Source organism: Pelmatolapia mariae, linkage group LG17, assembly GCF_036321145.2.
Source record: "Pelmatolapia mariae isolate MD_Pm_ZW linkage group LG17, Pm_UMD_F_2, whole genome shotgun sequence".
NCBI lineage: Eukaryota > Metazoa > Chordata > Actinopteri > Cichliformes > Cichlidae > Pelmatolapia > Pelmatolapia mariae.
In genome coordinates, this window is record NC_086242.1 from 37813883 (window position 1) to 37885971 (window position 72089).

At 41.8% G+C, this 72089-nt stretch overlaps 1 protein-coding gene and 2 long non-coding RNA genes across 3 annotated transcripts; 2 read left to right on the plus strand and 1 right to left on the minus strand.

Moving 5' to 3' along the window:
* Nucleotides 1-14346: 14346 nt before the first annotated feature.
* On the plus strand, nt 14347-15226 carry LOC134646629 (uncharacterized). The gene is made up of 3 exons (XR_010096774.1): nt 14347-14457; nt 14825-14926; nt 15128-15226. It is a non-coding gene; the product is annotated as an uncharacterized LOC134646629 (long non-coding RNA).
* Nucleotides 15227-24753: 9527 nt separating this feature from the next.
* Nucleotides 24754-40795, plus strand: LOC134646726 (E3 SUMO-protein ligase PIAS2-like). The gene is made up of 6 exons (XM_063500581.1): nt 24754-24824; nt 25709-25842; nt 39249-39426; nt 39658-39794; nt 39874-39911; nt 40601-40795. The coding sequence occupies exons 1-6, from the start codon at nt 24754-24756 to the stop codon at nt 40793-40795; spliced, it is 753 nt and encodes a 250-aa protein (XP_063356651.1).
* Nucleotides 40796-51595: 10800 nt separating this feature from the next.
* LOC134646541 (uncharacterized) lies at nt 51596-52915 on the minus strand. The gene is made up of 3 exons (XR_010096751.1): nt 52807-52915; nt 51908-51956; nt 51596-51611 (listed from the first exon to the last, which is right to left on the minus strand). It is a non-coding gene; the product is annotated as an uncharacterized LOC134646541 (long non-coding RNA).
* Nucleotides 52916-72089: the final 19174 nt, after the last annotated feature.

Below are 72089 nucleotides of genomic sequence, written 5' to 3' on the forward strand. Positions count from 1 at the left end.
CAAATGCCAAGAAATCCAAAAATGGAAATGGTTGCCCACACATGTGATTATGCGCAGAGGTCCACCCGGCCAGCCATCCTCAGGACTCCATGCATGCTCACATGAATGCACAGACATCTGCACACATCCAGAGAAAAACTGCAACAAAGATACCAGATTTCAAGAAATCCAAACATGAAAATGTTTGCACACACTTGTGATCATGCGCAGAGGTCCACCCAACCAGCCATCCTCAGGACTCCACGCATGCTCACATTACTGCACATACATCTGCACATATCCAGAGAAAATCTCCACCAAAGAAATCAGATTTCAAGAAATCCAAACATGAAAATGTTTGCACACACTTGTGATCATGATTAGAGGTCCACCCGACCACCAATCCTCAGGACTCCACGCATGCTCACATGAATGCACAGACATCTGCACATATCCAGAGAAAATCTCCTCTAACGAAACCAAATTCCAAGAAATCCAAACATGGAAATGGTTGCCCACACATGTGATTATGCGCAGAGGTCCACCCGACCAGCAATCCTCAGGACTCCACGCATGCTCACATGAATGCACATACATCTGCACATATCCAGAGAAAATCTCCTCTAACGAAACCAAATTCCAAGAAATCCAAGCATGGAAATGGTTGCCCACACATGTGATTATGCGCAGAGGTCCACCCGAATAGCCATCCTCAGGACTCCACGCATGCTCACATGAATGCACAGACATCTGCACACACCCAGAGAAAAACTGCACCATAGAAACCAGATTTCAAGAAATCCAAACATGGAAATGTTTGCACACACATGTGATTATGCGCAGAGGTCCACCCAACCAGCCATCCTCAGGACTCCACGCATGCTCACATGAATGCACATACATCTGCACATATCCAGAGAAAAACTGCACCAAAGAAACCAGATTTCAAGAAATCCAAATATGAAAATGTTTGCACACACCTGTGATTATGCGCAGAGGTCCACCCGACCACCAATCCTCAGGACTCCACGCATGCTCACATTAATGCACATACATCTGCACATATCCAGAGAAAATCTCCTCTAACGAAACCAAATTCCAAGAAATCCAAACATGGAAATGGTTACCCACACATGTGATTATGCGCAGAGGTCCACCCGACCACCAATCCTCAGGACTCCACGCATGCTCACATTAATGCACATACATCTGCACACATCCAGAGAAAAACTCCACCAAAGAAACCAGATTCCAAAAAATCCAAAAGTGGAAATGTTTGCACACACATGTGATTATGCGCAGAGGTCCACCCAACCAGCCATTCTCAGGACTCCACGCATGCTCACATGAATGCACATACATCTGCACACATCCAGAGAAAATCTCCACCAAAGAAACCAGATTTCAAGAAATCCAAACATGAAAATGTTTGCACACACTTCTGATCATGCGCAGAGGTCCACCCGACCACCAATCCCCAGGACTCCACGCATGCTCACATGAATGCACATACATCTGCACATATCGAGAGAAAATCTCCTCTAACGAAACCAAATTCCAAGAAATCCAAGCATGGAAATGGTTACCCACACATGTGATTATGCGCAGAGGTCCACCCGACCAGCCATCCTCAGGACTCCAGGCATGCTCACATGTATGCACATACATCTGCACACATCCAGAGAAAAACTGCACCAAAGAAACCAGATTTCAAGAAATCCAAACGTGGAAATGTTTGCACACACTTGTGATCATGCGCAGAGGTCCACCCGACCAGCCATCCTCAGGACTCCATGCATGCTCACATGTATGCACATACATCTGCACATATCCAGAGAAAATCTCCTCTAACAAAACCAAATTCCAAAAAATCCAAACATGGAAATGTTTGCCCACACGTGATTATGCGCAGAGGTCCACCCGACCAGCCATCCTCAGGACTCCACGCATGCTCAAATGAATGCACATACATCTGCACACACCCAGAGAAAATCTCCTCTAATGAAACCAAATTCCAAAAAATCCAAACGTGGAAATGTGTGCACACACATGTGATTATGCGCAGAGGTCCACCCAACCAGCCATCCTCATGACTCCACGCATGCTCACATGAATGCACATACATCTGCACATATCCAGAGAAAATCTCCTCTAACGAAACCAAATTCCCAGAAATCCAAACATGGAAATGGTTGCACACACATGTGATTATGCGCAGAGGTCCACCCGACCAGCCATCCTCAGGACTCCACGCATGCTCACATGTATGCACATACATCTGCACATATCCAGAGAAAATCTCCTCTAACGAAACCAAATGCCAAGAAATCCAAACATGGAAATGGTTGCCCACACATGTGATTATGCGTAGAGGTCCACCCGGCCAGCCATCCTCAGGACTCCACGCATGCTCACATGAATGCACATACATCTGCACATATCCAGAGAAAATCTCCTCTAACAAAACCAAATTCCAAGAAATCCAAACATGGAAATGTTTGCCCACAGTTGTGATTATGCGCAGAGGTCCACCCGACCAGCCATCCTCAGGACTCCACGCATGCTCACATGAATGCACAGACATCTGCACACACCCAGAGAAAAACTCCACCAAAGAAACCAGATTCCAAAAAATCCAAAAGTGGAAATGTTTGCACACACATGTGATTATGCGCAGAGGTCCACCCGACCAGCCATTCTCAGGACTCCACGCATGCTCACATGAATGCACATACATCTGCACATATCGAGAGAAAATCTCCTCTGACGAAACCAAATTCCAAGAAATCCAAGCATGGAAATGGTTACCCACACATGTGATTATGCGCAGAGGTCCACCCGACCAGCCATCCTCAGGACTCCAGGCATGCTCACATGAATGCACAGACATGTGCACACATCCAGAGAAAAACTGCACCAAAGAAACCAGATTTCAAGAAATCCAAACGTGGAAATGTTTGCACACACTTGTGATCATGCGCAGAGGTCCACCCGACCAGCCATCCTCAGGACTCCATGCATGCTCAAATGTATGCACATACATCTGCACATATCCAGAGAAAATCTCCTCTAACAAAACCAAATTCCAAAAAATCCAAACATGGAAATGTTTGCACACACGTGATTATGCGCAGAGGTCCACCCGACCAGCCATCCTCAGGACTCCACGCATGCTCAAATGAATGCACATACATCTGCACACACCCAGAGAAAATCTCCTCTAATGAAACCAAATTCCAAAAAATCCAAAAGTGGAAATGTGTGCACACACATGTGATTATGCGCAGAGGTCCACCCAACCAGCCATCCTCATGACTCCACGCATGCTCACATGAATGCACATACATCTGCACATATCCAGAGAAAATCTCCTCTAACGAAACCAAATTCCCAGAAATCCAAACATGGAAATGGTTGCCCACACATGTGATTATGCGCAGAGGTCCACCCGGCCAGCCATCCTCAGGACTCCATGCATGCTCACATGAATGCACAGACATCTGCACACATCCAGAGAAAATCTCCTCTAACGAAACCAAATTCCCAGAAATCCAAACATGGAAATGGTTGCCCACACATGTGATTATGCGCAGAGGTCCACCCGACCAGCCATCCTCAGGACTCCACGCATGCTCACATGTATGCACATACATCTGCACATATCCAGAGAAAATCTCCTCTAACGAAACCAAATGCCAAGAAATCCAAACATGGAAATGGTTGCCCACACATGTGATTATGCGTAGAGGTCCACCCGGCCAGCCATCCTCAGGACTCCATGCATGCTCACATGAATGCACAGACATCTGCACACATCCAGAGAAAAACTGTACCAAAGAAACCAGATTTCAAGAACTCCAAACATGAAAATGTTTGCACACAGTTGTGATCATGCGCAGAGGTCCACCCGACCAGCCATCCTCAGGACTCCACGCATGCTCACATGAATGCACATACATCTGCACATATCCAGAGAAAATCTCCTCTAACGAAACCAAATTCCAAGAAATCCAAGCATGGGAATGGTTGCCCACACATGTGATTATGCGCAGAGGTCCACCCGACCAGCCATCCTCAGCACTCCACGCATGCTCACATGAATGCACAGACATCTGCACACACCCAGAGAAAATCTCCTCCAAAGAAACCAATTTAAAAGAAATCCAAACATGGAAATGTTTGCACACACTTCTGATCATGCGCAGAGGTCAACCCGACCAGACATCCTCAGGACTCCACGCATGCTCAAATGAATGCACATACATCTGCACACACCCAGAGAAAATCTCCTCTAATGAAACCAAATTCCAAAAAATCCAAACATGGAAATGTTTGCACACACGTGATTATGCGCAGAGGTCCACCTGACAGGCGATCCTCAGGACTCCACGCATGCTCACATGAATGCACAGACATCTGCACATATCCAGAGAAAAACTGCACCAAAGAAACCAGATTTCAAGAAATCCAAACATGGAAATGCTTGCACACAGTTCTGATCATGCGCAGAGGTCCACCAAACCAGCCATCCTCAGGACTCCACGCATGCTCAAATGAATGCACAGACATCTCCACACACCCAGAGAAAAACTCCACCAAAGAAACCAGATTCCAAAAAATCCAAAAGTGGAAATGTTTGCACACACATGTGATTATGCGCAGAGGTCCACCCGACCAGCCATTCTCAGGACTCCACGCATGCTCACATGAATGCACATACATCTGCACATATCGAGAGAAAATCTCCTCTGACGAAACCAAATTCCAAGAAATCCAAGCATGGAAATGGTTACCCACACATGTGATTATGCGCAGAGGTCCACCCGACCAGCCATCCTCAGGACTCCAGGCATGCTCACATGAATGCACAGACATGTGCACACATCCAGAGAAAAACTGCACCAAAGAAACCAGATTTCAAGAAATCCAAACGTGGAAATGTTTGCACACACTTGTGATCATGCGCAGAGGTCCACCCGACCAGCCATCCTCAGGACTCCATGCATGCTCAAATGTATGCACATACATCTGCACATATCCAGAGAAAATCTCCTCTAACAAAACCAAATTCCAAAAAATCCAAACATGGAAATGTTTGCCCACACGTGATTATGCGCAGAGGTCCACCCGACCAGCCATCCTCAGGACTCCACGCATGCTCAAATGAATGCACATACATCTGCACACACCCAGAGAAAATCTCCTCTAATGAAACCAAATTCCAAAAAATCCAAAAGTGGAAATGTGTGCACACACATGTGATTATGCGCAGAGGTCCACCCAACCAGCCATCCTCATGACTCCACGCATGCTCACATGAATGCACATACATCTGCACATATCCAGAGAAAATCTCCTCTAACGAAACCAAATTCCCAGAAATCCAAACATGGAAATGGTTGCCCACACATGTGATTATGCGCAGAGGTCCACCCGACCAGCCATCCTCAGGACTCCACGCATGCTCACATGTATGCACATACATCTGCACATATCCAGAGAAAATCTCCTCTAACGAAACCAAATGCCAAGAAATCCAAACATGGAAATGGTTGCCCACACATGTGATTATGCGTAGAGGTCCACCCGGCCAGCCATCCTCAGGACTCCATGCATGCTCACATGAATGCACAGACATCTGCACACATCCAGAGAAAAACTGTACCAAAGAAACCAGATTTCAAGAACTCCAAACATGAAAATGTTTGCACACAGTTGTGATCATGCGCAGAGGTCCACCCGACCAGCCATCCTCAGGACTCCACGCATGCTCACATGAATGCACATACATCTGCACATATCCAGAGAAAATCTCCTCTAACGATACCAAATTCCAAGAAATCCAAGCATGGAAATGGTTGCCCACACATGTGATTATGCGCAGAGGTCCACCCGACCAGCCATCCTCAGGACTCCACGCATGCTCACATGAATGCACAGACATCTGCACACACCCAGAGAAAATCTCCTCTAATGAAACCAATTTAAAAGAAATCCAAACATGGAAATGTTTGCACACACTTCTGATCATGCGCAGAGGTCAACCCGACCAGACATCCTCAGGACTCCACGCATGCTCAAATGAATGCACATACATCTGCACACACCCAGAGAAAATCTCCTCTAATGAAACCAAATTCCAAAAAATCCAAACATGGAAATGTTTGCACACACGTGATTATGCGCAGAGGTCCACCTGACAGGCGATCCTCAGGACTCCACGCATGCTCACATGAATGCACAGACATCTGCACATATCCAGAGAAAAACTGCACCAAAGAAAACGGATTTCAAGAAATCCAAACATGGAAATGTTTGCACACACTTGTGATTATGCGCAGAGGTCCACCCGACCACCAATCCTCAGGACTCCACGCATGCTCAAATGAATGCACATACATCTGCACATATCCAGAGAAAATCTCCTCTAACGAAACCAAATTCCAAGAAATCCAAACATGAAAATGTTTGCACACACATGTGATCATGCACAGAGGTCCACCCGACCACCAATCCTCAGGACTCCACGCATGCTCACATGAATGCACATACATCTGCACACACCCAGAGAAAATCTCCTCTAATGAACCCAAATTCCAAGAAATCCAAACATGGAAATGTTTGCACACAGTTTTGATTATGCGCAGAGGTCCACCCGACCAGCCATCCTCAGGACTCCACGCATGCCAACATTAATGCACATACATCTGCACGTATCAAGAGAAAAACTGCACCAAAGAAACCAGATTTCAAGAAATCCAAACATAAAATTGTTTTCACACACTTGTGATTATGCCCAGAGGTCCACCCGACCAGCCATCCTCAGGACTCCACGCATGCCAACATTAATGCACATACATCTGCACGTATCAAGAGAAAATCTCCACCAAAGAAACCAAATTCCAAGAAATCCAAAAACGGAAATGTTTGCAAATACATGTGATTATGCGCAGACGTCCAGCCGACCAGCCAAACTTTATACGGGTGTCCGCTCCCCAGGCTCCGAAAGCCATGCCAGCCCTTGTCATGGTGTGGCACCGCCCACCAGGCGTGTGAAAGAAAGTAGAAAAATCCCGCACTGGGCCGCCTGGCCACCCTTTATACGGGTGTCCGCTCCCCGGGCTCCGAAAGCCTGGCCAGCCCTTGAGATGGGGTGGCACCACCCACCAGGCGTGTGAAAGAAAGTAGAAAAATCCCGCACTGGGCCGCCTGGCCACCCTTTATACGGGTGTCCGCTCCCCGGGCTCCGAAAGCCTGGCCAGCCCTTGTGATGGGGTGGCACCGCCTACCAGGCGTGTGAAAGAAAGAAGAAAAAACCCGGACCAGGCCTCCTGGCCACGCTTTATATCGGTGGACCTCCCCCAGGCCTCACTGCCTTCCCCTTGCTTCTCAGAGAAACCCTCTACAGAAGACAAAACTTGTGAGTTCTGAATGTCCTGGTGAGTCTCCACCTGTTACAGGTGGGTGCAGCCTGCACTGTCTCGAGACAGACCAGACCAGCTGCACCACAGACACTTCAAACCTTATCTCAAGACAAACACTGAAAGAACAACATAAAAAAAGAAGAAAACAAACCCTAGAAACATGCCGGGTTACAGGAGACGGCAGCCGTGTAGAGGCTGAGTCTGTGTGAGTCTTTTTTCTGTTAATGAACAACAGAAAAAAGAAAGAAAACTTACCTTAGAAATCTGTAGGGTTGTTTTCTCTGAGACATGTTGGAATCTGTAAACAGTTACTCCGAAAAGGATCCAGATGTTTCAAAAATACTTCTCTGGCAAATGTTTCAATTCTGCAAACATAATTGCTGCAATTAATGGACTAAAAGTCATCACTTTTCACCCCTATTTATGGATTTAAGGATCAAAGGATCAAACTGGTGGTAAGATTCTAAATATATGTGATGTCATTATCCCGTAACGACATCACATATATAGGTTGTCACATGACATTTATCAGTAAAGTTTCAATCTCTGCCCCCCGCCCAAAAAATAAATATGTGCTATTGCAATAACCGATGTTTTCTACAGTCATTTGTGCTAACAGATGGCAGCTGGGTCTTACTCTGCCCAGGCTGCTCTAACAAAGAAGAAGAAGAATGTAGACCTACAGTACCTTGAAAAACTTTCACACATTTTGTCACTTTACAACAACAAACGTAAATGGATTTTTTCTTAGATCTTCTGTGACAGGCCAACACAAAGTACCACATAACTGTAAAGTGGTATGAAAATGATACATGGTTTTCAGAATATTAAGCAAATAAAATCTGAAAAGTGTCATGTTGATTAGCTTTCAGTTTCCTGTACTCTGATACCCCTAAACAAAATCCAGTGATATCAATTGCCTTTAGAAGTCAACCAAATTAGACAAGTTTACCTGTGTGTAATTTAGTCTCATTATAAATACAACTGCTCTGTGACGGCCTCAGTAGTTTGTTACAGAACATTAATGAACAAACAGCTTCATGAAAACCAAGGAACTCACCAGGCAGGTCAGTGATAAAGTTGTAGATAAGTTTAAAGCACGGATAGGTTATAAAAAAAATATCCTGAGCTTTGAACAGCTCAAGGAGCACTGTTCAATCCATCATCCAAAAATGGAAAAGGTTTCCTACAACTGCAAACCTACCAAGATATGACCGTCCACCTAAACTGACAGACTGAGCAAGAAGAGCACTGGTCAGAGAAGCTTCCAAGAGGCCCACGGTCACTCTGGAGGAGCTGCAGAATTCTCAGGTGGGAGAATCTGTCCACAGGACAACTGTAAGTTGTGTACTCCACAAATCTGGCTTACATGGAAGAGTGGCAAGAAGAAAGCCAATGTTGACCGAAAGTCATAAAAAGTCCCATCTGCAGTTTGCCAGGAACCATGTAGGGGACACAGCAAACATGTGGAAGAAGGTACTGTGCTCAGACGAGACCAAAGTTAAACTTTTTGGCCTATATGAAAAGCACTACATGTGGCAGAAAAATAACACTGCTCATCACCCTGAACGTACCATCCCCACTGTGAAACATGGTGGTGGCAACATCATGCTGTGGGGATGTTTTCCTTCTACAGGGACAGAGAAGCTGGTCAGAGATGATGGGAAGATGGATGGAGCTAAATACATGGGAATTCTGGAAGAAAACCTGTTGGAGGCTGCAAAGGACTTGAGCTTGGGATGTAGATTTACCTTCCAGCAAGACAATGACCCTAAATATACAGTTAGAGCTTCAATGGAATGCTTTAGATCAAAGAATATCCATGTGTTAGAAGGGTCAGTCAAAGTTCAGACCTAAATCCCATTGAGCATCTGTGGCAAGAGTTGAACATTGCTGTTCAGAGACACTTTCCGTCCAATCTGTCTGAGCTTGACCTGGTTTACAATGAAGAATGGGCAAATATTTCAGTCTCTAGATGTGCAAAGCTGGTAGAGACATACTCCAAAAGACTTGCAGGTGTAACTGCAGCAAAAGGTGGCTCTATGAAGAGCAGGGGGGTGAATAGAAATGCAGCTATACTTTTCCAAATTTATTTGCTTAGAATTTTGACAACCATGTATTATTTTCATACCACTTCACAGTTATGTGCTACTTTGTGTTAATCTATCATAGAAAAGGTCAATAAAAAACATCTTTTCTTTGTGGTTGTAAGGTGACAAAATGTGTAAAAGTTCAAGAACTATGAATAATTTTTCAAGGCACCATAACTTCAAATCACCACACAAGCACACATCAGTTCACATGCATGTACACATATGCAGAGTTAAAGTATATGTGTATATGCAACTTCAGAAGTTAAAGTAGAAAAAGAAAAAAAAAACTTTAGGAACAATATGGAATGAGTGATAATGTCATCACCATTCCATGATTTGGGATGGTGATGACATCCCAAATATTTGTTTCACTTTAAATCTGTTTTTTTTTTCTTAATTGCAAAAACTGTAAAATTTGAATTCTCTTTTTCATCACTTCAGTGTCTCCTTCTTGTATCTTTGCTACACATTGGATATAATTTTTCTTACCAGGATGATGCATGATCTTTACTCTCAAATCATTTTAATGGCTTTTGAGGAAGTTGCCCCTCTGCTCCAAATTACTGTTTAATAGGCAATTTGTTCTTTACTCTAGTTTGTTCCTTGATTGTATTTTTGCAAATTTGGCTCAGGGGGATCTGAAAGCCAGGAGACAATTTATTGTATTGGCCACAAACAATCTAATGGAGGAAAATTTTTCCCATAAATATTAATAAAGATTTCTATCAGAGCAAAATATCTCTCTCTCTTAAGTATTTGCTCCTAACCACGTCCTAACCTAGCAGTCATATATAGCCTTTAATTAATCCTGCATTTTTTGTCAAAGACATTTGTCACCATGAAATTAATAGCTTAAAACGGCAACATATGAACAGATTCACTGAGTAATCAGAAAAGTTTAGCATGAATCTGGACATTAGATTTAAGCTTGAAGTTTTAACCTTATCAAATATCACTTGGTAGAAGCTCCTTACCATTTGAAGAAATCTCTTCTCAATCTGCTGTCCTCTTCTGCTTGCATCTTCTTCTTTTTTTCCATCTGAGAGTGACGTTATTCCATGTTAATTATTTTTTCTCCGTGAAAAACACAGCAACTCATCTGATCCCGGGGTGCCAAGGCCTCGAGCTCCGGATCTCAGCAGAAAAGTGCCAATAAAAGTTGCAGGCTGATCCAGGTATCAGTTTGACATAGGTTCTCCTCTGTGACATCACAGTTGGAACACCGTTACGCCTCTGCGTAACCATGGTTGCAGGGGGACGCTTTGGAGCTCTGCTGCTCAGCGGCAAAAGATTTCAGGTTAAACTCTAAAACCAAATAAAATCAATATACTGTATATGTGTGTAGTGTACCGCGCAAGCGTTCATTTTCTGGAAGAGGCTATAAAACGGACAGTTAAAAGGTGACCGATAGCAGCCATACTGAGGTGAGTTGTTGAGGATATGTCGAGCTGTCGATAAGCACGGCTGTTTTTGTGCTCTTATATACTGTTAGCCTGTTTTGGCTGGCGTTAGTGAAGCTGTTTTCAACTGGATGTCACATTGTTGAACTCTGATGATTAATGAATAAACTCTCGATGTGACGATGGTAGAATGTAATTGTAACCTTGTGTTAATTTAGTCGTTTGATACTGTTTAATATCCAGTCCATCTGTTTGGTGTTTTGTTTTTAACATGCCCTGGAATAATTTAAAGTTTTACAATGCCGGTGATTTACAACTCTAAATTTTCAGCTTTTTCCTTTTAAACAAATTTAAAGTGAAACAACACAAAACACTGCAAACCACAACACAATTAAATAGAAATATGAAAAAATATATAAAAACAAAAAGAAGATGCACATTCTCTGTCATATGGGCCTGCGTGAATAAACTTTCTGAATCCTTTATCATCCGCAACTGAAAATAGTTGTGGATGTGACGTTGTTGTCCCTGGCTCTCTTTCTCTCTCTTCCCCTCCTGCTCTGTTCCTGTGCTACTGAGAGTGTAACTACCGCCTATTAAATCTGGTTCTTGTCATTCTTTTAATGAATAGAGAGAACACAACTCAGTTAGTCAAAATATTTATAATTATTTTATTTAATCATCTCCCGGAAGAGAGAGACATGCACAGCCCAAAGCCATTTTGCAGATCTCTAGCATTAGAAACCAAAAATGTGTATCATATATAGAGCAGGGCGACATGACCAAAAATATTTATCACGATATACATTTGAAAACTTGCAATAAAGATATAACTGACGATATAATTGACGCGAGACGAAATATTTTACAACTCCACAACTTTAGTGCAAAAACTCCCCATCAATGTATTTTCACTTAAACAAGCAGCTTTTTTTAAATGTGCATTAAAGTTATATAAAAATTTAACAGTGCAAATGTCACGGATAATGGGAAAATACGGACTCAGTCGCAGAGCTCTGGATGCGAAGCAAACAGTGCGTTTATTTACAGTGCCCAAAAACAGTGTCTCAAAACACAAAGCGAAGTGCAAAGTCCAACAGTGATCTCCTCCAACTCCCAGTGGTGCGCAGGTGAGTTTCCAAAGTGATTATCCGAGTGTGTTTTCTCCTCCGAGAGCTTAATCCCGCGGGCTCCTTCTCTCCAACCCCCTGCTCCGTATCTCCTCCTCCTACAAACGAGCGAAAACAACAGGTGAGAGGGCTAGCCGGCTAAAGCTAAGTTGCAAGTAACAAACACTCTTTACTACCGAGCTTCAAGTACAATCCAGCATCGACTGCCGTCTGGACACACAGTTAAATACCTCAGCCCACGACGAAGGATGATTAGTGACAGCTGGGTGGCAAATTAGGTGCAGGTGTGTCAGCCGCTGGGTGGAGACAGCAAGGGTAGGGAGGAGGAGAGAGTGAAACACACACAGGCCCCGGGAAGGACCGTCCGACCATGACCGCAAATGCAAATTCCTTGCTGAAGGTTTAACAAAAAGGCATTTCCAGCGGAAACTGGTCGACATATCCTCAGCATAACCATGTATAATATCCACAAAACTTAAAAATTGGTCATACACACACAATACCGTAATATTTTGTTGAAGCACAGTACGTATCACTCCGCGAGGCTCCTGCCTATGGTAGCCATAATGCTCCCACAATCCTTCAAGCGGTGCGACTTCGTAGCTTACCAAAGTTGTACTAAAACGTTCTTGACAGATTTTGAGCGCCATGTACCACATAAAATCGGTTTGGTAATAACAATAATAACGTCGCCGCCATGCTTTTTTCTGCCATGTGCGTATGAAAACAAAGGCACTGTAGCCAGGCTGACAAAAAGTGAGAGCACTGTTGAGCCAACCATCCCTTTAGCATTAACTAGTAATGACTTCATGAACTTCTTTACAAATAAAATTTTAATCATTAGAGAAAAAATTAATCAAAATCATCTCACAGATGTAATATTATCTACAGCTACTTTCAGTACCATTGATATTCATTTAGACTCTTTTTCTCCAATTGATCTTTCTGACTTAACTTCAATAATTACTTCCTCCAAACCTTCAACGTGTCTTTTAGACCCCATTCCTACAAAACTGCTCAAAGACGTCCTGCCATTAATTAATGCTTCAATCTTAAATACGATCAACCTATCTCTAATAATCGGCTATGTACCACAGGCCTTCAAGCTGGCTGTAGTTAAACCTTTGCTCAAAAAGCCATTTTTAGACCCAGCAGTCTTAGCTAATTATAGGCCAATCTCCAACCTTCCTTTCAAAAATCCTTGAAAGAGTAGTTGTCAAACAGCTAACAGATCATCTGCAGAGGAATGGCTTATTTGAAGACGTCTTGATGCATTCTCAATCAATAAAAAAAAACAAAAAAAACAACAAAAACCACGATTTTTATTTTGTGTTATCAGTGCTGTCCTGGGGAGATATGAGGTCTTGTGTGACTTAAGGCTAATTCAGCTAATTGTTATGCATTTATTTTAAAACGTTTGTCCCTGATAGGGCTTAATCATGTCATGTCTTTTATGTTAAAATCTTTGAGTGTATAGGTCCCAGGGAAAGGGTTGTGCGGATCTTCATCTTGGACAGCAGCAAAGGAGTCGACCAAAAAGTCCACTGGGAAGTTGGATGAAGAGGACATGGAAATAGCTGTTTGTCGCCACGGAGTCCTCTTAGCTGCATTGAACATGTTTCGAGGGGAGATCTTTGCTTACCCTCTTTTTCTCCAGAGGAAGTTGGCAGCTAGCGTCCCAGGACATATTACGTTCCTTTGCTCCGATGTGGCCTGTAAATATTTCCCATATTTAACCAAGGTGGCTCAGCAGTGCCCTGAGCTGAGGAACCTCTTGTCAATGCGTCCTTTTCTCTCCGTCATGCATGCAAAGGCTCACACTTGGAAATGCGAAGTATACTGCAGCTTGTAGTTTTGGATTAATTTGAGACATTTTGTTATAAAGTTGAATGAATTCAGCAGTCATGTATTGTGACCTCCTTTCTATAGATCAAATGGGGAGGTGCGTTTCAGGATGGGGCCGGTTCAACAGTTGGAGAAGAGGTGGAACAAGTAAACAGTTTCCTGTCTAGGGCGGCCATCACAACGAAATACATGTCTAAAGCAGGTATGTGTCCGTGTCTGAGATTCCACTCAGTCTCCTGCTCATTAATTCTTATTTGTATACTAACTGAAATGCAGGGCGAACAGACATGCTGACCCTCCTGGCTTTGGGGTGGAACAAAAGGAAAGTGGAACAACTGGGTCGCACTTTGAGCCAGAGATATCTAAAGGGGATTATTTTTCAAAACCCATTTTAATGTGTGTGGTAATGGGGGAAAAACACCAGTACTCTTTTAATGTCAATATGAATGACATTTATTAATGTATTCTTAGATCATAAGGATCCTTAGAGAACAAGTGGAGAGCCTGAATGCGACCAAAAATGAGCTGGGTGTGGATGACGACACACTGCAGCAATGGGTGGCCGATGTGCAGAAATGGGCTGAAGGTGAGTCTCAATATAATGCACTCATGTATAACAGTAGGACCCACCATGGCCTCATTAAAGAACTTAAGGTAGAATTAATATCTTTCTGACAGTGTCAACAAACAATGAAAAATAAGCCTTGTAAAAGCAGAATTTATGGCAGAGTTGTTGTGTTTGATCAAATTGGATTGGACCTGGGTTGAAATGATGTCGTACTAGTTGGTTTTATAAACCTGAACACCAACATACTTGTTATCTAATGATAATGCAGCACATGAAGGCTACAGATGTCTTATAATGAATGTCATCAAGTCAGTGATTACAAAGTCCACTGTAGTTTGGTGACTGTTACTCATCCTGTATTCTGATTAATATTCCTCTCACTTAGAAAGTGATCAAACTGATGGCAGCCTTGGAGCGTTGCAGGCACGAATAGAGGAGCTTGTCGTCATCATCAGAGTGCGAACACAAAGTCTTTACAGACAAAATGGTACGTCCCAGTTTCTTTGAAATGGACCGTTTGATACTTAGTTTGTACAGCTTGTACAGCTACTTTGTAAACAGAATAAAATCAGATCCAGGTTTGTTTAAGCTGGATGTGATTTGTTCTAGCAAACAAATTGATGAGTGTAGATTAAAATGTAACTATATACATTATGTGAAGATGTGAATTTTTTATGATTATTTACAGATAGCAACAAGAGGCGACACAGAATTCGCAAGGTCATCTTAGTTGAGAAGAAACGCTTGGCGGCTGCTGTTGACGACTACAACAAGCTTGCTGAACCAACAAAGCAAATCGTATCCAGTGATGCCCTCATGCAGACCGACATTTGGCTCTGGCAGAGCACAAGTGAACGTAAGCTCTTGATTTATAAATATCCTTTTTAAACAAACTTCCAGTATCTGAGCAGTAGTTGAATGTTTTGTTCTTGAATCATAATATGCTACTATGTTTTCCCATCTGATGTTGTTAAACTGTAGCTGCTGCAGACCTCCAGACAAAGAGAAAGATCTTTGAGAAGGTGATGGCTGTGAGGCGCCTGAGAGAGGAGGAGATGATCCTTTGCAGGGAGATGCGGCATCACTGGACAGTGTTGCGAATGCGATCTGTGGTGTTGGGGACAATCTCCTCAGACTGTAAGCACTTTATTTATTTATTAATTTTTTGATGAATCGATTGAAAATAAGAGCAGATGCTAAAGTCTTACTGGATCTTTTACCTATATCTAGATTGCTAGCTAACACTGCCTTCTCCCTTTAAAAAAAAAAGTTTAATTACAGGATCCTAATTCCTTGTGTTTATGAGGTGAGGTTTTTTATTTGTTTGTTTGTTTGTTTTTGTTACTTATATTTATTTGTTTTGTTCCTTTTACAGCCTCCCTTGTTGGCATGTCGGAGGATGCACAGAAGGGACTCTGTAGCCTGGTTTTAAAAAAACAAAGTGAACTGAAAGCTGAAATGCTCAAAGTAAAGGACACATACAAGAGAATCCTCAGCCACCAACCACTCCTGGAAATGGACTCGGAGGAGGAGGACGACATTCCAGACGATGCCACTGAGAGTGATTTGAGCACTTCTGATGAAGACTGATTGTGTCATCATTGATGTTATTTTTGGTAAAATAAAAAGTTAATCACATCTGTTTAATGTGATTTTTCAACAGACATTTTACATTTTGAGAAGAAAAATGGAATTTCCTTGGTGCAGTTGTTTACCCTGAATCATTCTTTCCCATCTAATTTAATGACTAGTGTACATGTTCAGATACGATAACATAATTTAATTTATGGGATGCTTTCTGGGCTGCTCAAATTATCACAAAATTTAAAAGCACCAGGCAGCACACTCACAAGTAAATTTTTTGTTCAGTGTTTTGTCGAAGAAATCAACAAGTACAATTGAGATGTTTGCTGTAGTGGTGTGTTTGTTAAGAAGCATGCCAGCACACTGGTGAACTGACAGTCCCAGAATGCACCCGAGCCACTGACTCGCCCCAGAGCAAATGAAATTGCTTATATAGAAAGACAACCGTCATCAAAGAAGAAGTAAAAGAGTAGGAAACAAATGGTAAGGGAAGGTACTGTGGGGTAGGAAAGAAAGGCCAGAGCCATGCAAAATGACCTCCAGCAGGCCACAAATGTGCACATGTCTGCTCAAACGGTCAGAAACGGACTCCATGAGGGTGGTATGAGGGCCCGACGTCCACAGGTGGGGTTGTGCTTACAGCCCAACACCGTGCAGGATGTTTGGCATTTGCCAGAGAACACAAAGATTGGCAACTTTGCCACTGGTGCCCTGTGCTCCTCACAGATGAAAGCAGGTTCACACTGAGCACTTGTGACAGAGTCTGGAGACGCCGTGGAGAACCTTCTGCTGCCTGCAACATCCTCCAGCATGACGGTTTGGCAGTGGGTCAGTTTTGGTGTGGGGTGGCATTTCTTTGGGGACCGCACAGCCCTCCATGTGTTCGGCAGAGGTAGCCTGACTGCCATTAGGTACTGAGATGAGATCCTCAGACCCCTTGTGAGACCATATGCTGGTGCGGTTGGCCCCGGGTTCCTCCTAATATAAGACAATGCTAGACCTCATGTGGCTAGAGTGTGTCAGCAGTTCCTGCAAGACGAAGGCATTGATGCTGTGGACTGGCCCGCCCATTCCCCAGACCTGAATCCAATTGAGGACATCTGGGACATCATGTCTCGCTCCATCCACCAACTGCACCACAAAATGTCCAGGAGTGGGCAGATGCTTTAGTCCTGGAGTCTGGGAGGAGATCCATCAGGAGAGCATCTGCCACTTCATCAGGAGCATGCCCAGGTGTTGTAGGGAGGTCATACAGGCATGTGGAGGCCACACAGACTACAGATCCTCATTTTGACATGTTTTAAGGACATTACATAAAACCAGATTAATGATTCTGTATTGCATTGATCAAGGAACCAACCCAATAGGAGCTAAAGGAATCCTCTTGACATTACTTCACTCAGTAAGTTTATATTATGTTTAATGTGCATTTTCTTCATCAGTTTAGAACATAACATGTTAGCGCTCCCTGGTCCTTTTTGGAGACAGATCCTGAGACAGCAGGCAGCTATGGAGAACTCGTGTCAGCTGTGGTAATTAAGGAATACTTTGATTTAATATTGATTTCATGACAACTATCCTCAGGCACATATTCCTGGATATATATAATGACACAAGTAAACTCCCATTTTAGAATCATTGCCTTCTTTGATCTGACTTATTGCCTCAGACTTTAGTCCAGTGTCCCCAAAAGTATAGAAAATCCATGACACTGGGTAAGAGGCCTTTATCATGTTATAAGTGAGAGAGTTTGGTGTAACAGTGGTTGAAAATGCCAAATCAATCCACAACATACTGCCATTCCCCAGCTGTAACCTGCATATGCATCAAACCAAAATCCAGTATCATAGCCACATGATAGACATAAAGATGAGGTTAAAAGGGTTGTATCATTTTGCCAGATAGCTTCGTCCCAAAAAAGATAAACATTCTTCAAAAACAAAAGTTTGTGAATATTTGCTGTATTGCCAGGCCTAAACCAACCTGTTAAACTTATCAAATTATTGTCATAGATATGAACCTATTGATTGAAACAGAATAATCCATTGAAGCCTCCATCATCATCCAAGATCACTGTTATTATTCAGATTATTTTATCTCTATTTTCCTCTAGAATGTTTTGAAAATCAGCATTTGATCAATAGACTTTTTAAAAGTTTATTTTGATCCTATTGTTTACGTGTGTAATTGCATTTTTATTGAAATTATGACAGGAAAACCCTCAATCAAATTGTATCTTTGGTATCTAATAATAATATTAACAATAATGTTACATATGTAATATGTACACAATAATAATGTGCAAACAAACAAGAAAAATAGCAAAATTTTTTCTAATACCCTGTATATAAAAACCACATATGACCACAACTCCAAATGTGCAATTGTCACTGCATCTAAACATGACGAGATGGAAGAGAACTGGATATCAGCTCGTCTCACAGCTGCTATCCAGGCTAGACGCCTTCGTTTGGTAACATCCGATACACGAGCTGCCTCATGTTGCTTCCAGGTTGGGAAAGAATGAAAAGACAAACCCTTTTCAAGCTTATTCTCTTGCCGGTCGTGCGATTGAACATTGCAGCCGACCACACAGCAAATACGAACCATGGCTGTGCCTTCGCTCCTTTTTCGATAATTTTTTTCCAAAGATTCTTTCTTTTGTTATCAATAGTTCTCATCATGCTGATTGATGTCCAAGGGGTCTCCTTTCCCATAAGTTTGATTCTAATTCCTACCGCGGTGATGTTAAATTGCGGTGAAACGTCATCATAACAGCTTTGACTGGCAGCTGCAGTCACGGAGAAACTTGCGTATCTCTGTTCGGGAATAGCAGATAGAGCGTAGGCTCTGAGAGGAGGGCCAGCGTTTACGTTACGAAAACACGACCGAGTGTTTTAAACTGACAGCCTGAGGTGTTCTTCAGTGAACTGGACTACCCGACAGAAGGACCCGAGGCCCCGCTGCACTTTTTCGGTAAGTTAAACGTGTTTGTAAGCTAATCCGTAACTACCGTCCTTAGCTAGGTCCTGAGACCTAGCTAGCTAAAATGAGCACTCGACTGTCGGGATTCGTTTGGCCAATCTGTGCAGGTGAATGAATTTACTAAAGAAATCAAGAGAAACGCCCCGGGTTGCTCAGTTACTAATTACTGTTACTGTACTTTTATTACAAGTATTATACTTCAAAAAACAACAGGCTGCACCCTGCTGCAGCTCCTGTGCAGAGGTGAATATTAAATATGTGCAAACAGAAGCATGCTTTCAGTCTGTCACATCTGTAAAGACAGTAACATTTTTTTAAAAGCTTGTACTTCAGTAACTCCTCATTAATCAGGAACTATGGATTAAAGTACTGTAGTGTACTGTAATACTGAAAAAAATGTAAGAGAAGAACTTCAGGTCCCGAGTGTGTGAGGACATTAGAATCAGCTTCATTTCAATTTTGAGGGATAAAATTTATATTTGAGTTTGATGGTTCTGTTCTCTTTGTGATTACAGGAGCTGCCCTCAGATTCAGACCTCAGCACCACCCAGTGACAGCAGACAGATCATCCAACATGTTCATATGTTAACTGCAAAATGAACTGATGAAAACAGTACAAAGGTTAAAGTACCACATGTGCTGTCAGTGAAGCTGCAGCTGTTTTATTGATAAAGTTAAAGACAAAAAAACAAAAGGATTAATCACTCATGTAACTGTGTCACTATATATCAGCATTAACAGGACCTCAGTTTGGCGTTTCACAAAGCTGCTGATCTCAGACCTGCACAGCTTCCGTTTTAAACACTTGATGTACTCAGCTGCATGAAGAGCATATGAGATTTTCTCTAACACAATTTAATAAAACATGATGAAGGTCAAAGGTCGTCACTTGTATGTTGAACTACAAACTTGTCATCTGGAATTCTTTCACAGTTTTTTGCACATAGTGTGTTATTTACCATAAAGTGATTCAGAGTTATTCATACCAGAGTAACCAGAGAGGATCATATATTTTTAAATATATAACTTTCTACAGGACTGAATATATTATGTTCATGTAAAAGTCCAGAGCCTCTGGGGAGTATCCGAGTATTTATAACATTACACAAAGCAAAGGTCTCCATCACAGTGTTCATGAAATGCTGGGTTTATCCATCTCCTGGGGCGGGCCTACAGAGGAGTGCTGAAGATTTCCCTGTGAGGGAGCTGCTGGTGATCAATGCCATGAGCTTCAGTCTTCCTGTTGTTTCTTAAATGATGCCTCTTTCAGCGGGTCAACAGAACTTCTGGCACAGGACAGCTGTGATGAAAGAAAGAGAAGAAGTTTCTCCAAACCTCTGGACCCAGGAAACCCAGCTTGGTCCTGATGGTCTCCCTCACTAGTTTCTCTCCAGGGTGAATGTAGCTGTTGATATAATATGGATTATTATTAAATGAAAAGAACAAATCGCACTACACTACTGAAACCTCATGCTGCTGTTTTTAAAGTCTCCATGTTACCAGGCTGTAGAGGGCTCTGAAGATTTAAACAGTTTTAGATCCATTACACTCACAGTCTTATGTTAAAATCTCAAAGGACAGCATTATATTTTTGATATTAACAGTAACTCTGGGCCTCTGTAGAGTGTCTGTGAAGGTTCTCAGTCATCCAGGTCATCGTAGTCAAAGGAGTTTGCAAAGAAAAGCGACTGGACTTCTTTAAGTTGCTTGAAGACGTTTCACCTCTCATCCGAGGTGAAACGTATCCCCCCTCTTTGGGGGGATACTCCCACTGGGTTTAAATCTGGGACTCTCGGCCATTTGACCTTAGAACTGAAGAAGCTTCTCGGATGAGAGGTGAAACGTCTTCAAGCAACTCAAAGAAGTCCAGTCGCTTTTCTTTGCAAACTCCTTTGACGCCTCTGTAGAGTGTGCAGCTGATCTCATCTCTGTCTAAAAATGGATTAAAAAAAACATAAGAAGTGCTATATCCTTCAATAATACAGATAATATTAGATTAACAGGTGTGTAGCATCGCTAACTAGCTAGCAAAAAGCCTCCAACACAGTGCGTATGCTAGCGGCTAATCTAGCAAACGAATTAACAACAGAGTCATTTTAGAACTATGAGATGATAAGCTGTGTGTCTTCTTTTATAACAGTCACATGGTTGTATTTACCTTAATTAAACGAGTCAGTCGCGGTAAACCAGCAAAAGAACTGGAGCAGCCGGGCTACGTAAAAAGTGTAGAGGGGCGTGTTTGCGGTCACGTCCAGCGGATGTGTGGGCGGGAGCGTTACACAGTCGCTCCACCTCAAGTCACTACTGCGCAGACTTGCACAATGGCGGTGTCGCGTCGTCCATCTTTTCCAAGAGCACTTTTTTTTTTTTTTTTAATTAATTAACAATTGGAACAATACAGTCACAAACAACATAACACAATACAGTGCAAATGAACTCTCGTGGAGGATAAATAAAAAAGAACACAGTCAATACAACAAAACTAACAGCAATATGGGGGGAGGGGGCTAGACAAAAATTCACAGTATTAACGGGGAAGAATTAAAAAAAAGAGCACAGGTTGACACACAATAGAGGTAATGATCAAAACAGTAGTTGTGTCCTTGGGCAAGACACTTCACCTACCGCCTGCTGGTGATGGCCAGAGGGGCCGATGGTGCGATATGGCAGCCTCGCCTCTGTCAGTCTGCCCCACAGCAGCTGTAGTTACAACTGTAGCTTGCCTCCACCAGTGTGTGAATGTGAGAGTGAATGAATAATAGAATTGTAAAGGGCTTTGAGGGTCTCGAAAAGCGCTATATAAATGCAATCCATTATTATTATTATTATTGTTATTATTATTATTATTATTATTATTATTATTCTTAAACGGATTCCACATAAAAGACGTAACCACAAAGCGCGGACCCGACACATCAGTGAGATGTCGGCTTTCTCAACTCTCGGCACGTATACAGGCACGCCGTCGGGGCTGAAAGTCAGCCGCTCACAGATTCTGAGCTGCAGGTCTTGTCCCTCTCTGACCAAAATGTACTTCAGGAACAGTTTCCCATCTCAAATCTCTGTGTTCGCTTATTACGCACCAGTCTACCGTTGTTTACTGCACTGTCGGCCACCGTTTTTTTTCTCGTTTTCTTCAAAAATGACCTTAGATAAGAAAGCCTCATTTCTGCTGTTCAATACTGAAGAAATTTAAACTTTTTAAAATTATGTCATATTGCAAAATGATACCCAGCCCTAGTGAGTAGACATGTGACATAATGCACTGCATTTACTGTCATGAGTGTGGACAGACCATGGCCAGCAATAATGCATTTGTTGCTGGTGCTAATGTGTATCCAGAAAACACATTATATGCTGCGATAAATGCACTGCCCAAGTGTCCCCTCTCCCCCACTGCCTTTCAGCGGCAGGCAGCAGCAAACAGGTCGTCAGAGGAGGCTGATGTGATGATTAAGTTTAGTGTTGTCTACAATATTACAAGAGAGTGCCAAAGCACTTTAAGCACAAGCAGTTTCTCAGTAACTTATATTTCTTGTAGAACGGTGCTCCAAATAAAGAACTTTGTGTGGACAAGATTGTTAGTTAATCATTTACAAATCAATATTGTCCAACTGGTGTTTGACGTTTGTGCTGATGTGCCTAAGAAAAACAGTTAGGCGCACCAGTGCAACCATGGCAAAAAGTTAGACTAGAGCCCTGTAAAAGGGAAGGAGAAATTAGGTGTGGAGCAGGGGTTCCCCACAGAGAGGCCTCCTCAACTACACAAAGGTAGTGGCTGGCACTGCTCCATCCACCAGACCAGATCTGGGGCACCTTTTCATGTGAGGTCACTCAAAGGGCTGGTCAGGTCCCCAAAGTTTAGCATAAGCCAGGGGTAATAGTCAGGCAGCATAAAGAACCGCCTCACCTCCTTTTTGGTCTTGGGACCCAGACAAGATGCGATGGCTGTTGTCTTGTCCATCTAGGGACACACCTGCCCGTCTTCCAGGCGATGCCCCAGATACCGTACCTCCCTCTGTCCAACTGTTTACTTGTTCGGGTTGGCTGTTAACGTCACCTGCCTCAGGGACTCACGGAGCTTGGACACCCACTGCAATGTCACCCAGGTAGGCGGCAGCATGTGGACACCGCAACCCGGTGGCTGGGGCTCTGAACAAGCCGGATGGAAGTGTTATAAATTTGTATAAACCATACAGCAAATTCCTTCTGAAGAATTTGTCTTTTATGTTCTGCTAACCTGTTGGGCCGTGAACCCACCATCATGCCAGGGTGTGTTTCAAAATGGGTGTGTTTCCCTTGTCCAACCGCACCACTTCATAGTTGAAATCTCCCACTGTTGTGTGTCTACAAAGGGTCCTTGCCATATGGGCAAGTAACTTTAAGGTAAAAGAAGGGAGCAATCCAAGCACTTGATCTCTCTGTGAACCTTGCCTGAGTCTAGCCTTTCTGTTGTACAGGTGTTGCTGCCTGGGCCTGGAGCAAATTTTCTCTTCTGTCACCTTTTTCACTCACTGTGTGTTTATACACCTCATTTATTTGTTAGCTATCATTCATCTCTGGCTCTCTTCCACAGCATGTCTTTGTCCTGTCCTCCTCCCCTATCTCCAACCGCTTGCGGCAGGTGGCACCTCCTTCCTCAGCCTGCAGAATGCTGGAGGTTTCTTCTTTAAAAGGGGTTTTCCTTCCCACTGTCACGAAAGTGTTGCTCGTAGGGGGTCATATGATGTGTTCTCTGTTTTCTTTATATTATTGAGGGTCTTTACCTTGCAATACAAAGCACCTTGAGGTGACTGTTGTTGTGATTTGACCTTATATAAATAAAAGTGAACTGAAGCTGGGACCATGAATGTGACACTGTAAATCAGTTAGGTGATGCTGAATGTGGTCAGTGCATTTGCCCCACAGGTTGAATGAAAGAGAAACTCTGGAGTAAGTCGGATGACATATTAGAAAGTGTCCCCAGGTGAGAGAGGTTAGTGACTGGAGAAGAAGTTAATGCAAAATGACGTAATGTAAATTAAACAAACAGAGGTGATGACAGGTTAAGTAGATATGATGTTAAGAAGAGACAAGCAAAAGGACAGATAGTGGTGGATATTGGAAAAGGATGGAAATAACTGTGTTGAACACAAACTTTAATAAGATAGAGGTAATATATGAGGAGAGCCAGGTTTACACAGGTAAATTACATCTTTTTTGATGGTACCGTCTGACAGAGAAAGAATCTACCTAGGCAGTATCAGATGTATGTCTGTAGGATGACTTTGGAAATCAAGAAGTGGAAGTGAAGGAAGGTCCAAGCTGAAGAATGATTGTTGCAAAGAGTTGAGATGATGAGGGAGGAGTTGAGATGGGTAGTAGGATATTTTACCCAATGACTGGGAAAGTACAGCTGTTGTGGTGAAGCACTATAGCACAATTGCCAAGAAGGTGTTTGGGATATGGTCTGGATAGAGGAAAGAAGGCAAGGTGATTTGGTGGTGAAATGAGAATGTATTCAAAGAAGAGTTTAGCATAGTGGGATAGTCTGGAGGGGAATGTAGACAGGAGGCTAGGTGTACAGCCAAGAGAGGAGTGGCAAAAGAACAGGCTTTATCTGAGGCTGGAGAAAAATTGGCTAGGACGAGAGATTGAAGGATAGAGGTGGGAATGTTCAAGTGAAGGAAGTGTATTGAAAACTTACTGTCTCTGTGGAGCTAGAGAAAACATACTGAGAGGAACTGTGGTACTACATGAGGAAGTATGGCAGATAAGTATATGAGGGTGGAGCAGGACATGTATGAGGACAGTGAGGTATGTGGTAGGAGTAACAGGTGGGGGCAACCGCTAACAAGAGCAGCTGAAAGAAGAAGCAAGAATGTATCTTAAGCCAAAAGCCTTGAGCCGCTCCTCATTTCTCTTTGCCTTTTCAAGACATTCGTAAAATTTTTACCCCTCAGCTATGAAAGACTGATGGGGTAATGTTGTCAACCTGCTGGGAAAGTGGGCATTCGACGTGGACACCCACGTTTGTGAAACTGACCTCACGGCCCAGTTTTAATCTGTGCTGCTAGTTTCAGTCATTGTGCAAATGTGCTGTTTATAAGGCTGGAAACCTGCAGTCAGGTGAGAAATCTGGAGTCACCTGGATGAGTGACGAAACGTTTCGCCCACTGAAAACATCCAGATGAACAGAATCAACTTCCTGGGATTTCCTTTCCTGGATCATTAAGCATGGATCAAGACTACTGAGAATTATTCCTGAAGACTACTGAGAGGAATTACAAGAACACTTTCTAAGAGAGCTCAGACTGTCTGAGAATACATGTGTTTATACCAAATATGACTTTAACTATAAACTGTTTTTGCCTTTTATACAATATTTAGATTTTTCTGTGCATGTTTTAATTATTCACCGCAGCCATTGCCCATTTTCCAAGCAAAATATAAAAAAATGCGGCAACCTTTTGCACAGCACTGTATTTCACATATAATGACTATGCATGTCATTTTCATTGTGCATGCATAGATGCATATTTAATCAACACTGAAGAAATCAATTTGAACCTGCCATGAAGGATGATTGGACATCTCGAATACTAACACAAGGATATTGCCAGCCTGTGTAGTTAGTGTAAAGTTAGTGTAAAGTTACTTTATATTGCTGTTTTGAATTTTTACTTTTCTCTCTCTTGGTGTCTTTATTTTGCAATAAAAGTTTATTCTTGGAGATCCTGAATGACTGCTCGGATGTAGATGAAATCGAGTTCCAGGAGGATGGAACGTGGTTCCCAATGAAACCAAGGAAAGAAGCTCTAAAGATCCCCACTCAGTCAGTTTCAGAAGTTGACAGTAAGTATCATCACTTTCACACCTGGCAGCTTTGATTTAATTCTAATAGTATGGTGGATTCATTTACAGTGGGCACAGAAAGTATTCAGACCCCCTTAAATTTTACACTGTTACACTGAACCATCTCAAGGATGATCAGAAAGAATGGACAGCACCTGAGTGAAGTACATGGGTGTCACAGCAAAGGGGCTGAATATTTAGGACCATGTGATATTTCAGTTTTTATTTTTAAATAAATCTGCAAAAATGTCAATAATTCCCTGTATTTTCTGTCAAAATGGGGTGCTGTGTGTACTTTAACCTCCTAAGACCCGAACTCTTTCATGGCATGCATTTTTATTTTCTCTTTGCTATTTGGGCTCATTGGGACCTGATGAATGTAAAAACGAAGAATTACCAGTCGTTGTTGTTTTTTTACATGATTTTTGTTTCTGAGAAACATGAGATCAACATATGAGGGCGTGTTAAATTTCAATAGGACAGTGGCAGTATAAATGTGATGTCCACATATGTGGAAGCCAGGTCCTAGGAGGTTAATGAGGCAAAAAAAGAACTTAAATGACTGTAGCAAATGGATGTAATATAACAAAGAGTGAAAAATTTCTGTACCCAGTGTATATGTTATTCTCATGTGCACCCAGTTCCAGTACTGCCCAAAAACTGTAAGATGGTCAGTGCCACAGAAGTTTGTGTGTTAAAACAAATGTCATTGACTGCTTTTGAAAATTGATGAGCTTTGATAAATAAATATATAAAATTAATATTTAATTGAATCGCATTTATATATCACCAAATCAAAGCAAAAGTTATCTCAAGGCAGTTTATATCGTAGGATAAAGAGTCTACAATGATACAGAGAAAACAATCACATGATCCCTGTGAGAAAGCGCTTTTTCGGGACAGTGGGGAGGAAAAAATGTTTTTTTTAACAGGATGAAAACTATATACATATATCTAGGCTTAGGATAGAGTGGCCATCACCTGTTGGGGGTCAAGGAAACGAGAAAATTCAGAGGATTCAGGGTCACCTATTCAGGCCTAACTATATGCTTTGTCAAAAAGGAACATTTTAAGCCTAATCCTCAAAGTACAAGGGGTCTCTGTCTCCCAAATCCAAACTGAGTGCTTGTTCCACAGAAGAGGCTCTGTCTCTATTTCTACTTTTAAGTGTGCTATGAATTACAAGTAAATATACACTACCAGTCAAAAGTTTGGACACGCCTTCTCATTTAATAGTTTTCTTTATTTTTACTACTTTCTACATTGTAGATACAAACTGAAGACATGAAATATATGAAGCAAGATTTATGGAAGCAAAGAAAAAATGGATAAATAACTTTAAATGTTTTATATTTTATATTCCTGAAAGTAGCCACCCTTTGTTGACAGCGCTGCAAACCCTCAGCCTTCTCTCAGTGAGCTTCATGATGTAGTCACCTGAAATGGTTTCACTTCACAGGTGTGCCTGTCAGGGTTCATTTGGGGAATTTCTTGCCTTCTTAATGGAGTTGGGACCATCAGTTGTGTTGTGCAGCAGTCAGGTTGGCAATCCATCATTACTTTAAGAAGTGAAGGTCAGTCAGTCCAAAATATTGCTAAAACTCTGAATGTGTCCCCGAGTGCAGTCACGAAAACCATCAAGGGCTACGGTGAAAATGGCTCACATGAGGGCCGCCCCAGGAAAGGAAGACCAAGAGTCACCTCTGCTGCTGAGGATACAGTCATCCAGCCTTAGAAATCACAAGTTAACAGCAGCTCAGATTAGAGCCCAGATAGATGCCACACAGAGTTCCGGTAGCAGAAACATCTCTACATCAGCTTGTTAAGTTTTTAATGTAAGTGTACAACTTTATCAGCACTTTTCAGCCCCAGCCAGATGGCTCTCCAGCTCTTCCCTGCTCTGGTCCCAGCGTCACGGTAATAAGGGAGATCTTTGATTACTGTGAGTACAAGAAAATAATTATTAGAATGTAATGTGTTAAATTTGTTTAGATCACAGTAATAAGGAAGGATTGGTCTGTCTTTCAGTTTGGCTTAGCTGTAGGCCTGAGAGTGTGTAATTGTTTAGAGAGAAAGGAATTTATGGACACTGGAGGTCTGGTGTCATAAAAGGAGACAGGAAGCTACAGTTGGGGGGTTGCTGATGCTGATGCTTGTGCCTTTAATAAAAACGCATAATTGTTATAACTTAGAAGTAGGTTTGCAGGAGACTTTCCACATGTTTATCTGTAAATGTAAAACAACAAGATGTAATATGTTAACTCTGTTTCTATGTTGTGTAGAGGAATTTGGCGTAGCTTGGGTGAGATTACTTTTATGACCCCCAAGAAGTCACAGACACACACACAGTGCTTAAACTGTTACACTCACACATCCACATGCACACTCACTCACATGCACTCACATAGACACGCGGGAACGTGCACACACAGGCACTCACGTGCTCGTGCACATAGACACAGACACAGAGTTTGCAGCACACTGTGGGGGTTTTATGATGGGGTCAGCTTCTATAAAGCTGCCTGGAACTAACAAAGGGGTGAAGATTGTTTCAGAGGGACACCGGCCTCGTCTTCCCTTCTAGAAGTGCATGCTTAAATGAAGATGAATAAAGATTTTGTAAAAATGAATACTGGGTCCGGTGCATCTCTGGAGGCCCGAGGAATAAAAAAGAACCGGGGTAAAACTGATTTCCCAACATTACCTTATTGTCCAAACCTGCCCTGCAAGCCAGCTGCATCAAATCCTCCCCTGCAGCGGAGCCAGAGACCATACCTCTGCTACACACCCCTACCGTCCGGCCGAACCTGCTTATCCCCCAGGTTGGAAACTGGCTACAGTCATACACGCCCCCAGTCAGATACCACTGGGTGATCCTTCAAGCAGTGGAGCCACTGCATTGGGGTTTGGTCTGACCAGAGGGCAAATGGCCACCCCAGAAAGTAATACCCAAGGAAGCTGACCACCCACCTGATAGCTGGCACTAGTTTTCCACAGTGCTCTTATCTTCAAACGCATACCGTTAGCTTCCGGCTGATGCAGAACATCAGGTGGTCGATGCTCTTACCTGCTGGGACAAAATGGCCCACCAGCCCTCCGTTCAAGGCGTCCATCTGCAGGATGAAAGGGAAAACTTTGGTGTGTGAAGCAGCGGCTCCCCACACAGGGCCCTTTTCACCTGCACAGATGCCATCTGCCACTGCTCCATCCACTGGACCAGATCTGGGGCGACCTTTTGGACGAGACAGATAAAGGGGCTCGTCAGCTCTGCAAAGCCTGGTACAAACTGGTGGAGATACCCAGCCAGCCCCAAAACCATCTCATGTCTTTTTTGTCTTAGGACATGGGCAGGATGCCATGGCTGCCGTTTTCTCTATCTGTGGCACCTGCACCTGCCCACCTCCCAAGTGGTACCCCAGATACCTCCCGGCATCCAACCGCACACTTTTTTGGGTTGGCTGTGAGCCCCAACTGCCTCAGGGACTCCAGGACTGCAGCCACCTGCTGCACATGCTCCGCCCAGATGTCATGTGGATGATGACATCGTCCAGGTAGGCGGCAGTATGTGCAGCATGCAGCCGCAGCACCTGGTCCATGTGGTGGCCGCTTTTTCCTTGGACTTTCCAGACAAGGGAATCTGCCAGTAGCCCTTAGTTAAATCCAGTGTCATGAAAAATTAAGCTGTGCCTATCTGGTACAGGAGCTCAGTGCCTTGGGACATGGGGCAAGCATCTCATTCACCAGTAGTCAACACAGAACTGTATAGACCCATCCTTCTTTACCATCAGAACTGTTGACTCTACCATTACCCCCATTTTCATAATTTTTTTTATTTTGTTTTAACAATTTGTCTCTTGTGTTTGGGCCTTGAACGCACACTATTGGCTGGCTGCGTTTCAAAGTGGGGCTCTATGAGAGTCGTACGGCTGGCCAGGGGGTAGAACACATCTGTAAACTAGGGGTGCAACAATACTCGTATCGGTATTGAACTGTTCGATACAGTGCTTTCGGTTCGGTACGCATATGTATCGAACAATACAAAATTTTTTATTTATTTTATCAACTTTTCTTCTGACGATGCTGTCTGTGTTGAGAGCTCAGTGGATCTGCGTTCGACTACTCCGCTTAGGCTGCACTCTCGAGCACAGATCCACTGAGCGCAGCGCAAGATAGCGAGACAAAAGTTAAGCTCGTTGTAACATGGCAACTGCCTCAACGCGACCCGAAATTGAACCTCCCCCACCCTCATTCAGATCTGGCGTTTGGAAATGTCAGTGGTAAGACATTATGAAAACACATTGAAAGAATACAAAGACAGTCAGAGTTAGTTCGCAGCGCTACGTGCACGGGTGAGTGATCGGATGATACTCACACCGAGGCGTTGTAGTCAGCTTTATTTATACTCAAGCATGTTTGCGTCACAGACACATGTAGGAAGAGATAACATACAACTCCTTACAAGGTGATAAGCATAAAACATATACGTTCAACTGTCACAACAGGAACTGGTCAAGCCTATCTTAAGGGGAACAGAAGCCAGTTGGTTCCTGTTTCCAACGGCAGAGTAGGCTTATGTATTTTTCTTAGAAGTCAGCAAGGGCTCACGTGCATGTGTAAGTGACAAGATACATGTAGTATAAAATATGTGAACATCATTGACAAAACATTAAGCAGTTGATTAAATAAAATCTCTTAACATTCCCTGCTGTTGTTCAAATATTTTCTACCTACTTCAACTTCCAGTCACTTGTGTATACTTTTTCAACCAGAGTATCATTTAGCAAAATTAATATGATCAACATTTAGGTTTGTTTTCACTTTGTTTACAATAATTAAAATTGTCTTCTTCTTCAGAGTCTGTGTTTCGGTCCTGATGTGTAAGCAACATCATCGTCTCTTGGTGGAACGTAACATGTGGTGTGATGGCAGTGGCTATGAGTCTGTTGATTAATGCTCTAATGCAGGGAATACAACAACATCCACACAGAGCGAGTATTGCTGCAAATACAGCCATGGACACCAGAATTGATGACACCAGAGTACGGTACTTCCCGAACATGTCCATCCAGCTGTCCTACATCGAAGTGTCGACTCCCGAATGTTCTTTCATTTTTTCATTTAGGGTCTTTAAACCCTCCAGGGCTCTGGTGAGGCTTCCATCCGCCGCTGTATTGTTGGGTATGAATGTACAGCATTGTTCTCCAAACATTGAACATACCCCATTCTTTTCACTCAGAAGCATGTCCAGTGCGATCCTTTTCTGAAACGACATTAGGGATGTGGCTCTCAGTTGCTCAGCTACTGCGTGGAGGCCGTTTCGTTACAGGGGTTCAATCCTTTCACCTGGCTCTTGATGGCCACCAACCACAAGAGTGTACATAGTACTGTGATGACAGGTGTCATTGTAGCACTTTTATTGTCTTTAAATATTCTTTTGTTTTGTGAGTGAGTTTCTTCTTGACCCCTTGTCACTCCCAGGGCCCCTGGTGAGTAGACCTCAGCCAGAGGAGTGGGATCCCAAGTGTTGCCACTGATCACCCTACTCCCCACCGAGCGAACACCAGAGGTTAGGGAGGACTGGAATCTAGGCTGTTGCTCACTTTAGTCTGACGTCGATGAATCCTGGAGTAGTTCGACCTTCTTCGTGTGGCTTTGGTGGATCCAGGAGGACTTGGTAGGGTCCTTCCCACCTCGGGGAACTCCAATTTTTCTTCTGGAGCATTTTTATCAGGATCCAATCACCTGCCTTCAACCTGGAAAATACTGGAGAAGAGTCACACAGCAGTTTGTTGTTCAACACAGTTTCAGTATTTTCTAGCAACTTTGCCATCCACTCTACTAGAGTAGTCTCTCTAGCTGATTTGTTTACTGGTTCACTCAGTATTAGTAGTGGGAAAAGGTCTTCCATGAATTATTTCAAATGGCGTCAATTTTTGTAAGCCTGCCATTCAGGCCATGGTCTCCCTGTTACTTCCATGCATTTCCTCAGTCTCTGTTTTATCGTGCCGTTAGTTCTTTCCACTAGTCCGGCACTTTGTGGGTGGTAAGCACAGTGGTGTTTGATGCTGAATCCTAGTGCTTCAGAAACCTTGCTGATTACTTCATTAACAAAATGTGTGCCATTGTCAGATCTTATTAGATTTGGTATTCCATATGTAGGGATAAAATGATTACACAAACATTTTGCCACTGAGATTGCATCATTTTTCTTCACTGGGTAGATTTCTGGCCACTTTGAGAATGCTTCTATGATCACTAGAGCGTCTTTTGAACCTTGGCTTTCATTTAGCTCAATAAAATCCATGTGAATGGTATGAAATGGGTGAGGTGGTGTGGGAAAGGATGTGGCGGCGTTGGGAAATGGCCTCTCTTTGGCCTTAAATTTCCCTGTGCATTATGTTTTTGGCATATCATGCATGTACTTATATATGCTTTGGCTGAGTTTTCAAAATTTTTTGAGTAGAATTGTTTAGAAAGAATATCTATCTACCATCCCTGCTGTTGACAAATGGCAATGCCCATGTGTCACTAATGCCGCTGTTTTATGTAGGGATTTAGGTAGAATAGGTTTCCCATTACATGTCATGATATCCTCTTTCAAAATTGCGCCATCTTTTATCCACGAGGATTTTTCATTTTGTGGGGCCGCCTTTTGTTCGTCTTTGAGGACTTCTATCGGTATCAGGGAGCACGAGGTTAATGTGAGAACATTTGTTTCTTGCCGTGCAGCCTCTTTTGCTGCGTAATCTGCAAAGTTATTTCCTTTAGTGATGTAAGAGTCATCTTTTTGATGTGCAGCACATTTGCATAGTGCTAACTGTTTTGGCAATGTTATCACTTCCAACAGTGCCTTTAAAAGATTTCCGTGTTGCACTGGATTGCCAGTAGAAGTAATCATACCTCTATTCTGCCAAATTCTTGCAAAATGATGTACTGCTGAAAAAACATACTGACTGTCTGTGTGTCTCTCTGCCTGTCTGCGTCCTTGACACAGTCAGCTCCTTTTATGGGCATGTAGTTCCTGTTACACACACGATTTCCTGTCACAGACATACCACAGGCACACATATTTCCCGTTTCTCTAGACTAACCAAACTCTTTGTTGAACTTTCCATATAGCGACAATAAGTTTCCAACATTTGAGAGTTGTCTCACATGTGTCAGGTAAGACAAATTGGCTTAGATTTAAAATTGAAGTCACTGCATGGGGCACTTTGATGATTAAAGTGTGTCCTAAAACATTGTCAGCTGACTTTTTACTGCCTCTGCTGCGGCTACACCGGTTCGCACACATGTGGGCAGGCCTGACGCAACAGAGTCTAATTTACAGAAGTAAAATGCAAGCATACGTTGTTTTTCTCCAAATGCCTGTGTTAAAACAGCTTTCATGTAACCTGCACTTCCATCTACATGTAAATAGAAAGGCTATTTCCAAGTTACTGAATGCTTCTTCTTTTTTCCCTTTGTAGATACAGCACTACATATTACTTAAGGCATTTTAGACAATTTCTATTTTGTTTTAAAAGAATTCATGTATCTCATACATGTTACATATGTCAAACTTCTAAGTTGGGAAAAACTTTGCATTGCTTACAGCTCATAGCTCCCAGCTCTAAAACTAGGCATTAGCAAATCATATGCTTAATCATTATGTGTCATTGTGATCCAGAGGCATGATCACAAATTTGTTTCCAAAAAAACAAAATAATCAAACCAAAACAAAACATACATGAGTCAGGACACATAAAAAAGAAAAAGCTGCTGTCAGAAACAAAGCAGAAGTGTAAGGAAAAAACTGAGCTCACAGACAGCTGCATGTATAAGCTTTAATATCATGCAGCTTCTGCTCTTGCAACAACAATTAAATAAAAAATATGTAACTTGCTCATTAGCTTGGTAGTGTCCACATATTTAATTCAACTTCTCAAACCTGTAGCTTTAGCTGTTGTATACAGGGTTTGGCTTATTAGTTGTTAGTATAGGTTTGCTCTTCATCTTAACAAAATCTCATCTAGGATGACAGGTTTACAAGCAGGTCAAGTGTCTCTATGCACTCTTCTCATTAATATTATGTCATTATTAATATTATTATTAATAATTATTTTCTCTTATTTCTATATAACATCAATAGTATATTACAATATACTACTATACTACAAATATACAATAGTCTATTATAATATTTCATATATATTTTATTATGTATCCATCAAGGGCTGGGGGTGATCTGCAGTTTCACCCCCACCCAAGCCGGAGACACACTTTCCTTAGCTGAACAATGACACAGCCATAATATACCTTATGGATTTTTCTTTTTTTATTTGATATACTTTCGTGTGAATTATCTGGATTTATGCATTCTATTCATTCTAGGCACGTTCGTCATGCCAACTATATTTCATTGTTAATACCAGTATACAGGTTGTTATCCTTCCTATTATTAGTTGGAATACATTAGATAAGCTCTAATTTAATTTAACCTTTTGTTTATTCCACTACATTCCTCTTTACAAATTTTAAAATATTGCAATTCTTAAATACGTTTTGTTTTCCTTTTAGGATTATTTTTTATTTATTTCTGCTTGGGGGGTTTCTTTTAATTTAGTCAATGCGGAGGGGCTACATTTTCCCTCCCATGTAGGACATTTAGTTTTCTTTTGGATTTCTCCATCTACATGCACTAATTTGTCCAGCGCCTGGACATTTTTTCTCTAACCACTGCTCGTCAGCAGTGAGTTTTGAAGCTTCGTTACCCATTTTAATTTTATTTAGTCGATACAATATTTATATTTTTTATTTATTAATACTACCAACACACACACTGTGGGACGTTCTGGCACTAGAGTCAGAGGAGGTTTATTAAGTCAGCCTTCTACCCTGAACTAAATTCAGGGCGGACTTAATTTTTTTTCGTTGATGCGCAACCTTTCTCTTCCTCACCATTCAGTACTCACAGGAAAACACTAGGAGTAGTGCAGGAGCCTAGAGTTCCTATTCAATTAAGCACTTACTCCTCAACAAACATACAGCGCGCTTAGAAAAATCCTATTTTTATTTGACACTCTCGTTACCTTTCACTCCCGGAGTGAAATGAAACCACGAGCTACCAACCTCTCTTTTGTTGCGGAATGGGCCCACACAGGGCGAATTATCCCGTCTTACACAGGCGAGCGTTTACGTGCGGGTCCACACAGGGCCCGGTCCACACAGGACGTTTTACAATAGGACACGTCTGTCCTTTTGGTCCACACAGGACCCTTCTACTTTGAGCAGTGTCAAGCTAAAAATCGATTATTCAACGCAAAGTGTTTCTGGCTGCTTTATATTCACCTTCAATGTTGCGCTGTGTTCTTTGTTCCGGCGTCACCGAGTCCTGGCGTCGTGAACCTGTATAAGACACTGGCCAGTAGGCGAATTTACGACTCTGGGCTTTTCCTCGCTTCGCTGGAAGCGGTGGTTGCAGTGCAGGTACTCACGACGTCAGGATCCGGTGGCTCCGTCTGTGAATAGTTAGATGATATAATAATATCAATCAACAATCCGGCTCGAAGGACCAATTAAATGTCAGTGGTAAGACATTATGAAAACACATTGAAAGAATACAAAGACAGTCAGAGTTAGTTCGCAGCGCTACGTGCACGGGTGAGTGATCGGATGATACTCACACCGAGGCGTTGTAGTCAGCTTTATTTATACTCAAGCATGTTTGCGTCACAGACACATGTAGGAAGAGATAACATACAACTCCTTACAAGGTGATAAGCATAAAACATATACGTTCAACTGTCACAACAGGAACTGGTCAAGCCTATCTTAAGGGGAACAGAAGCCAGTTGGTTCCTGTTTCCAACGGCAGAGTAGGCTTATGTATTTTTCTTAGAAGTCAGCAAGGGCTCACGTGCATGTGTAAGTGACAAGATACATGTAGTATAAAATATGTGAACATCATTGACAAAACATTAAGCAGTTGATTAAATAAAATCTCTTAACAGGAACTATTTTGGTCTTCATGTGAAGTATGACCCTGATGGTAAGCACGTCATGGACAAAAGTAAAACAGTATGTCGGATGTGCCACGCAATGCTCAATTACATCCAGCCCCACAGACGGGGCGATCCGCGGTAACTCGTTAACGGAGATTTGCAGCGTTGTGGCGTTAACGTCATTTTAACGAGATTAACGCTGACAGCACTAGTGGGAACACAATGAATATGACTGCACATTTACGCCGACATCATCCTAGTGCAAAGACAAGTGGAAGCAGACAAAAACAACAAGCACGCATGCTACAAACTTTACCCGAGTCATTTAGACAGCCGTTAGCACTTGATTCTCCTTATGGGGACCTGATATGTTTAATATGCTGCTGAGAATATACCCCAGAAGAAGCGTATAGTATAGCTTTTATTTTGGAAAGAGCCATTTCTCTGTAATAAACTCTCTTTTCCAAAGATGAGGGATTTCTCGATCAGATAGATTTATTTTAATTATTTTGTTATTTCAGCAACATTAAATTTAAAAACTGTACTTTTGAGTTAAAATAAATATTTATAATTTTAATAATTGACAAATTAAAAAGGCATGAACATTTTTTTTGTATCGAAAAAATATCGAACCGTGACACCAAACTATCGGACCGAATCGAACCGTGACTTTTGTGTATCGTTGCACCCCTACTGTAAATCGCTGTTGCAGTGCAGCAACATCCACTCTCTGGACCTGTGGGAGATGGTTATCGCAGTGGAGAGAGACAGGCATGGTGGAATTTGGCACCTCTGGACAGAGAAGCCGTTTCAGCCTCTCTCGGAGTGATATATTTGTGCGGCTCCTCCCATGCCCGACCGTACCACCTGATAGTCAGCAACCGCCATTCACCATGTGACCACGAAGGGTCCTTGGCGAGGAACTTTAAACTAGAAGAAGAAACCAAGACAAGCACTTTGTCCTGGTGAAAACTGCCACAGTCTAGCCCTTCTGTTGCACAGGTGCTTTTACGTTCCTGGGCGTGGAGCAAATTTTCCTGTGACAATCTCCCCAGCATGTGCAGCTTTGCTCTCAGGTCCAGGACATAGTAAATCTCATTTTTGGCTGGGGTCAGATCTTTCTCCCAGATTTCTTTAATGAGATCCAACACCCCCTGCGGACTTTAAAGTCTTATTCAGCCGCTCCAACTGCCTGTCAGTCTGAGGGTGGTAGTGTGAATAACTTTAATGTCCAGTAATTCATAAAGTTCTTTTAGTGTGTGAGACATAAATGACAAGCCCTGGTCAGTCAGTATTTCTTTTGGGACGCTAACTTGGGAGATGACCTGAAAGAGCATCGGCGTCAAACTTTTTACAGAAATGGTGCGCAACTTCACTGTTTGGGGATATCTCATTGCTTAATCCACCAGAGGTAACACAAAGCAATATCCACTTGCACTCTGGTGGAATGGCCCGGTGAGGTCCATGCCAATACGCTCAAATGGGAGATGAGTGGAGGATTCACGGTAATGGGCACAAAGGTGCTTTTGGAATACCGGGCTGGTTAACCAGCTGACACTCCAGGCAGTGCCCGCATCTGCCTGGATGCCTGGCCAATAAAATCAGACTGTTGTTCGCTCCAGAGTGTTGCCATAACCCATATGCCCTGCCATGGGATTGAAATGAGCCTGGAAAATCATTTCCCAGCAGTATTTTAGCAACAACAACAACTGGATGTTCGTCTTCAATGCAAGTGTTGCAGCTCACTCGATAAAGTCTATTGTTAGTTAATACGAAGTGCGGCTAGGTTCATGCTGCTACCTGATTGTCCACAGAAGGGGTTAGTTGGCTGCTGCTGTGGGCTGGCTGTGTAGCAGGCAGGAGTTGGACTTGGAAACTAAGTTAAAGTATAATGTAAAAGAAGTAAGTAAAAGAAAACTTTATTGCTGAACCTGAACTGACCACAAAGTAATCCAGGTTTTAAAAGTGACACATCCATGATGAAGAATGTGACAACATATACACACAGAGGACAATGAAGGAAGAGGGAATAGGTGGGAAGACAGCTGAACCCAGTACAGAGTAAGCCTGGTAGAGGTCGGAAGCAAAAGATTTTAAGGAATCTGAAAAGAAAACTATCGAGAGTTAGGTTTAAAGGTCCTAGAACAACCTCAAAGACACTGTGAATGAAATTGGGAATTGCAGTCTCAAAGATGAAAATCACTAGAACCATATGCACCTTCAAGCCAGACTGAAGTATGCTAACGAAAACCTCAAGAAAAATTCTGCATACTGGAAGCACGTCTGTGGTGAGTGTGGTTTTGGGCTCAGCTGCAGGGGATGGGTGGAGCAGTGGGTCCAGGGGGTCGTGTCAGCAGAGACTCACCCACACAGCTGTCACCAAATCATGCTTCCCCTATATGAGTAGGATGCTGAGACCTGAGGGAAGAGCTGTGTATTGGACTGGAGAAAGACACCACGATCAGGAAAATTCCTGTGCCTGCAACACAGTGTGCCTTGGGTCCTTTCTGTCACAAGGTCCTTTCATCAGATGACACTACAGAAGTGCTGCTTATATTTGGAGACAAAAGGTAGAGCCGTTCAATCCAAAGAACTGTCCCCAGAGTTAAACACAGTGGCTGGAGTCTGGAACTGGGAATCTGTTGAAGGTGGAAGGAATCATGAAGAAAGGAGGATAAGTGAATGGCCTAGGATTGCTCAGGAGACCCGTGTGCGACATAACTACAATATACAACAGCAGGCTGTTATTCAGCAAAAGAAATACACCAACTAATAGCATCAGGAGGGGATGATTATGTGACCCTTTATCTAAAATAGTTTTCTGTGTGTCAACAAAAGTCATGTAAGTATTCAAAACAAGGATGCAGGATGCAGCACTGAGAAATACTATTATTTTTAAATGAACTGTTCATAGGGTGGCTGACAATTCTGTCCTCATCTGTATGGGATAGAAGTCAAAGAAATTGATTTATACACCTTATACATCTCTGTGTCATTTTATTGTGAATTAAACTGTGTACCTTTTTGGTGCTTTGACAATATTGTTTTCAGAAACTGTCATACCAAATAACTGAGCTGAAAGAGACGGGAGGTGGAAGATGAGGCAGCATAAACCCAATTGTGTGTCCGTGTGCAAAACCTCCAATGAGAATTAGTAATAATAGACCATTCGTCATCATCTCCCAGTGTCCCAACCTTTAAGCCCACAAATGGACTAAAGAGCTTGCATAGCAGGAGTGGACTAGCTCCATAAATGTAGTTTTGTTGTTGTTGTTTTTTAACCATAAACCATCTTAGAACAACTTGATTGCTTAACTTGCCCTCATCCGTAGTAACCTTTAAAACAGATTAAATAATTATTGCTTTTGGTCTTTTCATGGGACGGGAAGAGAAAAATCGTATCACGTGACCATTATCTTTCAGCCTCAGCTCCTTTGCGTCAACCATCAGTGGCCCGCGATTCTACTGAGCCGAGCTACACCAAGAGGGCAGATGTGATTGATCTGACGATAGAAAGCTCTTCTTCTGATGACGAAGAGGACAAAAACCGTCCACCCAAGAAACGCAACATTTCCAAGAATGAGGAGATGCATGCAAAGGGGTGAGCAGGCCTGTGGAGAATATATTCAGAACTGCAAACGGAGCTGTGTGTAACAAATTTAAAATATGATCGTCTCGATCTTTGTCCGTTGGTTTTCAGCATTCAGTCAGTTTTGCCATTTGGTCTGACAGCGCTGTACACCAGCATGTTGATAATTAAAGGTGTGCTCATCAGGTGTGTGTGTGTGTGTGTGTGTCTAAAGCTTCCCATCCCTTTGATGTTTTTACTCAGAGTGTTGACCTACCTGCCCACTGTGCAAGTGCCAAATGTCCAGGCCCCGGACCCGCCACATCTGAACTCTGCACTTGCCGACTATGCAGTCCCCTTCCATCCTTCTGCCTCGGCCACCATCCCCACAGATATGCAGCGTGAGTAAGATAAACGTTCACTGACTGTAAGCTATGTGCACATGAATATTGTTCAAAGTCTGATTCTTCTGTCTTGTAGGTCCAGATCTATTTTCCTTAATTCAGACTAATCCAGAGGTATGTTTTTTATGTTTTCTCCCTTTTTGTAAACTGGACATATTCTCATAATGTTACTGACATGTAGACCTTTCTGTTTGTTTTAGTTAGAATGGATATGACACTGGTGGCAAATGTTACAAAATTCCAACATTCAAAACTTGACGTGATCAAACTTAATGCACAGATATTTTTAGACTATAAATGATCTTTCTCCCAAAACTGTAACTGCATGTTCAGTTCAATTCAGTTTTGTTTATGTAGCACCAAATCACAGGCTCAGGGAGGGGCGGGGCCATCTGCTGCGACCGGTTGGGGTGAGAGAAGGAAGACAGGATAAAGACATGCTGTGGAAGAGAGACAGAGATTAATAACAAGGATGCTGTCGACAGGCAGCATCTGAAACACTGTCGTCTCATTGCTTTGTTGGCGCACTTGTTGTCATGTTCACTTGCACCAAAGCAGGTGCAGTTGATCCACAGTGAATCAAGTTTAACTGGCTTTATCTTACAGTGTGATGACTGAGAGATGTCTTAGTTTTTTGTGTAGCCACAAAATAGATTTAGTGTAAATGTTTCATGTAAAGAAGGTTCAAACACACTGAAGTGAAAACGTTGTTTTTTGAATTCCTAACGAAGCATTTGGAGCTTTCATTCAGTATGATGTTGATCTAACCAGTTTGTCTCTCTGCTCACTATTACCTGCCTCAGATGTTCTTGCGTATCCTGCAAAATGCAGCTGCAGCAACCAGCAGCTCAGCCTTGGTTTCGTCGTCCAGCAGCCACTATGACGCCATCAGCCATGCTGCCAGCTCCCTCCATGAAACTGGGGTCGTCACAGGAGGGGAGGGGAGCAGGGGAGGAGAGGCCGACGGCGACATATCAGATAACATTTCACTCGATTGAGCCACGCCATACTGGACCTGTTCTAGCCCGGTTTTCTTTTTAATGTGGAATAAATATATAAATGTTAATTTTTACACACGAGCACTCTGATGATGGCTGATCCAACAGTGTTGACACTGTTGGCATGGAAACGATGTAGAGAAGTTGAAACTCTGCATGGACTACGGACAAAGTATATATGGAAATCTCAGCATTGCACTACTGCAAAAAAATGACACGGGTGTATCTCCTAGGTACTCGTACAAACTCTTTTTGTATCTGCTGTTCTATATACCGGAAAAATGACAAATTTTACCATGCTTTTTAATGGTTTACTTACTACTCTTCTTTTTTTTTTTTTTTTTTTTTTTTAATGACCATAGGTCAAATAATCCATTCCGAGTTTTTTTTTTTTTTTTCAATAAAATTTACAATCAACCCATATTTGAAAATTGTCTTGTTTTCAGTTATGGATTGTTGAGTTTGTATACCCTGTAATAATTCCCATTTTGTATTGAAGACAGGATGCTCCAGTTTTGATAAGTTTTTTTTTTTTTTAACAATGCTAGCATTAGCATGATAGATATGAGGGTTTCTGCATATCAGAATCAGAATTAGAATCAGAATCGCGTTTATTGACCATGTATATGCGCAGACAAATAAAAGGAATTTGGTTCCAGTAGTGTAATACAACAATACGTAAACGACAGGATATGTGGATATATACGTGTACACATACATACACAAAGATACACAAAGCTGTGTAAACCAACCATAAATAACCAATCTACATCTTATATACATGAAATGCAGGATGGCAGAAATGAAATGAAAGGAATACCACAGAATGTACATAAGGTGCAGTTGCAGTCTGGCAGTGGGAGCAGTGTGACAGTTCAACTGTTTAGAAGGGAGATGGCGAGGGGAAAGAAACTGTTCCTATGTCGGGTGGTCCTGGTCTGCAGGCTTCTGTACCGTCTGCCAGAGGGCAGCAGGTCAAAAAGCCTGTGTCCAGGGTGTGAGGGGTCTGTGATGATTTTCCCTGCCCGTTTCCTGGTTCTTAAAAGGTGCAGGTCCTGGATGGAGGGCAGGGGGGTGCGGATGATCCTTTCTGCTGCCCGTACAGTCCGCTGCAGTCTGCTTCTGTCCTGTTGGTCTCCCACTTCAGGTCCTGGGAGATGGTGGTACCCAGGAACTTAAAGATCTCCACAGTCGACACCACGCTGTCTGATATGGTGAGGGGGAGCAGTGTTGAGGGATGTCTCCTGAAGTCTACTGTCATCTCTCCAGATTATGCTCACTGCACAATCTGCCGCTGCGCCTCCGACTGCCAATCACATAGATTGCTAACTCGAAATTTTGAGTTAATAACTCGAAATTTCGAGTTATTGATCCTTTTTGGGTTTTTTTTTTTTTTAGTGGCGGAAACGGGCTTCCATAATTTTGAGACGACTGAAGACACTCTCACTTGTGGACAGCTCATGAGTTGGTATTTCTAGTAGCGGCTTTTAATATGGGCGACATGGGCAGTTACCCAGGGCGACATTGTGGTGGGGGCGGCATCATGGGCATCTCCAAAATAATGTTGCTCGTACTCATGCTGCCCCGACATCAGCCAGCGCATTTTGGAGCTGTCATAGGCACCGATTGGTTTTCTGCCGCCCATTTGCTGGGAGTATGGACGCAGCATCTAATAACCAACTCGCAAAGTAAAACAAAATAAAAACAAACCAACAAACACGAAAACACAAGACATTATGATACAATCTGCAATCTACTGCAATCTGCACCGATGTTTTTTCGAAATTCTATTAGTGAAAAGTGAGCCCGAGAGCCCTCGGTGCGCCTGCTTGCTGCTGTGCTGAAGTCAAAGTAAACTTTGTTGTCATCTCCGCTACATACAGTCCAGTATATAAAGAGACGAGGCTCCAGTTACAGCAGTACAAGTAAACAGACAATAAATATAAGAAGAGTAAGAAAATAACTATATACTTTAGGACCAGGGGTAAAGGGATCAATAACAATTTAAAATTTATAATTCACAGTTTGATGATTTAAAGTCTCACACACAACCTGTCGAAAGGGGGGTGGGGTGGGGCAGCTTCCAAATAGAGCACATTTCATTAGTAATGTTGTAAATCCAAGCCCATTATGTATTCATGATTTGAATCCTGGGTTCTGCGAAATAAACCCTAGACAAAGGAATCTGTGAACTAAGGTGTAGGTCTATTAGGTTATGTTGTGGTGATCCTCGAGTTGGTGGATGGGTGTTCATACTGTGCAAAATTAAAACCAATGAAAGATGGACAAGAAAAGTTTGAAAGCTCAGTTGAGAAAAAAAGAGAAAATAAGAAGTGGAGAAACAGCAAAAGATGGTAAATGGCCTGTATTTGTATAGCATCTTACTTAGTCCCTAAGGACCCCAAAGCGCTTTACACTACATTCAGTCATCCGCCCATTCACACACACATTCACACGCTGGTGATGGCAAGCTACGTTGTACAAGCTACGTAGCTTGCCCTGGGGGGAGCTACGTTGTCAGTGCCCTGGGGCGCACTGACAGAGGCGAGTACATATATAAAGGTGAAGAAGGAGGTGAAATATTTGGGCATCACAATTTCCAAGGATCACAAAGTCTTAGAAAAAGTAAATATTTCAGATAATGTTGAAAAATGTAAGACAATCTTAAATAAGTGGTTACAAAGAGACATCACAATTTTTGGAAGAATATTATTAACCAAAATGGATAGTTTATCTAGATTTATATATCTGGCTTACTCTTTATCAATGTCAAATAAAGTTATTAAAACAATTAATAGCTTGAATTTTAATTTTATTTGGAGGAATAAGTGCCATTATATATCTAAAGATGATTTGGTTAAACCATACATTGGCTGTGTCCCAATTAAGAGACCGCACACTTGAAGTACACGCAGTACGCGTACTACGTACGGTGCGTACTATAAGTACGAGAAGTGCGGAAGTGAGAGGCTTGTGAAATGGGACGGCCTAGCCTTCGTCACACTGCTCAGGTTGCCTAGCAACCATGATACTAACCGCGAGAAACGTTTCATACAGCTTTGTGTCATAAATGAAGGAGAAAAAATGTTTTTTTGTTCATTCATATTTTTTATGACATCACTTTGATTAGTTGAGTATCTGAGGCTGAGACCACGGGACTGTAAAAACATGATTGTTGGGCTTCATTTCTGTACTAAACAGTCATTTAAGATTAGTTAGTAAATAACAATTAGCTAATTGTCACGGCCAAGGCCGAACCCGACAACCAGACTCAAACGCAGATCGTACACAGAGGCACGGACGAGTGTGATAAACAGAACTTTATTTCCTAGGGCCTGACAAATACTGTGAGCTATGAGGAATAACATGGGACTTCAATTACGGTGGTAAACAGGAGTGACGCTAACTATGAGAAATACTAGATTTATGAAAGCACCAGAGAATTGTGACGAGGGGATATGTACAGGGGCACCGGGCAGGAAGCATGACCTGGAGGCTCTGAACACTAGAATGAGAGGAGACAAGTTTTAGTGATCGAGTCTGGAAATCCTGGTGAGTATGAACCATAAAGAAACATTCTTACTTTGGCAAGTGGAGGAATGGCAAGGAAGGGGTGAGTGGTCCGAGTGAGCAGTTTTTGGTCTCCAGGAGATGGTGGTCCGATTGAGTACTGTGACAGGAGGGCAGGCAAGTGAGTGAATCCGAGAGGTGTTGTATGCCTTGCCTGCTAGCATCTTGCACCCTGCTGTTATGTGCTGGATTGTCTCTGGGGCATCTTTACACAGTTTGCACCTGGGGTCTTACCTGGTGTGATAGACCCCAGCCTCTATGGATCTTGTAGTCAGAGTTTGTTCTTGTGCTGCCATGATTAGTGCCTCTGTGCTGTCTTTCAGTCCAGCTTTGTCCAGCCACTGGTAGGATTTCTGGATATCAGCCACCTCCTCTATCTGCCGGTGGTACATACCGTGCAGGGGCCTGTCCTTCCATGATGGTTCCTCGCCTTCCTCCTCTTTTTTGGGTTTCTGCTGCCTGAGGTATTCACTGAGCACGCTGTCAGTTGGGGCCATCTTCGTGATGTATTCGTGGATGTTTCTTGTCTCATCCTGGACTTTGGTGCTGACACTCACCAGTCCCCGGCCTCCTTCCTTCCGCTTAGCGTACAGCCTCAGGATGCTGGACTTGGGGTGAAACCCTCCATGCATGGTAAGGACCTTTCTTGTCTTTATGTCAGTGGCTTCTATTTCCTCCTTTGGCCAGCCTATTACCCCAGCAGGGTACCTGATCACGGGCAGGGCGTAGGTGTTGATGTTGATGACCTTCTTTGTCGCACCTTTCTGCAACTCCGTTAGTTGGCTGACCTCCCTCCGTGCTACCTTGATTTTAGTCTGTAGCCTCCTTCTCCATGGAGGGTACTGCCATTTGTGGCTGTTCATCTTGTAGCCAAGCATCTCACTGATCACTGTTGCCATATTGTAGATCATCTTGTTAGTCTCGGTAATCGTGGCTGTAGGCATCGTCCGTAGTGCTGCATTAACATCATCTAGCAGACCTTCTGAGGGTACTTCACGTAATCTTGGTAACCGGCTACGGGGGGTCCAGGTTTCAAGCTTGGCCATGATCCTATCTTTCAGGTCAGTTCCTCTCGCACTCAACGATCCTTCTCTTATCGCACTTGGGGCTTGGTACCCAATCTCGGGTGGGGGTGATGATATCTCCCCCCTGACCTGGCGTCCTGGCTCCCCCTTGCCGTAGCATTTATGTTGTAATTCGTCATTTTCTAGCTGTGAGAGCAGTCCCTTCTTTCGAACGTTGGAACACTGAGCTACTAGTTGTTTCGCCGTCATTGTGGATGTTGGGTATCGAAGAATCCATAGGTCCCTCATTCTATTCATGTAACCCCTTCCGCCAGGGTTACTTGCATAGTAGCATTCCAACAACGTCCTGTTTTCGTCTCTTGCCCACCAATGCGTTCTTGTTCCAGTAGCCCACTTGTCGTCAGGGTGCCCTGGTTCCTCAACACCTGACGCGGACCTTGTTGATCCGGGCGACGTCCGAGCCGGCATGCCTTCATAAATAAATAAATAAATATATATATTAGGGGTGCAACGATACACAAAATTCACGGTTCGGTTCGATACTTTGGTGTCACGGTTCGATATTTTTTCGATACAAAAAAATGTTCATGCTTTTTTAATTTGTCATTTATTAAAATTATAAATATACATTTTAACTCAAAAGTACAGTTTTTACATTTAATGTTGCTGAAACAACAAAGTAAAGTAAATCTATCTGATCGAGAAATCCCTCATCTTTGGAAAAGAGAGTTTATTACAGAGAAATGGCTCTTTCCAAAATAAAAGCTATACTATACGCTTCTTCTGGGGTATACTCTCAGCAGCATATTAAACATATCAGGTCCCCATAAGGAGAATCAAGTGCTAACGGCTGTCTAAATGACTCGGGTAAAGTTTGTAGCATGCGTGCTTGTTGCTTTTGTCTGCTTCCACTTGTCTTTGCACTAGGATGATGTCGGCGTAAATGTGCAGTCATATTCGTTGTGTTCCCACTAGTGCTGTCAGCGTTAATCTGAAATGACGTTAACGCCACAACACGGCAAATCTCCGTTAACGAGCTACCGCGGATTGCCCCGTGCGTGGGGCTGGACAGCGTCAACATGTTAACGAGCAAACTGCGCTAACACACTAGTTCCCACCCATGTAATTGAGCATTGCATGGCACATCCGACATACTGTTTTACTTTTATCCATGACGCGCTTAACTTCAGGGTCATACTCAGTGTTGGGGAGTAATGGAATACATGTACCGCCGTTACGTATTCAGAATACAAAATATGAGTAACTGTATTCCGTTACAGTTACCGTTTAAAAAGGTGGTATTCAGAATACAGTTACTTTGGTGAAATAAATGGAATACACGGCGGTACTTCCTTGTTTCATATTGTCGCGGGTCAGGATTGTTTGGGTTTGTTTGACAGCTACGTTTTGTTGTTCCAGGCGGCAGTGTTACGGTTGCCATGGTTACAGGGTGACGCTCTCTCTCTGTGTGTTTCCTGGGTGAGAGAGCGCTTTTTTGTTGTTGTTGTTGTGCTAAGCTAAAAGGCAGAATGCTACAGGCATAGCTCTAAAGAATGTAGCCTGATGAGCAGTGTAGTCCGTGCTGCAGGGAGAATGGACTACCATACACGTTATGTGTCTGTGAGCGAGGGAGGGAGAGAAAGGAAAAGTCCGAGCTGTCACGGAGCAAAAACGGGAGCTGGAAGCATGTAAATATAATAATAACCACTGCAGCCAAGAAGAGTGCCTGAGGAGCCCATTTGTAAGTAAGCTATTAAGACTCAACTGTACACTGTGTTCGTGTTTTCCTCCGGAAACAATAAGTTCCGTTGGAGCAGCCTTTCAACGCCTCTCTCTGTCTCCCGCAAGCAAAGTTGACCCAGACAACAAAGTAAAGCTAGTTTTCGGCTACCAGCCCGACACGAACCCGACGTATTAGCCAGATGTCCCTTTACTACGTTTCGGACCTTCAGTAACAGTAATAAATCACAGCAATAGTACATTCACGTAGTTGTAAACAGCATGATAATATATTAAGTATTCCATAGTATTCAGAATACGTTACTCTCATTGAGTAACGTAACGGAATACGTTACAGAATACATTTTGGGGCATGTATTCAGTATTCTGTAGTGGAATACATTTTAAAAGTAACCTTCCCAACACTGGTCATACTTCACATGAAGACCAAAATAGTTCCAAAGGCCAGATCCAAATGAGGGTGGGGGAGGTTCAATTTGCCATGTTGCAACGAGCTTAGCTTCTGTCTTCCTAGCTTGCGCTGCGCTCAGTTGATCTGCGCTCGACACTGCAGCCTAGGCGGAGTAGTCGAACGCAGATCCACTGAGCTCTCAACACAGACAGCATCGTCAGAAGAAAAGTTGATAAAATAAATTAAAAATTTTGTATTGTTCGATACACATGCGTATGTATATATATATATATATATATATATTTTTTTTTTTTTTTTATTTTTTTATTTTTTTTACAGGATATATTACAGCAGTGAGCTTGAACTCTGGGTCAAAGATTCAAGTTACAGTTATTTATATGTCCTATCACCTTAAATCTTCACTCAAAGACAAGTACCTTTGACAGTGTATATATAGATAAGAGACAAATATTGTTCGTTTAATATGTTGGCATTACATTACATTTGGCTCAATGCTTACATATATGTGTTATTAAATTCCGTTCTTTTGAATTCTTTTGGCGACAGAGAAAGACTGGACTCAGAGTGGTCAAGCTCAAAAAATGATCTTTATTGTACATTTCCGGAAACGGAGAGCTGTTAGGCGCTATCATGCACCCACAGTTCTGAAAGCATTGCAAGCTGGATGTGTATATATATAGTTCTGCTACGTCACACATAGTTTCGATCAAAACACTCTGCTTAGTTTCACTTTCTGTCTGCACTTCCTGTGCTCTGCAAAAGCATGCAGTTTCCTGTCAGCCTGCGACCTAGTTTATACTCAAAGTTGGCCCTCACTTAAACTGCAAGCAAACTATATTAAAAATAATAAGCACTAACAATATATTTATTTTGTGACAGTGTAAAAAGAAAATGTACAAGCTGTGATAACTGTTTCTGATAGAATGAAGAGTAGACTGATATATTAAATATTCCTTTATTGGGTGAGAAAATCAGACCATGTCATAACTGCTTTAAGTCATACAGAATAGATATCAGAGCCTTAAACCGGCTGACTTCTGCTAAATGGGTAAAACTGGGCAGAAAGTATACAAACACATAACATCCTTATAGAATATGATGTAACACTATAGATCAACTTAGCTCAGAATATATAAAGCATATAAACAATTACAGCAATATGATGCAACAAACACAGCAGTACTACTAATCCAAAATACTCAAAGCTTCATAGAACTGAAACAAACATTTATTTTTAGCTCCATTCTGCTGCTGATACATACTTTAGGTTTCTGAACATTAAACTTGTTGCTGCCTTTCATAGTGTGTAACTTGAAGGCCCTGAGTACTTTCTCCCACACTGAAAACACTGGAATGATAACATTATTTGAACATTACCTAATAAGACTGTTTCAGGACAGACAATTAGTTACGTTAAACTTTCCTAGCAGTCCTTCACAAACAGGAAACAGTCTGTCTATTCTCTCCATCTGTCAGCTGCTGCTGGCTCTTCCTCCTCCTCTTCCTCACACACTGCTGAGTTTGTCCTGGTGGATCATCAGGGGTGCAAAGCCTCACAGATGATGTGCAGCAGTGGGTCCCTCAGTCTGTCCTCACTCTGACACTTGCATAAGCTGCAGGATTCAAACACAAGTGTAACTTATAAATACATGTTCATACTTTTATTCCACAATCAGAGAGAAAGAAACAGAGAGAGAGTGCAGGACAGACAGACAGGTGACAGTCTCAGGTGTATACACTGCTACAAAACAGCACAAGAGAAGGAGGATTTAGTGTTTGTGTTATTACGAGTGCTAAACAAGAAGAGTTCCCAGATGGTCCAGTGGACACATGTGTGACTCCTGTGATTAAAGCATCTTTCTTTCAGCTTAACGAGTGAACCGTCAGCTCGTTCAAACACACGTTAAAGTCCGTTTGGCTCGACACCACCGAACAGAGGCAGCAATATAACATAGCTAACATTAACAGTGCAGTGAATCCTGCTTGTGCCGTGATATTCAGGACTGCAAACCGAGCAGCATCACTGACTTTCAGCTTGTTGTGTTTGTGGATTTATGACTGACTTTAATTATCCATAAAATCATCACATTCTCTGTAAGATTAAGGTCAACTATTGAACGGCGTATATTTGAAAGTAAAGGCTCTAAAACCAAGTTAGTACAAACATCACTAATGTCACATAACTTTGCTGACATGTGGCCAACAGTAATGTTTTAATGTTCTTCATTATTAAACATTCACACATAAATAAGTGACATCATATTCAGTAAACTTACTTTTGAAAGTTTACTCTTCGGCCGCTCCGCTTCAGCACTCTGCTGTATTTTTTAGCAAAATTATCCACACCCACCGCCACGCTATGAATTGTGGGATATATGGGACCACGAAGTGTACAGCGGACCACACTTCAAATTTGGAGTACGCATTTGGAGTACACTTCGGATTGGGACAGCCGTCGTCGCGTCGCTGTGACGTAATAGGTCTCAAAATGCTTACTCAGGAGCGTGCGGTTGCTGGATTGGGACACAGCCAAGGTCTGTAGCTGTGTCAGAGCAAGCTTGTGTGAGCCAGCGGTGATATCTGTACACACAGTAGGTTTTTAAAATACTCATTTGTCATTCTCCTGCTAGCAGTGGAGGAGACTTTTCTGCTGAGGAAGAGGCCCTGCTGTCCTGCCCTCTTACTGGTGCCATTGAGGGATCAGCGGCTGCTACACTGTAAAATCTAATTAGTTCCCAGAACTCAAAAAAATTATGGAAACTCGTTGCCTCAAAAAAATTGAGTAAAGCTTAGCTAAAAATGACTAAGTTAGGACAACTTATTTACTTTGAGTACTCTGTACAAGCTCATTTGTTCCCAGAACTCAAAAAATTGGATCAAGTTTACGTAAGATGACCAAGTTAGGGCAACTTACTCATTTTGAGTACACTGTACAGCCTTGTTAGTTCCCAGAACTCAAAAAAATTATGGAAACTCGTTGCCTCAAAAAAACTAAGTACAGCTTACTTAAGATGACTGTTAGGACAACTTATACATTGCAAGTCTGCAGTATTAAGAATAACTTGATATTTCTGACTTTCTGACAATACTAATTGTTTACCTACTGACAAACATTTCAAGTTCAACTAAATGAAAAAACAATTTGTGGTACCATGAATATGATTAAAAATAATTAACAACAATTTTTGCAATGATGTTAAAATGAGCCCAACTTTTATTTTCAAACACAACAAAGTATAACAGCCAACATACTGGACACTGTTCTGCTGAACAACAAACAATTATATTGCCATCATTACTTATATAATCAAAATAAAATATTTATTGTTCTGTCACAAGTGCAGTCTCTAATTTAAACAACACATTTGTTTTTCATTCCAACACAGGAGCTGGAATGTTGTAATATTTTAAGGATGGCTTGTTTCCAGTCCAGGCGTTACTGCCTGAATGACTATCATGGATCGAGGTGATCCAAATGTAGGTAGGTGCAGAAGAAAGTCTTTAACTTCCCTTAAGTACAGTGGCAGTGGATGTGGGTTGGAGATGCAATGAGCTTGAACCTGCAGGCGACCATCTTCACTGACCACACCATCTGTGACGGAGGACTCATCTCTCCTGTTGTCCTGCAAGCAAACAATCATATTTTTTGGAACATGAACTTAATTGCTTTCTTAAAACATTTTTTTCTGCATTTGGTATAGAACAGACTCCAATTTAGACAATCTCAGGCTCCCTCCCCACCGGAGAGGTGACATTCAATGTCCCAAATTGTCAGTCTGGATAGCCGTGACCACCACGCAACACACAATAATGTCATGAAAGCATCATTTTAAAAAGGGCTATGCAAACATGGCCAATAACTTTCATTCTAATGATGTGCAAAATGATTTGGGCACAAAACAAATTTTGCTGTTAGAAAACTTGCAGACTTCACTATATACAGTGTAGACCCTCTAAACTAAGTTTGAAGAAATGCAGACCAAACTGTTGTTGTTTGTTTACTTACACAGCATGTCTTGTAGAATTAACTGGAGTCACAGCAACAGCATAGTGCAGTCATATCTCAAGTCTAATAACAGAAGACAGGAAAAGATCAGTAAAGAACGTCTTGATGCATTCTCAATCATCCAGGAAAGTAAATCTCCAAAAGTTGAATCTGTTCATCTGGACGTTTCTTCCACAAAACGCTACGTCCAGATGAACAGATTCAACTTTTGGAGATCAGTAAAGAAACAACTTCCCCAAACCAAAGCACAAATACAACAATAAGTAAAACAGGCTGATCTAAAATATGATTAAAGTTCAGCCTGATTAATATAAATGTCACTGACAGTTGCTAATATATTGGAAAACCAAAACACTTACCACTGAGTTGATGTCTTTCTGTCCAACAACAGGAGTGCTGGTCCCGAGCCTCAAAGACAGTAAGAAGCAAGCAGAGGGAGAAAAAACAGAACATATTTCAGAAACTGATTTGATCCTTAATGGCTGTGCAATCATTGTAACATAGAATTTGCTTATGTTGTTAAATAAAGGCTAGATTTGACATTAATAGATGCCACAGATGTTCAAAAGCTGCCACAAAGCATGAAAAAATAGACGTCTCCAAAAACGTCGGAGCATTTTTGCAAATATGTGATGTCTTGATAAATCGAGCAGATATTTGAACTTTACACAGCTACATTCTCGCCTGAAAATATCTTAAAAGTTTATTTTGTGACCCAGAAAAAGTAATAAGTTTTTCAGCGGCACTCCTCCGCCATTGCCGCGCTTACAAGTGCGCACAGGCTCCGACAACCGGCCGACAAATGCGATCCTCCTTTTCCCCAGACTACCCTTTCTGGGTCACAAAATAACCTTTTAAGATATTTTCAGGCGAGAATGTAGCTGTGTAATGCTCAAATATCTACTTAATTTATCAAAATATCACATATTTGCAAAAGTGCTTCCACGTTTTCGGAAAGCTCTGTTATCCACCCCCCACACCCACCCCACCCCTAACGGCTGCACCTCCCAAAGAATTTTGTCTGGGCTCTTATCTCAAACGATTCAATTATTATTATTATTTCAAACGATCAACAGAAAATTTCACCGACATAGTTTTATGTAAGGTTTTTAAGGCTGTGGTGTTAATTTTTAAGTAACATGAGCCCAGCGGCAGCAGCAACGCTAGGCTAACACTAACTAGCTAGCAAGATTATAAACCTGGTGCTAAACTAAGAGAAGCCACAAATCAGTTTGAATAAGAGTAAACATTTACTCACCAAGTCAGTGTATCAGGTAAAGATCCACAGCAATGACAACAATAATATCTTGAGCTGAAGCTTCTCCAGGTTTGCTCAACATATTCCATAAAGAATGCACCGTGAACAGGCGGACTGATCCAGGAGGGAGGAGGACGGTAGTCACGTGGCATTTTCAAAACACATCTTTCATCCTTCCGCCCTGAGAAGCAAAACTTCCAGCTTACTTAGTTTTTCTAAGTTAAGACAACTCAAATTAATCGAGTTTATCAGCGTTTATGCATAAAAAGTACTGGTAACTTATTTAAATTGAGTTCTAATAACAAATTGATAAAAATTGAGTTCAGCCTATTTAATATTTTTAATTAAACACAATATTACATTTTACAGTGTATATATTCTTCTCGACCTCCAGTATTTGGACTGAAGGACTCACAGACACGTTTCATATTTAGCTCTATACATTTTAAAAAGATTTTTTTAAAAATATTTTCCTGGCCAGCTATTTTCTTATTCACAAAGGCTGTATGGAGACATTTTGGTTATTGCCACAGATACTTTCTCTTACTACGGATGGAGGATGTTGCGGTTTTACAACCCATGGACTGAGAAAGGACTCAATAAGTAATATGTTCACATATTCCAGGGTTAAACACAAGTGAGTCTCAATTTGATATTAAGTGAACTGTTGGTAACTGATGCCAGTATTTCTCTTCTTTCTCCCTGTTTAAATCCCATTCATATAAGGGACCCTAATTTTATCCTGCTACAAACAAATTCACCCAGTGTTAGTTAAGTTTCCTGTAAACTACACATGTAAAGCGGATGTGAGAGAGGCTGTGATGAAGTCCTGGAGTTTTTAAGGATGTACGTGCTCCAGTCCAGAAATGTGTTTGATATGTTGGACACAGGTGGTAAAATGCTGTCACACCCTGAATAAACTGTCCTCTGTTCTTTGGTAAGCTGACATATTTGTTACATAATCATATGGTTTATCAGAGGGGAAGTGCCAGTTTTAGAATACTGGAGCCCAAGGATAGGTGCAATAATATTCAACTGTAATATTAGCTTATAACTAGGTCTTGTCAGTTAGCCAGTGTTGTGTCAAAAAGTCTTATCTGCCATAAACTAATTCCCGGTATTTTTAAAAAACCAGTTGATCATATTTAAACTGCTATAGACAACTTTTTGGTCTATAATATGTGAAACATGTCATATGTATCCCTCCTGAGTGATATCGAGTCATCTTGTGCCACAAACAACATTCCTGTCACAAGTCAGAAGCTGCAATCACTTTTTGGCAGTGATTTTTACTTCTTATTCATTCATTTGACATTAAAATGACTTTTTAAAGAGTAATCTGGCCAAGAGGACAGCAGAAATTGCAACAAATATAATAACAGTTCTCTAAACACATTTTAAGTGTCCCAAAAGGACTGGGTTGATTTTAATATAGTTACAATAACACAGAGTTATAAATATACTTGAAAAAAATGGGTCGCTATTAAATTTGATATATACCCTTTTGTAAATCATGTTCATTAAAGTCTATTTACCAATATAAGTGGAAATCAGTTTTTGTCAGACGATGACTTTTTGGCACAACACTGGAGGTAAAACAGGTATGATCCCTCATATCTGGAGTGTGAAGGTGCAGACACAAATTCAGACATCCCTGGGATGTTTAAGAGTTTAGAATTTCTCTGGTTCATTGGCTTTAGTCAGATAATTCAGTAATCACTCAAGATTAGTTCTCTAGTACTCCTGAATTCAAAGAAATAGTCAGGGGATTCGGCGCTGTGCTTTCCCACAGGCGAACTCAGGTGACATGAAAGAAGTAGTGGATGCCCTCCTCCTCTGGCACAATGATAACTCAGAAAAGCTCATTGGAGTAAGGAGATCAGGCTCAGAAGTGGTTCTTTCTAAGAAGGTATATCTTTATTTATAAATGACATACTAAGGATGAGTAATGCTTAAAGAATGAGGAAATTAAGCAGTGACCAATGACACGTTTAACAATGTGTCATTGTTATCCACTATTCTATTTTTGTCTACAAGTACAAGATCCTTTTTTTCTGTCAAATAACCTAAAAAATGACTGACTGCACCTTTAAAAATACTAACTGAAATAAATAACTAAATTTATTTTAACTGCAAATGTAAAAGTAAACATAAATGAACCAAAGAGGAAGTGACATGACTTTGAGGACAGATGTGATCAGGTGGAAAGTGCAGAAAGCTGACTGATGTCCATCTGTGGCTGCATTAAATGTTGGCCTGTCCTGTATTAGGCATTCAGGATTTTCTTTGATGGCCATTTAGCTCTTATGGCATGAACTTGCTCAGTGCATTATTATTTGCTTTTCTACAGTCTATTTGTTTAATAATTGATTGATACTATGTATTAAATAAGTTGATAAATAAGATGTTAAAAACCTCATCACCATATCAAACATGATCGATTTGGGGGGAGTTTGTTTGGCACATGCTGACTGCATTCTAATTATAACCAGAACAGGAGGCGAGAGCAGAGAACAAGAGTGCAGCAGTTTGGTGAAAGGAACAGGAAAGGTGAAGAAAAGGTGAGCATCCAAAAGACAAGCAAGAGGACAGTTTCAAAGGAGATATCACGGCACAATAAAAGCACAAGCTGTAAGAGCAGAGATTCATTTATTTTTACTATTTTTTCTTTAGGTTTTACTCCCACTGCTTACAATAAATCAAATATATAGAACAAACAAGAAGAACTCAAATTGCGTTGTTGTTCAGTATAATTCTGTGACTTCAACCTTTAGCTAACGTATAATGTTTGACATTTTATATAAATGTGACTATAACATATAGTCAATAATATTAAAAAGGTGCTGTTACTGAGTGAAACTTCCAAAGGTTTCAGGTCTGGATTTAGCCCCAGTGTTTTAAGATCCTAGCAGCGCTCGTATTTATGGCCACATTTTTCAAAGAGACGAGCTTTCTGGGTGCTGACTCAGGGGGACCACTTTAGTTCATTGAAACTTTAATGCCAGTTTAGTTTAAGACATTAAACTGGTCGCGTTTTGAATCAAATTGATAATAACAGAGCGATGCTGGACATAAGCAGCTGTGTTAGTGTGACGCCCTGCATATTTGAAGGATTACGATAAACTTCAGTACTTACTGAATCTGTAACATTGCCTTGATCTGCCTACATCATTTTTTAAATAGTTTGCGTTGTTGAATGAGTTTTGTGACACTGCACAGTGAAAAACTCACCTGATGTAGTGGTAAGGCATTATTCACCACTAGATGGAGACAACCTGGCACAGGTATTTTCTCTACACACTAAATTTCACACTGAAAAGCCTTGGTGGGAATTTTTGTCCTGAGGTCTTTCCAGTGTTTTCAAAATTGCATTTTTCAGATACACATCAAAACTTCACACAGACAAACACACACACAAAACAAGAAAATATGTCAAATTACACGTCTAATTCATTTTTTGAGACTCTCCCCACTTTTAGTTTTTCATGGAAAGTAACTTGTGTTATTCATGACATGACATCATTTCAAATAACTTTGTCAGGCCAGTGAATAGCTGCCACGTAAGTATAAATCTAAATCATGCATGTGTAATATAGAAAAAAAGCACAAACAGTTGTGCTGTTTGTTCATAATAAATGGGTAGGGGTGCATAGTCAGTAAAAGTCACCAAGGCTCTGCAGAGCTCCAAACCTCAAAAATGTGCGCTGGGAGCTTCATGGCATGATTTCTACAGCCAAGCAAATCCATATGTATGTGGCCAAGAACCTTAGTCCATGTAGGGTATCTTAGCACAGTTTACTTGTGTCAGTTAGGTCAGCTAGTGGGAGGGCAGAGAGGGCAGCCTTTACATTATTTTATTGTAGAGTGACAGGAACTGCCTATGAGCTTCTAATCAGGCAGAAGTATTGACAGAAAACATATCAAAGGAAATACATTGATGAAAATCAAAGAAGAGAAATATTTATGTGATGTTCCATTTTCCTGAGAGCTGATTGGCTGTGATGACTCCTTCAAGTACTACATGCTACTTTGTCCTGCTAGTTAAGCCCGCTGTCTGTTCTCAGGCCTCCTCCTGTATCACTGGCATATATCCATCACCAGAGGGCTCCACTGACCTGCCTGCTGACATCAGAGCAAACCCCTGTGTCATGTGATCTGGCAAAGCTGGACTCAGACCTGGCCCAGGCAAGTTCAAAGGCAGCTGTGGTAGAGAGAGCAGGGAGTATAGTAGAGCACTGGAAGGATGAGGTGGAAATGGGAAGCATGTAGATTCAGTGGACGTGGCATCCTCCATCTGTCTCTATGCTCTCTTTACTGGCCTTCTTAAAACCACTTCTAAAAACTTCTCCTGTAGCTGCTTTTGTTTAAATGTTTAGGATAGCATTTAGAATTCAACTTTACTGTCATTACACATGTCTAAATACAGGGAAACAAAATACAGTTTGCATCTAATCAGTAAGTGCAATAAGAGCAGATTATATACAAGTAAGTTCAGTAGAGAGCAAACATACAGATGTAATGGTCTATACAGATAAGGGTAGTATAAGTGGTGAAATAGTCATGAACAGAGAGACCAAACATACAGCTGAACTACAGACAAATGTATAGCATACAGATGTTTTATATTGCTGTACAGACAGGCAGATTAACAGGTGTACTATGAACAAATATACATATGTGCTACATATATACAGATGTAGCAGTGTGAGGTAAACAGATCTACAGTGCTATGAATATATATAGAGCAGTGGAAGTGTAGCTCTCTGAACAGACTATAATAGTGAACAGTGTAGGCACTATAACAGAGACTATACTATGTCAGTGTCCTAAAACTACAGCAGTAACCAATGTGAGCATATGGTGAATGTTGAATGAAAATGTTGAGAATGAAATGATCACGGTCACTGGGAGGAGGAGTGTAGAAGAGTTAAGTGAGTGTGGATGGAAAGGTTCAGCAGGGGGCTGAGTTCAGTAGGGTGACAGCTGTGAGGAAGAAGCTGTTCCTAAACCTGCTGGTTTTAGTCTGAAGGCTCCTGTAGCGCCTCCTGGAGGGGAGGAGCTGGAGGAGTTTATTGGCAGGATGAGAGGAGTCCCTGAGAATGATGCGTGCTTGGCATAGACATCTCTTCTTGTGGACATCCTCAAGGAAGTAGAGTCCCTGTGATGCGTTGGGCAGTTTTCACCACCCACTGCAGTGCCTTGCGGTCAGCAACAGAGCAGTTCCCATACCAGACTGTGACACAGTTGTTCAGGATGCTCTCTATCGTACAGTGGTAGAAGTTACCCAGTATGTCAGCAGACAGGTGGTTCTTCTTCAGTGTCCTCAAGAAAAAGAGGAGCTGGTGGGCCTTCTTGACCAGGCTGGAGGTGTTAGTTGACCAGGACAGATTTTCAGAGATGTGGGTCCCCAAGAACTTGAAGCTGGAGACCCGTTTAATAGCTGTGCCATTTATGCAGATGGGGACATGGGTGTCTGTCTCCTCTCTCCTGAAGTCCACAATGAGCTCTTTGGTTTTGCTGGTATTCAGGAGCAAGTTATTGTCAGCACCACACAGCTAGGTGCTTTACCTCTTCCCTGTAGCGAGTCTCATCGTTGTCACTGATGAGACAGTTACCGTGGTGTCATCTGCAGACTTGATGATGGAGTTGGATGCATACCTAGGTCTGCAGTCATAGAGGAACGGGCTCAGCACACAGCCCTGTGGAGTGCCAGTGTTGAGTGTGATGGTGGTAGAGCAGTTATGGCCTGACCTAACATGCTGGGGTCTGTTGGTGAGAATGTCCATGATCCAGGTACAGATGGAGTTGCTGATTCCAAGATCCACAAGTTTGGTGATCAGCTTGGAGGGAATAACTTTACCTATGCTGAGCTGAAGTCAACAAACAGCATTCTTGCATAAGTATTGCATAAATATCTGAGTACACGTTGCAAGAAACTACTATTGACCCAGGTTCTTTTATTCTTCAGACCAGACAGAGAAGACGCAGGCTCAGAGTGGTCAAAATATTTATAATCATTTTATTCAATCATTACCTTCCGGAAGGGAGATGTGCACGGTGCTAAGCATCTGCAGATCTGAAACCTTACAGGCCGGATGTGTATAATATAGTCTAAAACAGAGTCCAAAGTAGAAACAGAGGAGTCCAATAAATCAAAATCCCAGGAGCTGGGGTCCAAAACTAAACCGAAAGGCTGGGGCCACCCTCGACGGCGATGATGTCCAGCTTGTGGCCAGGAAAGTGGCCGGCGACGTTGAGGTGGAGAACGCGGACCGGATGGCGGCCTGGCAGCCGCAGGACCAGACGAGGCAGGACCAGACGAGGCGGGACCAGCTGCGGGCGACAGCGCTGCAGGCATAGGCCGGACGGGCCCCTCGGGCCCTCCAGCAGAGACAAACGAAGGCTTAAGCGGTCCCTCGGACCCTCCAGCGAAGACAGACGAAGGCCGGAGGGTCCCCTCAGACCCTCTAGCTGACGAGACATGAGGCTAGACGGGCCCCTCGGACCCTCCAGCTGACGAGGCATGAGGCTGGACGGGCCCCTCGGACCCTCCAGCTGACGAGGCATGAGGCTGGACAGGCTCCTCGGGCCCTCCAGCAGAGACGAAGGCTGTCTCTGCTGCCATCATTCTCACCCATCACATGACCAATTTAAGACGACACAGCTACAAGATGCAGCGACTCTGAGTCGGAAAACCAGAGTTTACAGCGGGAAGAGCGGGAAGAAAGGTAAAAACGGCGTTATCTACGGACAGCGCTAGCAAACAATCTCTGCTTGGGAGAGAAAAAATAAAAATAAAAAACACCCCCTTCCCTATTGGTGTTAAAGTTTACCATGTAAGCCAATCAAAAAAAATGATATGGCAACATGTGGCACTTGGTTGTTTAGGGAGAGGGGGACGTTTTAGTAGTGACACCCACAACGGAAAGCGGGCAAGCGAAAGAAAGAGAGAGAGAGAGTTTTCATATGTGAGACATTAGTGACGTTTAGTGTGTTTGAAGGCTATAGTTAGTGTGTTGTGTAGTTATTGTTTTGTATTGTGTGTCAGTTATACTACTGAATGTCACGTTTGCTCCAAAAAAGCCATCAAAGGCAGATTCCAGTGTAAACGCTGTCTCCACCTGGAAAACAGGACTGACAAACCTCCTGCTGTCAGACCTGCAGGGTTTTGGCCTTTGGTGTTCTCTTCTGTCTTATACTGAACACAAACTATTATTTTGGACTGGCTCAAATAATTTGTGTGCCTCCTTGTTTGATGCAGAACACCTGATTGTTCTGTAAATAGATTTAAATGGTTATATAAAAACGCCTGAGGCCTTGGCTGCATTTTTAGGTAAATAGTACCATATAAATTTGTTGTTTGCAAAACTTGTGCATAATTTTTAGAAATGTACAATTTCTATTTGCATTTCAAGTTATGAAAATGATTCGTTAAACATGTTTGTGGGTTTTACAGTAAAAAATATAACTTTTTTCTACTCGGATATTGAATTTTTTGTCTGGATTTAGATCAACTGTGCTAATAATATATGCCAAAATGAAAAAATAACTCCAATTTCAGATATTTGAGGTTGTGCTGAAAATGATACCAAACAAGGCAAGATAAACAGTTTTTAAAGGTGAAATATAGAGGTAAAATCAAAAGTAGTGAAAAACGGCCAATTATACCCTGGACCCCAGAGGGTTAAGGTAGTGTTAGCGTGATACTTTTTCCCTGCAAAGAATGGATGGGTGAGAATGATGGCAGAAAGGGTGGCAGAGCTGCGGACTGAACAGCAGACTCAGCTAGTGGCAATACAGGAGACCGAGCTACTACGGGGAACTGAACTAGTGGCGGGGCTGGAGACTGAGCTCGGAACTGAACAGGTGATTGAGCTATGGATTGCACAAGTGGCTGAACTAAAGGTTGAACTGCAGACTAGGCTAATGGCAACATAGGAGGCGGAATAGCAGACTGGGCTAATGGCTGAAGTGATAGCTGAGGTGAAAATGGAGCTAGTGGCGGAGTAGATGACTGAGCTGCGGGAAACACTAGAGACTGAACTGCCACAGGGGACTGAACTGAGGGCGACTGCACAGGGGACTGAACTGAGGGCGACTGCACAGTGGACTGAACTGAGGGCGACTGAGCTAATGGTTCAGGTGCAAACAGAGCTGCTGATGACGGAGCAAATGGCTGGGCTGCGGGCAGCAGTGATGATTGTGGTGGAGTGGCTGGCTGGGCTAGCGAAAGAGCTTCAGGCGGTGCTGGTTGTAGTGAACGAGAGGCTGAAACACTGATGGGCGGAGGAGCACGCGCAACTACAACAGTTTGTGTGACACTAGTTTCAGGTATGGAACCCGCACACGAGAAAGAGTTCCCAGTCTTTAATGGTAGTTCCTTAAAAAATGCACCCTTTCGTGTTCCTAAGGCCACAAAAAGGCCACGCCCTAAAAAGTGCTGTAAAAATATTATATAGTCATATTTTTTCCACTTTAAATTGGTCAGTCTTTTAAAACTACTTTTCCCTGAAATATTCATATAAAGTTTTAATTATATTTTGGGGGTTTTAACCCTTTAAATCCCAGTTTCGTCACATGAGCGCACTGGTTTTTTAGCCCCAAAAAACAAAAAACTTAAATATTTTCCATAAAATACATTTGAAGCAATATTCGATTGTTATTATAATTAGGCCTTTGGATGGACCAAAGATTGGCACCAACCATTAGTCTGATCAATTACTGTTTTTTCTAGGAGCACAGTAAATGTAATATAATGGTAATCATGTTTTCACTTTTTGCTTATGCTAACTGCTTATTACCACTTATTGCTTATTACCACTAAATGCGTATTACATTGTTGTGTTCTAGAATAAAATAGAACACAACAATGCGCTGGCACTGGCTTGGACATGAACGAGCTTTATTTACACACACTGGTGGCACAAACAGAAACACGGCGGGCAAAACAAAACCTAAAGGTGACCTAAACTGGGAATGAGTAACAAAACAAACCTGAACGGACGACTCTGGGCGAAAACACAGGGAAGATACACAGACGGACTAGCGACGAACATGAGAGAACACACACTATAAACACACAGATGGGAACGAGGAAACTACACACAGGAGGGAGGCACAGCTGATTGTGATCGACAAGACGAGACAGGGGAAACACAAACTGAACACACTGGCATAAGACAGACTTTCACAATAAAACAGGAAACTCAAAACACACGCGAAGACTCGGCACTCGGGTTACTTAAAAATGTAATTGTTAAAGTGAATTGTTAAATGTTGTCATTTTTATGCTTACCACCTCTACATTGTTTCAGCTCTGTGATCAAAGGAATTCCTTTGTCCCCCTCCCCAGCCTCTCGAGGTTCTGGGGGGGCTGTAGTGTTTTATCACAAGCACATCCCTTGTGAAGGTTTGTTTGATGTTTGGTAAGCTTCCTGCCCTTTTATGGCTTCACTGTGTTGTGTATGGTGAACCAATACAGGAATTGAACCATACATTGGGTGTGGGGGAGATTACCCCCTTTATGACTAAGGATGTTGTGATCAGGAAGTCACACACACAGAGAGACGCACACACACACCCACACAACCACACACACACACACACACACACACACATACATACAGTGCCTTGTCTTTGTAACCAAGGGGGGTTTTACGAGGGGAGGTGCTTGTGTAAACTATTGTGTATTGTAACAGTTTTTTCAATAAAAGGCAGCGAGCGGAGGCCGGAGTCGAGGTCATTTGTGATAGGATTCGAAGTGTGTTCCTGAGATAGCGACTGAGGCCTCCCTTGCGCAAGTAAATCGATCGATCGTTGTTGCCTTGTTTTTTCCTTCACGGGAATAAGTCTCTGAGTCAGCGGGGTCTGAGTTTGGACTCCACAGTAATTGTTTGGCTTTTTTCAGTGTTTTATTTATTCCGGAGTAAATCGGTTTGGCTGAGATCAAAGTTTTTAGATTAGATTAGATTAAATAAAGCTTTATTAATCCCCCGGGTGGGTTCCTCCAGGATTTTCACACAACTGAACAAACGTCAAACAGAAAACGGATTAAAGAGAAGTGTGAGACGGTCGAGAATTTACCGCAGTGTCCTGTTATACTTTAGATAGCAAGGAGCAGACGGCCGAGTTTATTAAACTCCACCGAGGCAGCGGTGACGCAAATCTGAAGGCTAGACCGTCCCATTTCACAGCCTCGCACTTCCGGCCTTCTCGGTCTTCGAAGGACCCGGCCCACGTAGACTGTGAAGGCCGGGTCCTCCGAAGGATGCAGCTGACGTCTTGGGACACAGCTACTCACTCACTCACCCCCTCCCCCCTGGCTCAAAGCTTCTTCTTCTTCTTGGTCTTGGGACACAGCTTGTGTGTTATACTTGTATAACTATGCATGTGACAAATAAAGAACCTTGAACCTTGAAAACACAAATAGTCACAATCCACGATGAAATCAAAAGAAAAAAGTACAAAAACCAAAAACACTGGGTCACCGACCCAGGGCCATGTTTGCTGATGTTTGTTGAGCTGATAGAAACGTTGCATTTGAAATAACCTGCCACAACATGTTACTCCCTTTATGCTTGATCGTCTTCTGTAGGACTCATTAGATGCTGAAGTACTGCAGCCACAACTTTTGGACACCTGCAGACGTTCCAGAGCTATGCCAAAAAAACAAAACCACACAGCGGCCCACTTGGACCCATTACTATGGCACACGTCATCTCTTTTTATGTGACTGTCCCCTGGTGATTATTGAAGGCTGAAGGCTCAGAGTGACAAAAATAATAACTCCCTGCAAATTTGTTAAACTAAAAGTAACGAGAAAATGTAAGAAGTCCAAGGTACAGATATTTGTTTCAAAATGTATTGAGGAAAAGTAAAAAGTACTTCAGTAAAGTACAGATACCTGAAAGTTCTACTTTAGAACAGTAGAGTATACTGTAAAAACTGTGATTTGGGTTAATTAGTATCTAATAGGAAAGTAATAGTAACTATTACTCAGTAAAAACATGTATGTGTTGTTTTAATTAAATCTAAGCAAAATTAAACATTTTTGAGATGTTCAGTTATTTAAATTTACACAGTTTTGTTTGGGGTAAATTAAGCAATAGTTTGAGCAGATTTTAAAGAAATGTATGAGTACCATGAAAAATGAAGAAATCTAATAAATTTAACTGATGAAAGCATTTTCATCTCAATCATTCTAGACTTCCTCCCGTAGTCCGTTGGACACACATGCTTCAGCAGTGGATGACCTGCATTTTGTCCGAGGTAAGATTATCTTAATTTGTTCAAAAATACGACAAGTTTTAAACAATAACGTATAGCAGTTTTGAGTAAAAGTTCTAAACAGTATGATACGTCAAAATTAGATTAATAATGACCACTGTAATGACAGTATCGTATTTTTACGCCAAATGGCACGAAGTGGACTGCTAGCATAAGAGCTTTGACTAACCACATGTTTTACCATATTAAAAAAATATATCAATGATATATTTCGATGGGCTGTAACCTCCCTCATTTACTTTTAAAATTTTATGAAAATGTTTCGCACTCAGTGGTGAGTGATGTAGTTAAAATCATTTGTGTGGTATTTTGTCAGTCACAGTTTTTCGAAGCTTTTGTCTCCACGCAGTGTTTTTCAGTTGTGGTAATTAAGCTAAAGTGGCTCAGTCCAGCGACATTACTGGTTTTCATTTTCATGCTGTCGGAGTCCTGTGACTTTAGTGCAGGCACAGCTGACATAGAGGGATGATGCGAGTTTCCAGTTAAACTTGGTCGTGTATCAGTGAGACACAGTCACAATGTTTCTGTTTCTGTAGAACAACCTTCAAGACAAAGGTACATTCAGGAAATAATATAGTAATACGTCTTTAATCTGACATAAGTCTTTCATAATTTCTATGTTTAACACCCAACGGTGTTTGGATACAGAGATGACATTGTGTAGATTAAAAGGATGTCTTGTCACGGCGAGTGGGATGAGCCGTGTGGGGCAAAATAAAGGAAGATCCAAATGCAGACACTCGCTGATAAGTGAAGGTGGTTTATTGAAAATACAAAGCACGGGGTGAACAATGACAGAACGGAACAAAAGCTAAACTATACTGGGAAAAAACTAAACTACAACCTGAACATGAAGGAAAGTAGCTACTTTAGGGTAGATGATGGTTGATAGCAGGGAAGACACACGGTAGATTCACAGACGGACCAGCGACTACAACATAAGAAGACACAACTTAAATAAACACAAGAAGAACACAGGGAGATTACACACAAGTGGGGAACACAGCTGGAAGTAATTGACAAGACGAGACAAGGGAGGCAAAACTGAATACACTCACATAAGACACAGACCTTCACAATAAAACAGGAAACAAGAAACCACTCCACAAAGATGCAGACTAGACACTGAGAGGCAGACAGAAAGAATATAACACATTAACCCAGGGACGACAGAGACTTAAAGAAGAATTCACATCAAACTAAACTCATGACCAGAACCAAACTGAGACCCAGAATAATAATAAGCAAAGCAGCCCATCTCAAGAATCAGAACATAAATCATGATCTAGAAAAACAACAAAATATAAGAAACAGAAAATGCTGGGCCAAAATGACCCAGAACCATGACACGTCTTTTCAAATATGGGAGGATATATACAGTATGTAAATACATAAATAGTGTTATTTCATGTCATGATCTGTCACCAAATTGGTACAGAAAATATGGTCTATCCCCTTTTTAATCTAATAAAGCGTTTCATTGTTTTATATGTGAACCTCACCTTTAAAAATTTTAGTATTAATTCAAATTTGTCTTTAACAATTTGTGTGTGTTTTTACTTCGGAGAGTGCGATTGTTATTAATGTTGTGTTCTTTTCAGTTGTTGGAAGATCCCTCAACTTAAATTCAGCTGATCACTATGTAGACTATGCATTTTAAATAGGTTGTCATGGATGATTGTATTAAATTAAACTACTAGTTTTGAAATTGAAGCAGCAGAAAATGACCAAGTTGACCCTACTTAATCTAACTTAACTCTGCCCTTTTACATTTTATTCTAGGTTGAACGAGCTCCATGTAATTACTGATGACCAAATCGAGAAGTTGGTTCTTCCATCAGGGATCCTACCAACAGTAGAGGAGCTGCAGTGTTGTGAAGGGATTTCAAACGACTTCAGTCCAGAATTTCCTGACTACTTCACTATTCGCAGAAGTGACCAGATAAAAGACAAAGACGCTGTGAAGGTTGTTGGCATCACCCTGGTCATCCTGCCAGTTTCGGCAGCCCCTCTGATCAACTGTCTGATTATGACTCATCATCCAATCCAGTTGTATCCAATGCAGACTCTGCTGCAACCACATCTTCTCAGGACACTATTATTCTCAAAAGGCAGAAGTTCACAGAATGTTGTGAGCCCTGGCCAAAGCTGTTCCCCATTCCACAGTCTGCATACAAAAACTGAAATGTAACTAGAAAGAGCCACTGAGTGTATAAAAAGAATGGAAATCTTCTGCCCACCTCCAAAGTAAAGACTGACATTCTCGAGAAGTTGGCTGAAACTGTATTTTCAATTATGGCCTATTCTTCCTATTATTTTGGGGCAAGCACTAATGAAGAATTTCAGTGCATACTACGTAAATTAAGCAGAAAAATGTTATATTATAAATTTTTTATACGTTTTATATTCCACAATAAAAACAATTACTGTTTGAATGTTCTCTTTGTGAAAATCATTCATTTTACTCAGAAAAGAAGTTAAATTAATTTGATTTTCTCTTATCATTCAGTCATTAAGTTTAATTGTAAATTTATTGAATCCAATTTGAGTTTTACTTAAAAACAAAAAAAATTCATTTCTTTGTAATGGATATTTTAGTAATTTTTTACTAAACCTTTGCCAGATTGTTAGTAAATTCAAATTAATTTTTGTCAGAGATTTATTTCAAATGAATTATTTTTTTTTGTTACAATTAGGCAATTTTAACCTTCAATTTGAGATTTTGTCCCTTAATCCAAGACATATTTACAACAACTACTTTTGTTTTGTTGAAATTTAATTAACATTTATATACATTTTACATAAATCACTTGAAATTAAAATCTACTTAAGTAAATCAAGTGTCACTTTGTTGCCATAGGTTTTTTAAGTAACCTCGAGTCACAGTTTTTACAAAGTATTTGTACTTTGTTACTTCCCCCTTGTGATGAACCTTAACTGAGGCGAGTGAGTCGTGCAGCTCTTTGGCTCTCTTCTGGGCTGTTTGGTGACCTCTTGGATGAGTCGTGGCTGGACGGCCGGCCGCTCCGAGGAAGGTTCACCACTGTTCCATGTTTTCCATTTGTGGATAATGACTCTCTCTGTGGTTTGGTGGAGTCCATAGCTTTAGACATGGCTTTATAACCTTTTCCACACTGACAGATCTCAATTCATTTGTTTCTGAATTTCTTAGGATGCTGGCATGATGTCTGGCTTTGGAGGATCTTTTGGTCTGTGACACACCACAGTTAATGTATCTTAATAATAAACATTTTCATTTAGAAAGTGCAATTTGTATTTACTTGTGTTGTTGTTGTGTAATATTTACATTTTACAATCTGAAACATTTAAGTGCGACACTTTTTCACACCACTGTATATTATTTTATTTTATTTTTTGTATATTTCTTTCTTTTTTTGGAGCGATCATGATCGGCCACCTAGACCAAAAATGCCAGGGCCGATTTCCTCCCAGTCCAGCTCTGATTCCTCAATCATTCTTGTGGACTACATCTCTCAGACCATGAAGATTTATACTCATTTTACATGGCGGGCCACATACAGCCCACTTTGATGATGGCTTTGTGTAGCATGAATGGCAATAAAGGAGGTTTTTAACACTAGGAAAAGCTGTAAAACTTATAAAAATACAGTTTAAAGTCCAAAATTCACGATTGTGCTTGCTTGTGGTGAGCAGCAGATCCAACAAGTTAAGAATTATTAACGACTTCAGGCGAGCGTTCAGGTCTGTGAGACTCATTTAGACACTCAGTGAGCCATGGCTCTGGTACGTGCACACATCTCTGCCATTCAAAGACACTTTGTATCTATTTTATTTTATGTCATTTTGGTAAATGGTCTGGTTCTTATGTAGCGCTGTTCTACTCATCTGAGCACTCAAAGCGCTTTACACAACTTGTGCATTCACCCATTCACACAAGCACATTTTTCTAAGTGCTTCATAGCTAACATTCACACACATTCATACTCCAATGGTTGCATCGGAGAGCAATTTGGGGTTAGAATCTTGCCCAAGGATATTTGCAGACTAGGAGAAGCCAGAAATCAAACCACCAACCTTCCGATCAGTAGATGACCTGCTCTACCGCCTGAGCTACAGCCACCATTTTCAAATATACATTTTCTTTTTCAACAAAGCAATATTTTATTCAGTGTTTTCATAAAAGCATTATTTTTATGCATTAATACTACTAGGGAGAACGCACATGAGGTCTAAGGCCTGGACAAGTTTGAAACAATGGAAAATGGCATAAAATAAAAACAGGTAACACTTTATCCAGCTCCTCTGATCAATTCTGCACTCAGCTTTGCGATCTATCATTGAAATTGCTTTGCCACTTTTTCCCAACACACTAGCTTTTCCAGCTCCCCCATCTCTCTGCGTGCCTGCCTGCATGATATGATCCCTGTCTGTCTTTGCATGTGATTGGCTGCATGGTGTGCCCATCGAAATAAACTTCAACACTGCACAGATTCTCAGCAGGGCTGAGGATTCGGCTCCCACATACCACGAGCCATTGATAATTGGCATGTGAAATGATATCGGGGGCCAAATATAATTTTATAAAACAACCCTGGTTTAAAGCTTGTTTCTACCCAATAAACCATTACACAGACCCACTGTATGCTTCACATATGTCTCAGTTTATCTGTGTGCAGTTACCTGGAGGCTCAGAAGCTATTTCCTCTTCCTTGAAACTTGTTCCACTCTGTCTTCATTGCTGTTCTCTGGACACTGGTTGTTCGCCCCATCATGTGAATGTTCTCAGGTGCTTTTGGCTAGAATTCATAGGATAGACACAGACAGGGTTCATGAACTATTGCCTGTATCATAAAATGAAGGAGCGGGCATAATAACATATATACTACATATAATCTTTCATAAATTGCCTGCTTTTCCGGAATGGAGGTGGTAATTAGATTTTGGAGCAGTTTTTGACCCATAACCAATGATGAGCAGCTTTCCTCACTGTTACTGGTACAGTGCTGCACCGATCCCTTCCTGAGGGCAATCCCAATGCAAGCACAAAGAGTTAAGTCAGGAGTTTTTTGATGCGCTTTCATTATTTCCTTTAACTAAGGGGGAGTGAGGTCACATTTTATCTCAGGCATGTCACGAATACTGAAACATGGGCTGACTGAACTGACCACAGTTCAGTCAGCCCATGAAGTTACGTTAAAACCAAGCACACCATTGTTTTTCTTGTGACATTACCAATAAGTTTTATGTGTCACATGGCCCTCTTCCTATTGAGAAAACAAAGGTTGTATCCAAGATGGCCGACTTCTAAATGGCCACCATGGTCACCAGCCATGTTGAGGAGTTTGCCCCCTCACATATACTAATGTGCCACAAACAGGACTTTAATATCACCAACCATTCCCATTTTATTACGGTGTATCCATATAAATGGCCCACCCTGTAGATCAGGGGTGTCCAAACTTTTTGTGTAACGGGCTAAACTTGTCAATCTAGAAGGGTAACCCTACCCTACCCTAGCCATACATGGTAAATTCAGTATTTTGGATAACCATATTTTTAGTAATACACATTTTAAATTAATAAGTTTCCATTGTAAATACTACAATAACTCACAAAGGAAAAACTTCCAAATGTAAACAAAGTGAAAAGAGTCCTCGCCGCGCTGACGTCCACTGGTGAGAAGTCACCTCCTCCCACCCAGCCTCCACAGCCTTCGGGGACATGGAGATCGAGGTAATGGACCTCACGCTGGGGGAATCCACCCCCACCAAAACCAAGGGAGGCAGAACAACAGCGCCCAAACCTCCGACCGCTTCACACTCCAGCCTGCCACGTATCAATCTGGATAGACTGAGATCCTGCGTGCAGACCCGCCTCCAAGCGAGGAGAGTTGAGGAATCCTCCTTGTCTCCTCCCTCTTCACCAGCTTCACCGGTTCAACAAGCGCACGCTCCAACGAGACACCCGAACACGCAGAGGAAACTGCAAGACTGGAGTCTTCACATCAGGGAAACATTGCTTATCGTTGGTGATTCAAATGTGAGCAAACTCCCATCCTTTTCAGCACAAGGCGTGCAAATCGACAGTTTTCCCGGTGCAAAATGGTGCCATGCACAGGCCCTGCTGGAAAAAGCAACCTGCGAGGAGGAACCAGTGGAAACGCTGGTGTTGTCCTTCGGCCTAAACAACAGGTCACAAAGGGACAAGAACTCACCAGTCACAGAGCTGAAAAAGGCGTTGAAGACAGCCCAGGAAAAGTTTCCTGAGGCTGATATCTACATCCCGATTGTTAACTTTTCCTTAGCCCTGCCCCAGAATGAGCAGGAGACATTGTTGCATTTGAACACTTTCATTTCAGGTCTGGACAATCACATCATTTCTATTGTGGAGCTCACAATAGAAATGATTGTGAGTCATGACTCTTTTCCCTATGTTGAGGTACTTGGGTCTTAGGGTTCCCCCATGTGCCGGATCTTAATTTAATTTAAAGTCACCGTCTACGATGGAGGCAACAGAAAATGGTTATTTTTTTCAAATTCTGTTTTACTGCTTGTGTCCTACATAATAGATTCAAGCTAAGTACATTCATTAGAATTAGAATTTCAATTTGCATAACATTTTCATTCTTATGTACTAATATTATTTTATTGTAACATTAATATAGCACAAGGCTGAGTTACCCTTGCATAAAAACAGCTGGTAATAAAACCGTACTTCAAGGAGCAAAGAGCAAACTTACTTTCTTACTTTGAGTACATTTCAGAGACTGTGCTTTTTTTACTTTTACTTTTTTAGGACATTATCACAATTAAGATTTTTAATCTTAAAAATTTCAGTTCTTTGGACTTCTGTACAACTGCTAAGCTGAAGATAAAACATAATTTTCACTTAGGCTTCACTGTGGCTCTGTGTCATTGAAACTTCTTCAGTACAGTGATACAATGGCGCCATCTCCTAAAAATGTTGCACATATAGCATTGTCTCAGAGCTCTCCTCAGAAGTACTTCTTCAGCGCATACACACGTTGGAAGAAAGAGATGCGAACAATTTGGAATTTCTGAATTTATAACTAAAAATGTGGTCCATCTTCACAAAGTATAAACAAACTCAATCTGACTAAACTAATGCAAACATCGAAACTTTTCAGATCTTTATTGAAAACAGTGAGCAATCCCTTACAGTACCAGCTGGGATGCACCGGAGTGGTGCATTCAATTGTTAACTTCAGTATTTCCTCCAAACCACCTTCCTCTGTGTATCTCTTAAAACCTTATTCCCTCAAAAATGCGCAAAGAAGTCCTACTATTCCCCAAAAGTCGACTCTGTTCATCTGGACGTAGCTTTTGTAGTGGAAGAAACGTTTCATCACTTGGATGAAGTCTCTTCAAAGAGAGGAGTTTCTTCCCAGCATTGTCAAATGCTTGCTTGGCATTGGTAGAGGGGTAATATTGTATAGTCTTTATTTTCCAATATAAAGCACCTAGAGCAAACTGCTTTGGTCAATAGGCACTTTATAAATAAAACAATTTTACAATCAATGCAAAAGACTATTGTGTTGATCCATTTGCAAAAACACAAATTGAGTAAATTCAGGACGACTCTCATTGTGAGCAAGTATTCTGTAAAGCTCACAACAGAAGCACAATGTGTAGTCCTGAAAGAGTCCCCCCAAAGGACAGCAGGACTTCTACAACTTATGAGAATTTGTAGAACAAAAACACTGAAGCAAAAACAGAATGAAAAATGAATCAAAACATCCCAAAAGTATCGTTTTGTTTTGTTGCAACCCGTTCTCACTCCCAAATCGTAACATTTTACGCTAGGTGACAAATCGTCAACATATTACGTTTTCGGGCACCCAAGGCGTTCCTACGTCACGACATCGGAAAACTGCGGACACATGAGAACCGTTTGGACTCAATTTACACATCTTCGCTTTTTCCCTTAAAATCGCTTTAGAAAACACTATTTCACCTCATTAACGTGCTGGTTAAGGTTAGGAATAAGGTTATGGT

What these genes read in the sequence shown, in the direction of transcription:
- LOC134646726 (XM_063500581.1), top strand. Translation starts at nt 24,754, where the DNA reads ATGGCAGATAAGTATATGAGGGTGGAGCAGGACATGTATGAGGACAGT. An exon ending in GTATGTGGTAGGAGTAACAG is followed by an intron (nt 24,825 to 25,708) that starts GTGGGGGCAACC and finishes TTGCAATAAAAG; the next exon opens with TTTATTCTTGGAGATCCTGA. An exon ending in TAATTCAGACTAATCCAGAG is followed by an intron (nt 39,912 to 40,600) that starts GTATGTTTTTTA and finishes TACCTGCCTCAG; the next exon opens with ATGTTCTTGCGTATCCTGCA.